Source organism: Protobothrops mucrosquamatus, unplaced genomic scaffold, assembly GCF_001527695.2.
Source record: "Protobothrops mucrosquamatus isolate PMUCROS unplaced genomic scaffold, P.Mucros_1.0 scaffold431, whole genome shotgun sequence".
In the NCBI taxonomy this organism is placed as follows: Eukaryota; Metazoa; Chordata; class Lepidosauria; order Squamata; family Viperidae; genus Protobothrops; species Protobothrops mucrosquamatus.
The window spans coordinates 270,717-326,464 of record NW_015386756.1 but is presented as its reverse complement, the minus strand read 5'-3'; the positions used below and the strand labels follow the sequence as shown (position 1 = coordinate 326,464).

At 37.9% G+C, this 55,748-nt stretch overlaps 2 protein-coding genes across 2 annotated transcripts in view; both read left to right on the top strand.

Moving 5' to 3' along the window:
- Positions 1–4,317, top strand: part of TNNI1 (troponin I1, slow skeletal type) — a 9,396-nt gene extending 5,079 nt beyond the window's left edge. The window contains exons 5-7 of the mRNA XM_015816346.1: positions 506–682; positions 2,485–2,595; positions 4,254–4,317. Of these exons, the coding sequence (XP_015671832.1) occupies positions 506–682; positions 2,485–2,592 (285 nt within the window). The 3' untranslated portion in view covers positions 2,593–2,595; positions 4,254–4,317. The remainder of the gene's footprint in view (positions 1–505; positions 683–2,484; positions 2,596–4,253) is intronic.
- A 15,108-nt stretch (positions 4,318–19,425) lies between these two features.
- Positions 19,426–45,366, top strand: LAD1 (ladinin 1). The gene is made up of 10 exons (XM_015816342.1): positions 19,426–19,692; positions 30,943–31,089; positions 32,591–33,176; positions 34,657–34,809; positions 35,913–35,956; positions 37,690–37,762; positions 38,017–38,151; positions 41,479–41,568; positions 42,480–42,557; positions 44,266–45,366. Exons 1-9 carry the CDS (start codon positions 19,655–19,657, stop codon positions 42,516–42,518), a joined length of 1,305 nt encoding a protein of 434 aa, XP_015671828.1. The 5' UTR covers positions 19,426–19,654; the 3' UTR covers positions 42,519–42,557; positions 44,266–45,366.
- Positions 45,367–55,748: the final 10,382 nt, after the last annotated feature.

Here is a 55,748-nt window from a genome sequence, read left to right as displayed (position 1 = left end):
GTAACCAGAATGGAGCATTTCTTTGTCTTAAATTGTAAATAGGAACATCTCCAGAATCTTCCATAAGAGCTCTGGATTATTATTTTTAAATATGGATTCCAGGCTAATGTTCTATATATAAAACTTTATATGTTTTCTTGCTTTAGTAGAGATGCTAATTTCCCCCTTATTAGTGGAATGAATAAAATGTGTGCAGACTGAAAGCAAGGAAACTGAGATTATAAACCACGGCTCCTGTGACAGTTTTTCAGAGGCTACTGAATATTTGTTTATATTATTTATATTCCCACCTTTATTATTTTTATAAATAACTCAAGGCAGCTAACATACCTAATACAGAATGCAGAATATCTTTCAGCAAAAGAAGCTTTCCAAAGCATTCCTTCTTGTAACCTAGCAAGTGGGCTGGACTCCTACTACCATTTTCCTGGGAAAGAGTAGGTTTTTGTGTGTGTGTCCTTAGATCTCTTATGATACATGACCGTGTATATTGTCTATTCTTCAGATTAAAGACTTGAAACTGAAGGTGCTTGACCTTAGGGGAAAATTCAAGCGTCCTCCCTTGCGCCGTGTCCGGGTGTCTGCAGATGCCATGCTTAGAGCTCTGCTTGGCTCAAAGCACAAAGTATCTATGGACCTGAGAGCCAACCTCAAGTCTGTCAAGAAGGAGGACACAGAAAAGGTCGGGGACTGGAAATCTCACCTATTGCCCTGTATATCACGTTTGCTCAGTGTCCCATGTACTTGCATTTTTTTTTATGTCATCCATGAAGAAATATGTTCTTGTGTTTTCTCTTGATTAATATTCTTCCATAGAGCCTCGTGATGGCCAGATGGGTGGCATATAAATTTAATAATAAATAGATAGATAGATAGATAGATAGATATTCCTTACCTTTAACAGTTCATAAATGAACATTATTAAATAGATTGAGGATTGTAAAAGGTATTATAGAACAGGAACTAAAATTAAGACAGCTTCTCCCATGAAGGATGAGAATTGTGAAAATTGTTGGAGAGCCCACTCATTAAAGTAAAATTGATAAGTTCCATATGATTTGCAATTCTCTATGCACCGCCAATAGGAACCAGGATTTTATCATGGAAGAAAACCACTGTATTTTATTGCATCTTCTAGACTGGAATTTTCTTGGTCTACAGGTAGTCCTCAGCTTGCAAACATTGGTTTAATGACTACTCAAACTTACACCGGCACTGAACAAAGTGACCTATGACCAATCCTTGCACTTATGGCCATCGCAGCATCCCCAGAGTTATGCGATCAAAATTGGGGTGCTTGGCAAATGGCATATATTTACAATACAGTAATTCTGCATCCCTGAGTCACATGATCACCATTTGCAGCTTTCCCAGCCAGCAAAGTCAATGGAGGAAGCCGGATTCACTTAATGACCATATGATTTATTTAACAACTGCAGTGATTCACTTAACAACCATGGAAAATGTTGTAAAGTCAGGCATGACTCACTTAACAACCACCTTGTTTAGCAATTGAAATTCTGGTTCCAGTTGTGGTGAACATTTGTAGATAAGAAACAGTTGAATATAGTACCTGATGAAAAAATAAAGAAAAAGGCAGATGGGCCATTGAAATATCTGTAACTCTTAAAGATGACAATAAAAAAGAGTTAAAGCAAGCCAGAAATGAAGAAATATGTTACTGTCAGGTGACTTAAACAAAGGGTTATCAAATCTATAGATGGGTTTTAGCATACCAAACATTGCCAGCTATGCATAGGAGCAAGTGATGATATGAATGTTTGCAAATATCATTCCGGGATAACTAGTCACTCAATACACAGAAAATAATTTTCAGCAGCCTGTCATGGATAACATAATTCAACCACAGAGATCAACACTTTCTATTTATTATATTGATTCCCTTGGATGAAAAGTCAGTGCTTAGACCAGTTTTGCAAGGATATTGATGAAGGAAATAAAAGGTTTAATGATTCAGGCCTTTTTCTTTATTACACATAGTAATAAATCTGAAAATAGATCTGAAAAATGTTAGCATATGGTAAATTCCAGACAGAGCTAACCTGGATACAGGCATATATTCCAGTGCTTAAACAGTACAGTTTCGATTTAAATTAGAAGATGCTTTGATTCTGTCCTTTAAATCTTGGTTCGTATATTCATCTTTACTTCCTGAATACCAAAGACTGTTTTTTTTTAAATAACTCTTTTTGAAGAGTTTATTGGTGCTCAGCCTGTCTAGATTCTATTTTCTGCATATATTAATGTATGCCAGGAAACCTGCCAGTACAATATACCCTTATGGAACCCTTCCTATATTAACTATATTTATAAAAGTTTAGTCATGTGACCTTACATTGTATTCCTCACCTTTCTGTTCCTATGGCATATACAGAGTGTATATCTTCATCTCTACTTGTATAAGTTAGCCCTTTGCTTATGTTCCTCCTCAAGTAAGGACTAACGTCTTGGTTTCCTTCACAGGAACGTCCAGTAGAAGTGGGTGACTGGCGTAAGAATGTGGAGGCCATGTCAGGAATGGAAGGCAGGAAGAAGATGTTTGATGCTGCCAAATCACCAACAGGACAATGAGAAGTATGCCTTTCCCCCAATGGCATCCTTTTAAAATATTTTATCAGTTTTGTGCAGCATTGCTAAAGGTCCCAAACTCAAAGGGATTACGGTGCCTGATTAACATTTCCAATGCTAAGATCTTGGATACAACTGATTTAATGGCCAATTCAGTATAAAAACATCAGGCCTTTATCTTAGCACTAATCAGCCCTATCTACTTACCTGAAATAGTTCTTTGGAGGAAATAACATATTTTCGGCCAGGCAGCAACTGAGTGAGATTGGTTGGCCTCAAAAATCTAAGCAGAGTCATACCTGAGAGATCACCAAGAAATACTAGCACAGGTCAGGCTTGAAAATAAAAAAACAAATAGTCTTAAAAGCAGTGGCAAATTACTTCTTTGTTGATGTCAAGAATTCTACAGGAATATTTCCCTGAAGTCATCATGAATCAGGGTTACTTGAAGAAGACTTTAATTTATTTATCATATTGGATTTTCTATAAGGTTCATTGTGGTTTTGCACCTTATCTTAATTTTAAAAGAATGATAGTGTCAGAACTTTAGAAATAAGAGGTATACCGTCATGCCATCTGAGCATGAATAACCCATTAGAACTTTGACTTGCTGACTCAGTTATGGACATTCCAATTATGGCATAATGGCTGAATGTCAGAGAAAATAGCCATACAATAACTTTTCTGAAACATGTATTTTGTCTTGGGCACAAATCTACACTCTTGTTTGTGCTTTGTTTTCTATGCAGTTTTAGAAACAAATCTCAACCATGTCTACTAGAGCAAAATAATATTTTTTTGATTTCTAGTCCTAACCCTAGCCAGTTTCCCAAATAATCCAATTTCTAATCACAAAACAAGAAATGCAGTTCACTGCTATGCACTTTCCTTAGAAATATACAAAATGGAGGTGTACAGATCTTGTAAATCTTCTCTTTCTTTTTTGCAGAGTAAAACTATCTGTTGGCAAGCTCCTTAGTGTCCATTGCAAGGCTAAATAATTGACCATTGGTTTGGGCAAGGGAAAGTTGTAACCTTACAAACTTAAGCCTCATTGTAGTGCTGACCTTTTCTCATTTATCCAAAGACTTAAATGCGAATTTGTGGGATGGTTTAATAAACATACAAGTCAGTTTGTTCTTAAGAAGATACATTTTTTCTTAGTGAAGCATAATGTATGGGGTAATTTAAAAAAAAACATACCTTTTCTTAATTTCTTACTGCTCCCCTTCTGTCTGGTCCTTGCTGGTTTCATATGATAAAGATTGTGTGCATTTTACATGTTCATTGCTTTCTGTATTGCTATACAATTTGGTTGCAGTTATTTATTCTGATTTCTTAATATGCATTTATGTATTTGATGGTGTAACAGCTATGGTATAGCACAATAAAACAAGCAATAACAGATGTTTGTAGAAAATTGTGTGTTACCCACTGCAGAAACTAGTGCCCTATATTATGAATATTCCTCATGAATATTCCTAACTCTTCATTTCAATCATGGAAATCATTTTGTTTTTGTTATTTAACTTTGGTCCTTACAAGTCACAGTTTGACTATGACAGCATGTGTTTTTTTTTCAGCCCAGATGTTCTACTGTAGGTGTTTTTCCTAGAGTTCTATAATGTAATTAACTATTATTCTGCTTTTTCTATTTATTTCAGGTCATATTTCTTTCATAGAAACATGAAGAGCCCTTCCATAGAGCCTACATGCATCACTTTTTTTTTTCTTCTTGGTGCTTCCTGTGTCTCATTGTTTTTCTGCATTATCTATTGTCCCACAGCATTTTTGGACATTAGGGAAGGTTTTATTACAGGTAGTTCTTGACTTACAATAATTCATTTAGTGACCATTTGAAGTTACAATGGCACTGGAAAAAGTGACTTATGACCATTTTTTACACTTATAACTGTTGCAGCATCCCTGTGATAGTGTGATCAAAATTTGGACACTTGGGAAATAGCATGTTGCAATGACAGTTTATGACAGTTGCAATGTCATGTGTTCATCTTTTGCAAACCTTTGACAAGCAAAGTCAATTGGGAAGTCAGATTCACTTAGCAACTGTGTTACTAACTTAACAGCTGCAGTGATTCATTTAACAACTATAGCAAGAAAAGATGTAAAATAGGGCAAAACTCAACTCAACAACTGTCTTGCTTAGCAACAGAAATTTTGGGCTGAATTGTGGTCATAAATCAAGGACTACCTGTACTGCAATTCATGCCATCAGGCCAACAGGAACACTTGCTTTCTTGCTAGCACATGTCCACACAATGATTATTGCCACAATCTGTCAGTACAGTACCATCTCTGCCATACAGAAAACATGGGAATTCTGAGTTGTTGGCATTTGAAATGCAGAAAGAAAGCTGGTTCTTTATCTGACATCATCTCAGATCAGACCTTTGCTCAAGAGATGCCATCACCTACTGATTGAAATGCAGCCCAGACTGTAACTACAGAGGCTTTGATGCTTGCTTTATTCAGCAAGAAAATCTTTCGACCTGTTCCATGATATATAATTTGAGATATGCAACTATACTTTCTCTGTATTCCATTAAAGAAAAAAAATGAGTAGCATCAAGAACAAATATTCAGATTCTGTGTTTCTTTTGGATTTTCCAAATAATGGTGGATGGACTGTATTGTTGCCTGTAATATGAAATTTAATGGCGAATATCTGTAGCTCGGGTGTAGGATGAGGGCGAAGGTTCGTTCTCCAAGCTTGTGGGTTGGTTTCCGAATGTTTTGTTACCAAGCTAACTAACATCTTCAGTGGAGTTTAGGGGATGTCAGTGTCAGTGTTCTTCTGTTTATAAGGGCTTCAGGTGTAGGTGGGTCAGACAACATCTTCACCTGACACACCCACACCGGAAGCCATTATAAACAGAAGAACACTGACACTGACACCCCTTAAACTCCACTGAAGATGTTACCTAGCCTAGTAATGAAACATTTGGAAACCAGCCCACAAGCTTGAGGAACAAACCTTCACCTTCATGAAGTTTAACTGTGGTGGAGGTTCACGACCTGTATGTAAGCCATTGTAATTTCCACATTGCCAGTTCTCATAGTGGTTTTGTAAAATCAGTTGGGTTTAGCTCTACAGTTCATGCTACAGTTGGTATTTCTTTAGACATATAAGAAACAATATTTCTACCAAGTCATACACAATGTTGTCTGGCCCATTAAGATTTTTCCCACCTGAATTATTTGCCCAAAATGTATTTCAAGTGGGCAGACCTATCAAGTAGATAGAGCTATCAAATAAAATATATAGTTATCCTGCTTCTATATTGTAGTTGTCTGAACACCTTTTTCGGACATTGATTTTCACTATAGAAATTTGACTACATTTGACTATATTGACTATTGAACTGCAAAGCTTTTAGTTATGTGGACAGAACAATAATGACTGTGGTATTGACAATAGAATTTCCTGATGTTTTGCTGGCATCTGTGGCTGGCATCTTCAGAGGCAAGGTGGTCTGCTACAAGAGGCACTGCAGATTATGACCAATCAGAAGCCAGCATGAACAATCAGGATCAAACAGCACTAAAACCACCAATTAGGATTGGCACAACAAAGAACCAATGTGAGACTAGCCTTCACCAACCTGCACCAAAAACAAACCAGTTTGGCTAAAAACCAACCTGGTCAGGTCATTTGGCTTTAAAGACAGCAGCCCAGTCAGTCCCTATTCAGTTGCCTTTGTCTATGATTGCCTTTGAGGATGCCAGCAATAGTTGCTGATGAAATGCCTGGAAACTGCTAGTTAGATGATGGTCATTAAATCCTGAAATTCAATATTGTTCCTCCAAAACCATCTTTTCCCCCCTAAGGTCCTGCATGGACCTTATAAATTCAAAGTGCCAGTATGGTGCAGTGGTTAATGTGTTGCAATAGGAGTAGGAAGACTAGGTCCTTGTCTTCCCTCAATCACGAAACTTGATTTAGTGACCTTGGTACAGCCATTCTCTCTCAGTCCAATCTTGCAGGCTCCTTGATGCGTAAGTAAACTCTGGCTATAGCTCAGTGCCCTTTTATAAGTGTGCTATCTGCCCTGAAAAAAGTGTGCTATCTGCCCCTAATATACCTGCCCCAAAGTAAGCTGTAGTCTAGCAACTGGTTATATTCCTGTGGCAACCAGCTTGTGATTGGGCAAGGCTTCCTCTGCAGCCAGTTTGCAAGAGCACCTATAGCAACTTCTCAAAATAGCAGAATGGGTCTTCCATCCTAAAAAACATTCAAATCCCAAGTCTGGTCTGTTTCTAAAAGTTCATTTTGAATTTATATACAATGTAAATAATGAAGTAAATGTAATTCCAGATGTTACCAGTTGATGGCACCACCACATAGGTTCTGTATACTGAACTATTATAGTTGCTTGGACAAAATTCCTGTAACATTTTGCTCATTGCAAAATGAATGCAGCGTCAGCAGATCTTAAAATAGTGATGGTATCATCTTCTGTTAGAAACAGAACAGCGGACAGCGGCGCAACAAGTGTCAGAGTGTGGGAGGCCTGGCTATGGCGGTCCTTAGGTAAGTGGGTAAGAGATCCCCCAAAATAAGATAGTAAGAAAATATCCCCCTGGTGCCTCTTTTGGATGCAAAAAAGTTATAAGAGCGGGTCTTATTTTTGGGGAAACACAGTATGCAATAATTTTGTTCCCCTCCAACTACAAGTAGAGAGGAAGGGAGAGAAATATAAAAAAAATCGAATCATATTGACTATTTTTTTGGTCTAGCCAAGTGAATACAAGGATCTTTTTTGGCTTTTAAAGATGCTCCTGCTAAAATGACATACCCAGGGCTTTTTTTGTCACAGAACGCCCAGAACGGAGTTCCGGTACCTTTTTTGGATGGAACCTTGTAGGGTAGGCAAGGCGGGTTGTATGACGTGTGTGAGTTCCAACACTTTTTTTTTTTTTTTTTACAAAAAAGCACTGGACATACCATTCCATTTAAAAAAATGACTTTTTATAGCTCTCAAATGAATCGATAAAATAACAAAATATGATTTATCAGTGTTTCAACATTTAGACATATTTTTAGTCTAAAAAATGTATATGGCAACTCATCTTATATACATCTTAGGGTGGTTTACAAGGACATAATAAAACATAAAATAGCAATAAACCCAGATTTGAAACAATTTATGGTGCCCAAAACAAAAATTCCCATACATCAACATTCATCTTAGCCCAAAGCTTGTTGGAAGAGCCAGCCTCTCAAGGGTAAGGAGAGTAAGGAGGGTGGGAGCTTGCCAGATATTGAGGGTAGTGTATTCCAGTGGGCTGGAGCAGCTACGGAGATGAGCTTCCAAGGTCTGCTAGAAGTATTTTAGAAATACTTCTGCTAGAAGTATTTGGAGTGCGCCCACGTTATTTGATTTATAGAAAAGGCAGATTTCCACAGGGAGAGGTGGTTCCACAAATAACCTGGTCCCATGCCTTTAAAGATGATAATCAGCACTTTGAATTGCACCTGGAAAGAAACTGGAGCCAGCACTGCTCACATAGCACCAATATAACATGATGAATTCTGGGGTCTTCGAGGCTGGGCTACTTGTAGTTTTCAATTTATTATATCTGGGTGAAGAAGCTGTTTAAGTCCTGTGCTAATTTCCGCCTTCTAATGTTGCATATCTTGTTTAGTAAACAAAGGTTTCTAGTCTCAGAGTGGATCATTTTGAGGACTAGGTTTAAGGAAACTTTGCTCTTAATTGGTCCTACGCAGCTTTTACTTCATCCGGGCACTTTGCCACAAACCACAGTAGATCAGCTTTTGCCTATTGGGCTGAAGTTTACCAGTAACTAAGTTCACAGAATTCTTTGTACCTTGTGGGAAAAAACAATGCTTGTACCTCATTCAGCAGGAATGCCAGTGTAACATGTGCCGGTAGTTACTCTGGTTTACAAGGCATATTATTCTCTTCTGTTTGCACTGTATTTCCAACTAATAGTATTAGAAAATTTACTACTATTCATACTTCCATTTTAGCCAAGCCAGCTGAGAATTCTGCGAGTTGTAATTCCAAGACGTGAGATGCAAGAAAATAAAATGGCGGTACAAGTAATTTTGGAAAGAACATGCATTTATTTCAAATACACGTACTTAAGACATGGAAATCAAGGGATGCTATCAGAGACTTTATAGCAGCATTTTACAAACTCAGCAACTTAAGATGTGTGGATTTCATACCCCATAATTCCCAGCTAGCTTTAAAGTTGCTAAGCTTGAAAAACGCTGCTTTATAGTGACCCATCAAGATACAGAACAAGGAAGACCAAGGGGAAACATGCACAAGCTCTAACTTCATGGTGGTCCTTTTTCATGTCTCGGAGCAGCGTTGGATGTCTGCTTGTCATGCAGATCTAGAGCATGGTATAAAATCATGGAAGATTATCTTCTAAACTGAGAGAAAAAAAAATCTTCCTGAGAAGAACAGCTAGGATTCTTTCCAGCACATGACAGATGTCAAAAAAAGTGGTAGAGGGGGTGAGGCCCAGCTGTGTTGCCAGAGTTAAAGCAGCTGTAGGCAAGATGCCCTTTGGGAATCCTCCTCTCCAATTGCTGGAGTCTACTCTATTATTTTTGTCACACATACCCCTCTTGCCTCCAACATTTCCTCATCCAGGAGCTTCTCCCTCACCCCAGCATGCTTTTTCATCTCCCTCTATTTTTCTCTTCCCTACTATTGCTGCAGAATGGCCCTACTCTCCTTTTCTTTCCAGGTTCCCTTTACATTTTAAATTAATTTGGATAATTGTTTCAGGTATGCTGAACAGCACATTTTTTCCAGAGAAGTTACAATTAGAAGGACTTTGAACTGTTTTCAGTATGACTAATGCAAAGAAAGGCAAACCTTTGGGGTCCATGGCTTGGCTAAGCACAAATAAGCCATTAACAGAAGGTAATTGGGTCCCATCTAGTACTCCAACAATGTTTGTCCCTGGAAGGACATCCCCTGTGGAGGGGATTCCACTCATGGGGTTCCATTGATTTAAGGAGCCCTCTCAGCCACCTTATTTCAGATGGTCCTGGAAGCTTGAGAAAATCCTCGGACCTTGGATGAGGAACACAGAGCAGAGACAAATGAACTGAGGAAGGGGAGTCATTGAATAGAATGCTGTTCTGAGAACCGGCATGGTGGATGGTATCTGTCTCCAGAACTGCAGCTAAGACAGCCTTCCACAAGCTGGCAGCCTTGAGATGTGTTGGAAGTGAAACACCAAGAATTTCTAGGCAGTACAGGAGAGGCTGGGAAATATCTTTAAGCATAGGCTGTATTCCGTGACATATTTTGTAATATCAGGTATATTTCTGAATGCTCTTTTATCAATTGCTATCTTGAGATCTGTAAAGATAGAGGCGATCTGGAAGAAAGCAAAACGAAGGTATATTAAGGAGCAATTGTTCCTGTATGTCTCTATTGTGCCTTAGGGTCGCAAAACATGGTACTTTTTGTTGTTTTTGCTCTGGAGGATTCAGTAGCAAACTGCACTACTTTATGAATAGGCAGCATAAAGGTAGGTAGATTATATGACCTCCAGTTTTGCTTAGATCAGAAGAACAACTTGTGTAAACACACCACACACACACAGTTGTTTTACATTGCTTATTGCCAGGCTAAAGTACCAGAAACAGGAGAGAGATAAAGTTAAATATTACCTATGCTCTGCCCCCCAGGGAGTTAGTGCCCTCCTTGAAGCAGGTAAGTGGCTTGCTAATTAAACCTTTCCATGCAAACAAACAACATAGTACTTAGACTGCATGGTTAAAAAGTTTGAGGACAGAACATGGTTTCACTTATTTACTCAAAATAAAGAAATAAATAATTTCATTTCAGTGGCATACCTTCCTTCTGAGGTGGAGGGTACAGAAATGTGATGAACAAATAAAAAATAACTTCAGTAAAATTGCATACTGTATATTAAAAGCATTGCAGGGGGACAAAAAATCATTTTAACCACCTTTTGCTCTGCTTCCATCTTATATCTTTTGGTACTGTAGTTCCATAATGCATATCAGATGAGTAAGAAGCTCAGAAACTTGGGAACCAGATTACAATATAGAATTTGTAAATAGTCTAAGATTACATAAACATAATGCTTTTGATAGATTTGACAAGCTACTTCAGATCATGTCTTATGTATTTTATGGTGTAGCTGGGAAAATGAATCTCCAAAGAAGATTTTATAGAAAAAGCCAATCTAAAAACTTTATTCTATGTATCCTATACAAAAAAAAAAACCAAAACAAAAAACCATTGCTGTTTATTCTATGTACTTTCTTATTTCCAAGTTTGACTCTGTACCTTCATTTGCTTCATTTCTGTTTCTAAAGCCTTTTGCCTTGGCTGGTTAAGAATAGATATTTGACTTCAAGTCAGCCTCATCACTACCTCATAACCATATCACATGAGAATAAGTATGGAAGGTTAATTGATCAGCTACATATTTAATTACCAGTTCTCCATGACTGTGGCTTGGCAAATAGTAGAGCCAACAGGTTTGTGTCTTAGCCTGGTTTTTTATGTATCTTAATCTACCACCTTCTGTCCTGTTTTGTGCATTTATTTTCATTCTTTAAGAAGCACGGGAACCCTAAAAGTCCTTAATTATTTCTGAATCTGTACCAGAGCTCTATATTCCCACACTAACACCTACATTTAGTATGTGGGATCAGAGGCATCTCCAGGGCATGGCAGATTTTCAAAAAGTGAAGATAGTGGTCACAACTGCATGATTAAGCCACCACCTTGATATTTTTCACCATCCCTGCAGATGCCTATGTAATTGTTATTGAAATTTTTAAACAAGAAGATCAAAATGAATACAAAGGAATATAAAATAAAGAAGAAAAAAGGAAGGAAATCAAAGAAGTAAAAATTCACGAAAAGAAAAACAGTGAAGAAAAATACAAAAGAAAAGATATAAATATGTGGCTTCTGATACTCTTCACAGCAGTTATAATTACAATATATTTTAATCTTTCTCTAAATCCTCACCACATCACTTCTCTTTCTATAATCTGTCCTGTTTAATCAACAAACCATAAATCACAAGTTCATTTTTTTTCATTTTTTACACAAGTCTATAAGAGGTTTCCAGTCACCAATAAATATAATGTTTTTTCTCTAATCAAAGAAGTTAATTTAGTCATCTCAGCAAGATGTGCCAATTTCATCAACTGTTCCTCCATAGTGAATAGTGTCAACTATTTCTACCGCTGGGCATATAATAATGTTGCCACAGTAATCATATATTGAAATTATCTTCCATGGCTTTTGATCCCTGCAGGTGCCTATGGTTGGGTTGTTTTATTTTCAACACAACTGTAGTATATCTGATCTTTCCATCTCCCATGATAGCAATAGCAATAACACTTAGACTTATATATGCTGCCTAATGTTTTATAGCACTCTCTGAGCAGTTTACAATGTCAGCATATTGCCCTCAACAATCTGGCTCCTCATTTTACTGACCTTGAAAGGATGGAAGGCTGAGTCGACCTTGAGCCAGTCAGGATCAAACTCCTGGCTGTGGGCAGAGTCAGCCTGCAATACTGCATTCTACCCCTTGCACCACCATTGCTCTGATGAAGGCCAACAGAAATTGTGATTTTCCCCATTGACAAGAGATCCTGCATTACTCCACTTTCCATTGTTCTGCTGATTAAACATTGTGGTCATAATTGCTTAAAGTCTAAAGTTCCTTGCCGTCCCCACAAATCTTCAGGTGCCTGTCTGAAGGCAAAGTTTGCTATTTTAGAATAAATACCCCATTCCTCTATTGAAGCCAGTAGATAACTTTATTTTCCCAGTTACAGCTATTGAGAAAAATGTCTGGCTGCAAGTATTTCACCTTCTTTCCACAATTCCATTTTTAAAAAAAAATGCAACAGAACAATGACAGCTTCACAATTATCATTTTATAACAACTATTCAGCTGGTTGGGATAAAGGCAACAGCCAAACCAGTGTACAGTATATTTGGGAAATGAGCGTGAGACAGACTGTGATTGAATTGTATTTTTTGCACTCTATTATTGGTCAGCTGGGAGAAAAAACAAATTTTGCCTTTATACTACTTTACTTACTTTCTGTATTCTGAAGACTACAGCAGTAAAGAGAGATGCCTAGCCAATTTCCACTTGGTCACATGGAAATATTTCTGTTGAGTTAATACTGGACAAATGTGATAGAAATAGGTGGCAACTATCAAAACTATCCATCATTTCAAGAAATATCTTTTGCAATTAGTATTTCTCATGCTCAGTTTTATTAAAACATTAGGTTATGCTAGGAACCTCCAAGATATGTTGGTTTTCAAATGGCACTTTGGCTAAGGATTTGGGGAACTAAAAGCCAATATGTTTAGTGAGCAATAAACTAAAGAAAGCTATGCTGAGAAATATCCCTAAAATGGAAGACTTCTTATGTATTTTTCAACTAATATGGCCAGTCTTAATTTCTTTAGGAATTATGATAATTTTTCATAAGCCAATTTGTAAATGCATCTTTTCACCCTGGATACAAAACGTTCAAGTCCGGAATCTTAAATAGGGCTAAATTAAACTAAACTAAACTAAATTAGATTCAGAATTTTGACTTCTAAGATTCCAAATACCGGAAAACAGTCATTATGTTTTTATACATACACACGAAATGTGAGTTCAAAGCTATTATCATAATATGTATCATAGGTTTGCTATGCTGTTGCACTAGAAGCACCATAACTACAGTTATGTCTACTGTAAAAGAAAAAAAACAAAGGCACTATAGAGCATAATATACCGTCTCTCACAAACCAGGCTATAAACTCTCATTCACATTACAATAACAAAATTATACCATAATCATAGAGGGAGAAACAGCCTAATGTGCATATTTCAAAAGATTTTAGATTGTCTCAGAAGGTCTTAAAAAGACAGGTTTTAATATATTATAATTGCTATTTAATGATGCATTTGTAATCTGCCTCACATATGTAACTGCATCTGAATAACTTTTCTTCTCTACCCACTCCTTCTTCTTTTCAAATCCATGGTTTAATCACACCACGTATCTGATGCAGTGAGCTACGGTTCAGGAAAATATATTCCTTTTAATAAAATGTGTTATTAATTTATTTATCAAATGTATATGGTCTGACTCTGGGCAGTTTACAATGTAGTACAAATAGAAATATAAAAACAATTCTAAATATAAAACCAAATAGATTGCAAAGGATTAAATGTAAACTAAGCAAGGCTCAGAGTGGAGTGGAAGAGTTGCCTTCTTTGTCGCTACACCAACCACCTCCAGACTATGGCTTCTCCATCACCCAGGCCAGCTGGCAGAGGCAGATTTTAAGGCCCTTCCTAAAGATCAGAAGGTGGGAGTGGATCTCATTTCTGGAGGCAAGATGTTCCAAAGAGTGGGGAACATGGTAGAAAATATTGTTTTCATAGACACTGCCAGCCAAAATTCCTTGACTGAAGGGGTCTGAAATAGGCCCCCTTCTGCCAGAAGGAGTGGGGCAGGCTGGTTCCATTGGGGCAAGACGGTTCCTCAGATAATCTGGACCCATGTCATAAAGGTCTTTAATGGGGATAGCCAACACCCTGAAGTGCACCTGGAAGCTAATGTTTGTTGAAAAAAGGGCTACCAGGCTTCTGATTTTTGGTCACCACTATCAGGTTAATCAAATATTAAAATAACTGCTGGCTGTTATTGTATGCAGATGGTTTCTTGGAAGCTATTCTTCCTTATTGGCTCAATCATAAAACATATATGGCCTTGGCAATATAACTATAATGTGATATTTCAATATAACATTATCACATTACCATTTATGGTAATAAAATCACGATGAAAGGCAAATGTCAGAATGCAACCCTGAGACAAAGTGATAGGGAAGAATTTTCTATCCACCAGGAAAATTAAAGCAGGGAAGAGATTTTTGGATCATATTGGCAACTAGAGATCAGTCTAAGGACCAAGTACTGCAGCAGACAGTTGCGTCACTTTCATTTTCCTTCCAACCTTCCAAAAATAACCTATACTCTGCAGTAAGTGGTAACTAATTATGTCTCCCATGATAATTATTTCAGAAATAATTAAACTTTTGTGAAAATTCACACACCATGTTACCAAAATTGCAAATGTGCCAACCAGTAAAAATATTAGGGATTGCTGCACCATTGTAGGAATGAGATTGCTACATGAATTGCTGCATGGATATCTTTTGTAACCTTATCTTAAATCAAATAGGTGGTGTAATCGACTACTATACTGTTAACTGTTCTCTGCAGTTTCTATCATAGCCTATTGTCTGGTCATTTAGCAACATAATGGGCAATATACAGCCAACTGTATATCATGGAATTTCCATCAGTGGCCACTAATAAGAGTTGCAATTCAACAACATAGGTGTGTCACATTTCATCCATCCTTGATCCAACAAGAAATACTAGGGAAGGAATCTGGATATTCTGCGTGTTCTTTACTACTGTTTACTCTTATTTTGAACTTCTTGAGGATAGAGTCAAGCACAAATAATGAAGCCTTTCCTTAATTAACCCTAACTATGAATGAGTTATGTTATCTACGAGAAAAAGATATTGTATAAAATAATTTGTTAATATAATTTAATAACTGCAAATTGCACAAATAATATTGCATTAATTTGATTCATAATTCAACACTAATTCACTTAATCCACTAATCTTTTAAACTAGCAAAATGCAACTTTTGGTAGGAATTAGGCTAATATATGGAATATTTCAATATATTCTTAATGGGCACAATGGGACAAAGGGAATGCTGCCAACTCACTTAGGTGACTTTTCTTATTTGTTTACATTTTGAATTATTTATTTAAAAATAATTATAGTACTTAGCACTTTATGGTTCTTACTGTGATGGAAATAGGCTTTCCAGGTGGGTCTAAATGATATCTCCACCCCAAGAACAGTTCTTTCTTAATTCGTTTGATGGCCTTCATAAGGAGGGAGGATACATCAGACCAGCTGGTAAAATAACAAGGAATGGGGATAATTGTTTCTCTGAATTAGTGTTATTATAGCTAATCCCTGAAGAATGAAGCTTTTTGTCCTTAAAACTGTCTATACAGTCTGTAGCTGTTCCTATTTGTCCATACAATGGTCTAATTCCTTTGAAAGATCTGCTAAGATCTCAGCTAGAGCATCAACTATATCCTATGGCAATGACTTTCAAACTTCCTGGATTAAGACCCTAAGTCCAGGATCTGTTGTTTCAGTCTTGCTAACGGTGGGCACATGATGGCACAAGGAGCAAAATTCTGAAGGATTCTTACAAAAGCACTGACTTTTCTGCATTCATGAAAAGTTGCTAAAAGCCAATTACAAAGAAAAGCTGGTTAAAAATGGAGGAGAAGGGCTTTTGACTGATTTATTATTTCCCAGGTAGGAACCTTTCATTAAAGTAATGCTATGTTAACCGTCTGCACTCAACTGTCAACAACAAGAGAAATCCCCCTCCTTTTCCGCCCAAGGGATGGGAGATTGCTTCCAAACCAACCAGTCACTCAGGTTTATTGGATAAGAAAATTAAATGCAGGAAAGAAAAATAAGGGAGGTAACAGCAAGGAAGATATTGCGAAAGGGAAATCTGGCTGGTTCACAGGAGTTCCTGAGCCAGACCCCTGAAGCTTCATCACTGACGCGAGATTTTGGCGGGTACCCACACTGGACAATCAATTCATACAACAGAATTGCTGAAAATAACATCTGGGGCCTGAATTCACCTATTGCTTTAACTATCAGGGTAGATGAAAATAGGTCTTGATTAAGTCCAGCTGGGCCTCCAGATTCCTTAGGATGTTAAACAAATGGTGCTCTTGCTAGTAATCTTCTTGGGGGAAAAGGGTTATGAGCATAAGCAGAAAAGATTAAGGAGACCAGGCTTCCTCTACTGTATATCTGATACAGATAATCCTCAACTTACAACCACAATTGGAACCAGAATTTCTGTTGCTAAGCAAGGTGGTTAATGAATTCACACCTGATTTTATGACCTTTCTGTCATGGCTGTTTAAGGGAATCACTACAGTTGAATCATGCAGTCCTTAAACAAATCTGGCTTCCCCCATTGACTTTGCTTGTTGGAAGCCAATTTGGAATGTCACAAATGGTGATGCCAGAATCCCAGGACTCTGCAACTATCATCAATATGTCAGTTGCCAAGCACCTGAATTTTGATCATGACCATGGAGATGATGCAACAGTCAGAAGTGTTGAGACCGGTCATAAATCTTTTTTCAGTGCCATTGTAACTTCGAATGGGCGCTAAACAAATGGCTGGAGGTGTAGGGCTACCTATACCAGGGGTCTGCAACCTTGACAACTTTAAGACTTGTGGACTTCAGCTCCCAGAATTCCTCAGCCAGCATAGCTGAAGTCCACAAGTCTTAAAGTTGTCAAGGTTGCAGACCCCTGACCTAAACTCCTTTCTACCTTAATATCATCTATAATGCACTTTGATTGAACCTGGGGTTGGAAAGCCAAAGCCCACAGCAGTGTGTAAAGCCCAGTGGTTCTCTGAGTCCTCTCCAATCACAACAGTTGAAAAATAGTTTCCTGTCACAAAAACTATGAAGCAAACCCTAAAAGACACTTTCCTTAGTCTTGCTCACTTCCTGTCATCTATTTTTGCTAAAAATGTTTTGACATCCATGGATTCTTTCAGAAAAAAGACATGGGATCATTTTATGCATGCACATATACATGTGCAAGATACTGTACTGGACACTTGTATTTTAAGTACTAAGTCTGGATTGTCTGCCTCAGGTGATCTTCCTTCAAATCGTATTTGGTTAGGTGAATGGAAAATAAAAATTTGAGTTTCTCAGGATTTGGTAGATAATAGTTTCCCTTTTCAAACTGCAGATTATCTATACATGGTCACTTTTCCCTGTGCATCTGAGGATGGAATAAGCCAGGATGGGTGGATGGAGAGACAACAGTATTTTTAGAACTATGAGCATGAGTGTTCCCTAGGAATACAATCTATGAGGAAATAAACATAAATAATGGAGATGTTATTCCAGTTGTTGCCTGAATTCCAACTATAATTGAATTGCTACAAGATATTTGGAAATTATAGTGTGAAGTCACTGATTAGGATTTATTCATTGTTTTGCAGAATTTAAATAATTAGATTGTTGCCATGGTTGGGTTGATATGCTGAAAACATGTACATCATGGAATCATACAAAGATACAACCTAGTACTTGTGTAATGCTTAGCACAAATACTTAACTCACTTCATTAACATAATGATATAAGGAGATCATGATGCATGTGTCATCATTTACCACTCCTTCCCTTCTTCTCCCTGCAGCTGCCATGAAGGGAATGCAGATCAGAGCTCAGTATCACTTGTGTCATCTTACAACACTATCTGCTTTTGGCTGCTGAGTCCATTTAGTTGTTTCAACAGCAATATTTTTGTAATCACATTCAATGTGATCTTCCCAATGTAAGTGGGCCATCTTCTAACTGAGTGTCAGCTTGTCTCAATTCCCTTTCAGGGCAATAAAGAAGTGTTGCTGTGGCTGTCCAGCAGCTCCTCCTCATTATGGAAAAGATTTAGGGGTTGTTTCCACCTTCTCTAATGACAAAGTGATCTGATACACCATGGGGACAATACAGTACCTCTTGCCAATAAGATTCACAATAGTCAAGGGGGAAAAGTGAGGACATTTAAAATGCAATGTCTTGTGCTTTCTGCCATCCTTTCTGGAGTTACATTTTCTTTTTCTGGTGACATATAGGTGGTTATTTATATTGGTGATAAATATCTGATTACATCCCCTGTTCTAGTTGCTGATTGATGCCTGCTCTGGCCCTTAAAAGCTGTTAAGCAACCACAATCTGAATGTATCCTTCCTGTACTTTTGTTAGGCACCAGTGAAGGCTCAGATACTGTAGATGTGCTTCAGAGATAACTGCAAATTTGAGATGGCTGACATCAATCCCATCTCTGGCTTCCCTTTCTTGACGGAATTTTTGTGAATGCTTATTTTTTTTTGGACTGTTCTTCTAGTGGCAATTTTTGGAAAAGGAGGGGGTCCAGGTGAAACAGTGTAGAGGTGCAGTCTCTTTTCCCATGTGAGAACAGATGCTTTGTTTGCAGAAAGTCCCTGTTCCTTTCCCAGTAGTAGGACTGGGAAAGACCCTGTCTGAAAGCAGAAGCACTGCTTTCAATCCTAACTGGGATCAACCCTCTGATTTATTGGAAGGAGCCCTAGGTCTGATCTACAGTGGCCGTTTCTAAATTAGTTGTCATTATTTGACACCAGGTGAGGGGGAAAAAACAGACACTTATCCAAATTGCAAATGTAGCAGCAGCGGTTCATCCTCACCATCATCCACTTGTCAGCAGCAGAGGCAGGGGCTTCAGAAACAAGCCCCCTGAAAATGAGACGAAATTGTCTTACTTGCAATTGGGTATCTGCGATTGAGACAGGGTTAACTTACCAAAGGAAGGGCTTTCTTCTTTTTCTTTTTTCCTCTCCAGAGCTCACCACTTCTGCCTGTACAGTAGTGGAGAAACCCGAGGCAGGAAAAACAGGTTCCAAGCAGGGAGTTGCCCCCGAAAATCCAGGGCGCCTGGGCCCGAAAGCGGAGCTAAATTCAAACCCGTCCCCAGTCCGGGCACAAAAGAATGGCTGCCTTTGTGCGCAGGCTGGGTCACGTCCCACCCTCGCAGGGTGCCTTTTGCAAGGTGCTGCTAATAGACAAATTACAGTTCCAGCCTGTCAAGGTAGATAAGAGACCATGTGATGCAGGCAACCCAGCAGTAGACGGGTGGCATCGCAGGGTAAAGGTGCGCTGCGAGGCGCAAGAGGAAGCCAGGAAGCGAGCGAACTAGCCAGCCAGCATCTCTTGCGAGTGGGGCTTTGAAGGGCCTCTTGTTGCTACTGGGAGCCTAGCAGAGTTCTCCCTGGAAAAAAAAAAAGCACTCAATCGATAGGAAAGATCAGCATCCGCCACGGTTCAAGCCCGGAGAGAGACCGCAAGCAGCATGTCCTTTAACCGAAAGAACTGGTCCGCGCTATCCAGGTGGGTATGAAGCAGCCTCTCCCTCCTCCTCTTCCTTCCCCGCTTCCCCGGCTCTGGAGGGAGACGGAGGGCGTCGAGGCGGGCACAGAAGCCTCCCCCAACTTTGTTTCTTGGTGCCAACTTTCTGGACTGCGAGCGCCTTTAGGACTGATTCTTGGCCAAGCGCGCTACGGCTGTTGGGAGTTGTAGTACTTTCTACCATTGGTCTATTCCAGACCCAGGAGAGAGAGAGCTTTTTACTACTCTCGGGAGAGGAAAAGTAAAACTTGAGGGTGCTTTAGCTTTTTTCCGGAGCTCCCGTGCGACTTCTTGAACGTGCCCATAGGCTGCGGTTGTCTCGGGGGGGGGGAGGGGGAGGGGGTTCCTTGAGGCTGGTTTGCGTGAACCCATTTGGGGATTGTTCTCCCCTCCCTGGAGCGGCAACTCCCTGTGGGAACAGACTGCTACGAACAGGGTAGGGTTGCAAAACGGAATGCATTAGCCGATTTAACATATATTGATCAATTAAGAAGCCGATACTATGTAATAGAGGAGCAGCTAGATTTCTTTAGAATATCTAGCTAGCCATTTCTTGCAAAATGTGGATCCCCGATGCTATCTCACTCATGGAGGGAGCATCTTCTTTAGGATGATGGATACGTTTCCACCAACCTCGTTTTAGAGCCTCTCCTCGAATATATCCACTGATTATTTACTGACTCAGCTAATAGTGCAATCTGTGCATTTGATTTCATTGAACTTTCATGCAACAGTTTTCTCCCTTCCAGATTTGGTGGAAACTGCAAGTGCCCAGATTTTGATAGCAGTTTCATTACATCTGGAGGTTACCAAGTTGAGAAGGCTAACCTAGATGTTGTTGTTTGGATTCTTGCTATATTTTGAAATACGTGAGGAGATACAGTACTTTTCTTCTATCATGGATCATTAGGCAATTATCACTCATCCTTATGGTAGGCTGAGCATGAGAACCAATGTGTTGACTAAAAAATACTGGGGGTTTGGGTTGCAATTTTGCAAGAATTAATGCATCTGTGATGGCTCATTCACACATATCTCATAGCGCATCATGTCAGAGATAGGAAGTGGTACTTATAGTATAGTGACTAGATCTTATCTAGGGTTATACAACAATTCCACTTGGCTCTATTTTAGAAATAGAAATTTAAATTTATGACAATATGGATGGATGCAGTGAGCAATCAAAGAGGTGTAAGCTGAACATGAAAGGAGAGGAGGCAATGGAAGCACAGTTCCTAGCTCCTCTTTGACAGCTGTTTGGGGATTGTCTTTCTTAGCTTGAAACTGGAGAACTCAGGCTCGGTAATACAAGTTGCCCAGGGCCACTTAAAGCATGTCTTCAGAGGAGGAGGCTTTTCCCCCCTGCCTCCTGCCTTCAGTAGGTTAGCATGGGAGAAGGTCTTTCCCTTAAAAGTTAATATGAGAAGATAATCCTTTGCTGGCATCATCCAGCAGTTTATGGATACAACAATACTTTGTAGTGTCCCAGCATTTCTGTCTCTTTGAGATGACATCCAAAGACCTTGAACAAACAGATCTTACTCCCAAGGAAAGCACCTTGCAGGGACTCTCCTGAGAGATCACATTCCAATCAAGTGCTGTTTGTAGTCTAATTTCACAATTTTTTTGAAGAATGAACTTGGAGGCACCATCCCTGAACCATACCACATTTATTTGACCCCACATTAATATTTGTTTTCCATGGAAGTTAACCAGTTGGTTCCATGATGAAATCAACTGCACACTTTGATTCTTGCTCTCCAAATGACCTGACTATAGATTTCCACATACTAAAAATATCTATATTCCCAGAGTTCTCCAGTAGCTCATACATGTTTTTATTTGGAGTTTGGGCTAATAATTGCTCATGGTTACAAATGCTAATTTCTGATGGTTGGTTTGCTCCCACCAGTGTCAGTGCCACTGTATGTTCTGTTTTAAAGATACAACAACTCATGATTAACATCTATTTTAAATCTACATTTTTAAACCAGCTATTGAGGAAATTCATACATTATTCTACTGTCATTATACTATAGTAATTAATGCTTGCAGTATTACTGGTTTGCATTTATTGGCACGTCAGGAAAATATATGCTATTATCATAGCTACAAGGATTGTGTAACTTCTGTTTACTTGTTATTTTTTCCTTCTTCCTTGACTACTGTCTTCCTTCAAAGACATTGTAAAGTATAATATTTATGAGGAAATACTTGATATATTTGGTATGGGACTCTGAATGTGATAGAATACAAATACAGCAGGATCTGTCTTGTTTGATATTCTAGACAACCTTAAATTGCCAATGAGATTCTTTCAGAATTGTTAGAAAAAGTTGGTAGATACAACATTAGTAGATACTTTGTTGTTGGATAAAAGCTATTTCTGTGCTGCAAAAAATAAAAACAAGCAACNAATATTCCAGGGGGTGCAAAAACTCGGGTTTTCAAAATTATAGTGTATATGCATAATTTGTTGCCGTTATTTCGAACTTTTTGTAAGGGGTACGAGAATATATCAGAAGTGTTCTAGGGGTGCGGGGTATAGGAAAGGTTGGGAATCACTGGAATAGAGTATATATTTCTAATTATTAGCTTGTTTGGAATGTGGAACTAGTATACTGATTCGGTCAAGATAAAGAATATTTGCCAACATTCGCTGATCTTTGTGAGAATTATTCTAGTCTTGCTTCTTAAGGTTCATTATTTGGGATTGGGGTAGGAGATAATGAAGTTTAACATTGTTTTTTAGTACTACTGTAATGCCATGTTCTCTCTATGCAGCATACATGATGATCACTTGTGTCAGAAGGAATCTCTAAATTTTTGTCAATGATTGTAGTCAAGGCAGGATTCCACTTTGTTGGTTGCCCTTTCAAATTTTAAAATGTGCTATTTTAAAATAAGCATTATATTAAATGTACATTTCTCTGTATTTTTACTTTCCCCCCATTTTGATTAAACAGTAAAAGAATTCATTAAATTTCTGAAAAGAGTTAATTACTTCTGCCATTACCCCCATCCTCCAAAATCCCTTAATACAGAGATCAGTTTCATATAATTAACTACTAGACTGTAAGCAGAGGAACTGATTTGCAAGCAAAATTCAATTGTGTTTTGATGAAGTCAACATTACAGTAATGTTAGTTAATAAGGATTAATATAATTTATTGAATGGCAGAATATTTTGCTAGTTTGGAATAGATCTGAAATGAATAATTGTGACTAAAGTATACATAAAATATTAAACATTTTCTTCAAGTATCTTAGCCTATTTGCATGTTCTGGTTTCCTAAATCTGCTAATATATCTCTACCATCCATGTCTATCTAGATATCATTGTTGAACTATTGAACTGGAGGTTGCTGTAGTGATTTCTCCTTTATTCTCTTTTGGAAACCATGAAAGCATTAATCATCTTCCTGTCAAAATAAGTATTTCCCCAAAGTTGAGCTTATCTTCTGTAACTATATGGGCATAAACATGTAGATTTTGTTAACAATAACATGGACAATAACATGATTTGCTACTGCCTTCTGAGATTGTCTTCAACTTGTCTCTAGCTTATTTATGCCTGGTATCTCCTGGTGATCTCCCATCCAAATAGGTCCAGATCTAATTCTGTTAAAATATTGGGGGATCAGCCAAAAACTTCTAGACATTGTTACCTGCTTCCTATTATTCGTTTCTTCTGGTCATTCATCTTTTTATACATACTTCTGTTTTAAAATTGTATTAAGGATTGAAATTGATATTACAATATTAAAGTTACTGTCTCATGATATTTCTTGCCAGAACGTTGCCTTCCCTGGAATTCCAACACTTCTTGTTCCTTGATGATTAAATGTAAAGGAATGACATAATATATAACCCTCTGGAATTTCAATTAAGAAATGGCTTAGACTACCCCTATTTTCCAGGAACTGTAGGGCTGGTATTATCTGCATACAGGGTAGGGCAGTCTTTTTTAAACGGATTGTCTTGCTGCTGGATAGAAATTCTTGGAGTTGTATCAGGATAAAATTGGTTTAGTCTGATGTATGCAATAAAGTGATATGCAAGCTAGTCTGTAGCCTTATCTTTAGCAAAAGATGATGTTGGCAGAGAAATACTACTTTTCTATGCAACTATTATTTATATTTCTATTGTGTATGTTAGAAAGGGAGTGAAGGCATAAAAGAAAGACAAGTTAAAGTCTGTGAGGAAAAGCTGTTTAATGCAAGAAGAAGGAGAATTTTCAGGTATCATGGTTTGTGATTCAGTAACTTATCAGAGTTATAGAAATAATATTGTAGAACTTAATGAAGACTCAGTGAATGAACAGACCAGAGAGCAGCAAGAGTTCTAAAACTTTCCATCGTTACACAGTGTCTGGCTGCCTAGTTGCACATGATTGGGCCACAGGCTTCCCTACTATGTATTCTCTCAATATTTAAGATTCTATCTGTATTTATGTACTAGCTTATGCAAAACTGTATCTTCAGCCATCTTTTCTGGAGATACATTTCCTCTTTTTGATAACATAGGAATAGCCATCATTTATACTGTTGTATTTTTCTTTTAATGAATTGGTTTTTATTTAAAAGTTGCCCAGAGTTATTTCAAATGGCATGTAAATTAAATGAGCAAATGAATGAACAAAATATTTTATCACATTCCCCACTCTGATTGTTGATTGAACCCTGTTCTGATCCTTAAAAATTTGAATGAATCCCTCTCAATTTTGCCAGGAACTGGTGAAGGCTTGGAGCTAGGTGTGCTTTAGAAATAATTGCACATTTTAGATGGCTGACATCTTTTGCCATTAGTAGTCTTCCTCCTTGATGGAAATCCGCATTTTGTGGAGTCAGTCTCTTGAACGGTTCTTCTGGTTGCAATTTGTGGAAATACCTTAGGCAAGGTGACAAGGCAAGGTATGTAAGAAAACGGGCAACAAAACCAAAAGACTAGCCTCTTTTGGCCTCTCCTAAAATGCCAGATGCTTGTCCTAGCATCAAACAATGTTTTGGAATGGAACACTGGAATGGAAAGAGCAGCCATGTGTGAGTGGTACAATATTGATTATTCCTGCACAAAATCTCAGGTTTAATCTGGGGAAACTACAGGCAGAGTTGAGAGGTTAAACAGTACAGACTACACAGAGTTAGGTAGCTCCACGATGCTAACAGTTTCTGTTGTTTCCAAAGTTTCATATCCCATCTTGTCAGTATAATACATAGTAAACGTTTTTTGTTTTCATGGCCTCATGAAAAGTATTTTTCTAAGCCCTTGTTATTATTGCCACGGGTGTCCACTATTTTTATCTCCAATCCTCCCAGCCATAGGATTTATCAACTCTAGCAGGTCACATTTTCAAAAATGGAAACTGGAGAATGTTACTATTTGCTACAGAGTATTCATTTGTTCTGTCTTCTCTCTTAATAACTTAATAACAACTTAATAACTGGTAGTTGCTTAAGACTACCAACAAGTCCTTGTTTCATAAGTCTTTGATCTTTGGACCACACAGGATTGTTATTTATGTAACTCATCACTTCTGGTATTATTGATCACCACAGCATTTTAATCGGGAAATTTGCTTAATTATTACAAATTATTCTAATTCTTTTTTCTTAAATAAGCAAGACAATTTATTTGTAAGTGAGCAAAAGCAATGCACACAAAATGCCGAGACAATAATCTGGGTGCAACTTTTGCTGTACAAATTCAGTGAAATGAAGAATTATTACCATGAGCATCACTGAACCCATGGTGTATATATAACGGGGATTTCAGCATAATTTCAAAATCCCGGTTCATATATGGGGTGGGGGACAGAGGGGAGAAGGAAAAGGAAGAGAGGAAGGAAGAAAAAAAAGTCTTTATAGGGAGAAAGAAGGGGTGGTAGAAAAACAAAGAGAAAGGGAGGTGACCTCTCTTTTGCTGATAATGGCATCAACCTCTGGCTTCAGGCACAGCTTCCACTAGTGCAGGGGTAGGCAACCTTGGCTCTTTCATGACTCGTGGACTTCAACTCCCAGAATTCCTGAGCCAGCTGTGCTGGCTCAGGAATTCTGGGAGTTGAAGTCCACGAGTCATAAAAGAGCCAAGATTGCCTACCCCTGCACTAGTCTATGTCCCTCGTGTTAAAAAAAAAGTTTCCCTATTATGGAACTTAATATCCTTTGGAGAATTAATGAGCTATAACTATTTGTGGAATAGCATTGCAACTCTCTAGCAATAATTAATGAACATTTCCTAATCACCAGGGAAATATATACACAGGATAAAAAGAAATCTCTATTAGAGTATTTTGTCTTTCCTATTAATTAGTTCGATGTTTTATGAAACAGAATTGAATGCTATTTTAACCTTGATAGAAGGTAAGGATAAATTGCATTTCAGTAGAATTTTGTCAACTAGCCAATGTGCACATTTTTTCTATGATAGAACTGTAGAAGATTAAGCTGCAGACTAGTCTACATATACGGTGTGTGCATGTGTATGTGAGAAGGAGAAAAAGAAAGAAGTAGAAAAAAATTGAGATAGATGGGGGTATCCATTCCACCACTTACTTTTCTAGTTCCTGGAGGAATAAATGCAGCCCTCTCCCCTGATCAGACTTCATTTTGGTATAGTATGTAAAATATTTGTAAGTGGTACTTGACAGCTTATGCAGCTGCCAGAATAACAAGCTGAATGATGAATTTTCTGAGCTGAGGGCTTAGCAATCAGGTGAGCAGGCAGAGAATGAAATAGATCTTGTACGCAGAAAATTCAAGTCAAATGCAAGTAATCAGCAGCAGCTCTCCAAGGCTTCAGGCAAGGTTATTTCAGTCCTTCTGGGTGATCCTGAACATTGAACTAGGATCTTCTGCATGCTACATGTTCTGCTAAAGAGGGTTTTTGGATGACTTTCCAAACCCTCCTAGTTGCTTAACATGAATTCATATCCTGCCTGTTTTCCCACCCTATTCCAATCCAGGTGTATTTCTGTGATTAAGTAGCTGCTATTTCTGTGGCTGCTTGGAGATTTGGGAAGATACATTTTAATTTGGGAAGGCTACTGTAGTGAAGGAGCTGTGTGGGATGGGAGTAAGAAATGTTCTCCACATTAATCAGCCTGAATGATTTCATCATGTTAGCTTAAGGAAGGAAGGAAGGGAGGAAGAAAGGAAGGGAGGAAGATGGAAAGTGATAGTGTGGGATGTATGATATATCTTCATTTTTACAAAAGCTATAATTGTGAGATATTAATTTTCATACAGATGGCCCCTGTAAATATAAATATGATAAATATGATGATATAAAAGTTTATGTAATATTTTCTTTAAAAGGTTATAGAATAGGAGATATGCAGGCTAATAACAGAGGAATCTGAAGCTTCATTCATCCTGAGAAGGAAACTGCCACTTGCTATGAGATGATTTATCCAAGATTATTCCGTGAAGGTGATGGACTTTGAACCAAAGCTCCTCCCAAACCAAACTCATTTCACTGGAATCATATCAGCAGATGAGTTTGAAATGGAACTTGGGAAGCACCTAAAACATGTAGAGGCATAATTTACAAGCAGCAGGTGTGTGGGCATATGCACAAACTTAGTTATGTGTGGATGGATTTTATGGATTAGTGGAGGTACACTCTGCTTGTGATTCTGTCACTTTCTTGTATCCAGAAAAAAAAGGAAGCCAAATGGAAGGCCAACAGTCTTGTCCTGCTTGTTTTGGCTTTGATTTACTTAATTGCACATAATGGGAGGTGGATGCTTTTAAATACGTATTAGGAAAGTATTAGGATTTTCACTCTTTGCTGGTAGAGATCACAATGCAAACCAGACTCTAAATGCACTGCTACATAAATTCACAAACCAGAGGAAAGCAACATACAGTTTGGGTTGATCTAATATAGTGCTAGCTATTATTTTATGTCTTGCATTTATATTATATTTTTCAAAGAGATGTATTTAGACTTTCCTGAAAGTTTTATTATTACAGCAACTTTATGAGACAGCTTAGGCTGGATGATAGTAGTTAGCTCAGTTATTCTGTGAATTTCATGACAGAGCAGGGACTCAAAACTGGATCTCCCCAGGATTAGCCACATTTGATCATCAGCAACTGAAAGGTAAATTGATTGCTACTATGCAAGAAACAATTCAGAACTATGAAATGTATGAAGATAAATCATAAGAATTCATTGGGGTTTTCCTTACTTGTACCTAATCACAGTACAAATGAGTACATGCCCAGGCCACTTCATTTTATGTCATGTCCCCATGATGTTGCCTTCATCTCATCCATAATCCATGAGTGATACAATATTAATTCATCCTTAGCTGTACCAAAGCAAAAGTAGAATTTCTCTCCTGCTTCCAGGACCAAGCAAGGATAGTCTCAGATTCTGTTACCTTTGTTAGCCTTGGAGGGAATCGCTTGATTGCAGTGATTTGAAATAGAAGTACAGTTAAAGATTGGCAATGGCTATGGTAAATTTTATTTTATTCATTTCAGTTCAGCACTGGGATAAGTAGCCTATTATCTACTTAGTTCTCCATTATTAACATTAATGGACAGCAGCCCCTACATTCCAAACAGCAACATCCCCCTTCCTTACTCAGAAATTCCTAGAATCAAAATCTTCATAGAAACCATATATTTTAGCCCTGAGATCTATCCTTTATTGGTTGAATTGCTTGGAATTTTGAATACCTGATGTTAGCTGACATTCAGTGCCTCTGTCTTTTCTTAGTACTCTGCACAGTGGTAAGTCTTCTCAATTACCAAATAACAATTAAGAAGAGCATGAGAACTTGCATGAAGGACAGGAGAGGGAATGGCCTGATTGCTGACAGTGCAAACAGATGCCAATTAACCAACATGTTGCTTGATTTTAAGCATACATAAATGATGTAACAGGAATGCTATTTGTTGGACTTTGATTACTCATTCAGACTCCACACTGATGTCAGTAGCCTAAGTGATTTCTCATGTATAGCACTCTTACAAAGGTATTGCAGATCTGTCTGCGGCAAGGTTTCTTTTAATCCAGGCAATGATAGAGAACAGATGCCTGGGTGCAAAAGAATATGTCAGAAAACAGTACCAAAAAACACAGCCGGATTCTGTGCAATTTGGAGATCAGACTCTCCAAATGCAGTGATGGATAACTCAAGTCAAAGGCAGGAACACTGTCTTTCACTTCAACATATCCAAGCATTACCTACAATAATTTCAAAAGAATGTGGACAGCGGAAAAAAAGGAGAACAAACAAAGGATAGGGCTATTAAAACAATGGTAATCAGTTTGATCAGATCATGACATCACTAGTAAGGCAATACAGTACTTGAAAAATAGGATTGTTGTAGAAGAGGGTGGGGCTGTCTTTTGTTGATTCAAAAATAATGAAAGAGGAAAATCTATGAGTCATAAATGACAGAGAACCTCAAGTATATTGAGAGCAGGTTGGTGCCATGTCTTGGATTGCCACCAGCAGTGCTAATATGATTTAAAGTTCAGTGCCAGAGGTTTCAACATGCCTTTTTCCCCTCCCTTCAAAATATTTCTCCTATGTCTTTTCCCTTTGATTCTGCATTTATATAGCCATTTCTCTGAGTGAAAAACATAATGGCTAAACGTTTTACTGAAAGTAAAAATGCAGAGGAATATCTGCTGTGATAATTATTAACTAGCAACCTTGTGATAGCAATCCCTGAATGGCAACTTTCATGAATGCCAAGAAACTGGGCAGCTCCAATGCCATGGATTAGAATAGAATAGAGCTGCCACGGTATCAGATGGGTTTATGAAGCCAAGGGATGCCCATGCTCAGGTTTGCCTTGCTTTGCCTTCCTTCCCTCCCATTCTATAGGTGACTGAAGAATAAGCTTCTGCCCTACAGTATTGCTGTAATAAATTTATGCAATGTCATTATCATGGTTTACCTGGGACTAGCATTTCAGACCACTGATAGTGTGCTAAAATGTAAACAAGAAGAGCAGGAAATGCTTCTAAAGTCCCATCCATACATGGAGATATTGCAATACCTTCCCATTAAGAAAACCGTCAGATGGGAGTATGTTCTGAGACATGTTTGAGATATTTGGTATTATTTTCTTTATGGTAATTATGAGTCAGATACCTCTCAAAAGATGGGAATTTGGGGGTAGGTTGGTGAAATATGAGATAAAGAGTAGGTGTATAACTTCCTCTGTAGCCAGTGGCATCTGATTAGGCCTGACTTGCTGCAGAAAGTCAAGTCTAGGCAGATGAAGTTAGTTCAGAGAGATGGAATCTAATCAAAGCATTGCAACTGCAGCAGACTAAATCAAGAAAATTGTCCTCGTGTATAAAGGACAGAGAAAACCAGAATTATGGATAATTTCAAGTAAGCTTCTTACCAAATGTTTTTCTTGTAAGAATAACAGGAGCCATTAGCTAAATCCAACTGAAGTTTTATGCTAAAAAACCATAATCTGTGGTCTGGTCAACTCCAGCCTTTCTGAAGAATCTGATTGAAGTATTAACTGATTTCTCAGTCTAAGACATCTGTGAGGCTGGAAAAAATTGAGGTTTTGGTAGAGGCTCATCCTTGAGCTCGTAGGACGGAAACAACAGAGTATCCTCCACCTGGATGAATATAGGATCCCTCATTTTCAGTTATCTCCTGCACAGGTTCTGTTGCACTCAGAGTATTCAGAAACTGGTACCACAACAGTATATGGTGGGGCTCAGCTATTCTAATCATTCGTGTACCCTGATTTCCTTCTTTGTAGTTATGGTTCTTTAGACTGATGTACAATTTCCTTATACAAAGAAGTCTTGGCCCAGATTTAAAAATGTTATTCTTTAAGGCACAATTTCAAATGCATATGGAAGATAAACAGGTACTTTTTATAAGGGTCTGTTCTGATACCTACTTGAGAAAGTTTAAAGATTGTAATATATGATTATTGGCCTTGGTATCTTCTCCAATATTTTAGATGAAAAAAAACAAACAAACACCATACACCTTTACACATTTTTACATCAGGGCTGTCAACCTCTAGTCTCCTATAATTGGGAGAAAGCCCTGAAAGACTAGCAGCCCATCTTATTTCAGATACACGTGAGCTCCAAAGGAGTTAGTGTCAATGTTGTATTGTTCCAATGGTTAACTAAGCATGATGGAATCATTCTGTTCTGACAGCCTCTTTCCTTCTTATACTGATTACTAATACTTTTTTTGCTTTTTCCCATTTTCCCCCCCTCCAGCCTGGCTCAACAATGGTCGCTTGAGGATGGAGAGGAGCAGGAGAGAGAGCGCAGACGAAGGCATAGGCAACTGAGTTCCACCTCTGAGACAAAGGGGGAGGAATCCTCCAGCACAGTACAGAACGTGACCAGTCACACATCAAACAGGTATTTGTATTTGTAGGTTTGGCTGTTGTGGAGCAGACTTATTCACTTGTGCAAGTGCTGGAAATTGGAGCCAATTCTAATGATTTTGAAAAGAGACAATGACTTTCCTGTTCATTTGAATTAACATTATTTTATGAAGAACAGGGATTGAGATTTAGGGAGATAGGTATAGATTAGATGGAACCAGATTATACTTCGGACCTAACACTCCACCCTCCCCATTAGAACACTAGAATTCATGTTTTCATATCTTCTCCTTTTCTAACCCTACAGGCCTCTTCAAAATTGTGAGTTCCTTTGGGGAATGGTATGTTTGCATACAGAGAGGTGAAAACATAATGGCAATTGACAAAATCTCTTTAGTTTCATGAATGGAAGAGTAACTCAACATTCCAATTTATGTTTATAGATAATTTGTAAAATAACTAGAGAAAATGTATATATTAATGCAGGACAGGATTACTGTAATTGGTCTTTTTCTGTTCTGTGATTCCACACCAGCTAAGATTATTATATTGAGTACAGAATGGATCATCTGAAAGATTCAAGTCATATTCCAGACTTGAAATATAGACTATCTTACAGAAGTTGGACTATAGCATGTCTAGTTCAGAATAAGTGCTGCTGGTTGTTGGTGACTATCCAGGATTTTCAATACAAAATTTTCCAGTCATCTAACTGCCAAATTTATAGTATATGAGGAAATCTCAGAAACTTCACAGTAATATTTGCCATATCAGAGGGGAGTAAATAGAGACTGTAGTTGCTTTTTAAACAACGCACAGAATGGTTACAGATCTCTTTCAGCTTTTCACAATCTTTAAAATACTCAACACTGGGCATTTTGCAGTGAAATACCTTTCCTTCATTGGCATTTTTTAGAATGATGATCTTAATTTATGTTTCAGGAGATGCAGAGAAGAGTGCCTGTGTGCATTGGTTTTTAAAAGTTGAAGAAAATGATAAGAAATGTCTTGGCATCATGTGCATTTTAAAAATGAAATGTGAATCTCATTTGCCTCATTCTAGTTATTATTGTTTTTATGGAACAGTATTATTTAGGCTTTGTTCCAATTAGAATGGATTCCATCATGACTCTGGTAGGAGAGAAATTCCCTGATCATTTTCAATAGCATCAGTTGCAAAATTCCTTTTACATGCCGACTGTGGACCTTCCTTTTGTTTCCCCTTGCGTGATGTATACATGCATGTATACACACAGAAGACATAGACAGCATTTTTTCTAACTTAACATTTCTGTGCCAAGATAATGAATTGTCATTATCTTTGTTATATAAAAGTATCTGATCAAAATTTCCAAAACAATCAAGTCCTATTAATACAGTCCTGCCTCCACTATAGCCCTGAAGGACTTATGAAATTATTTATAACCCGGTTTGTAAATCTCATTCCTGTGTAAACCATGTGAACCATGACTTCTTCTAAAATTTAACTTCTAGTGCCCTCTAGTGCTGTTCATGGGTTTCCTTCTCTTTCATAGGGTTGATAATTCCTTAGAGGCAAAGCTGCTTGATTTGGAAAACTCAGCACTTAAAAATAAGAAGACCGAACCAATTACAATAAATAAATTGGAAGGCAGAAGAGTGAGGAGGAGAGCAGAGTTTTTAAATAATATAAAACAAGAGAAGAAAACACTAGTGAGTACTAAGAAATTTGAAAAGGAAGCTGCTGAAGATAATCCTACATCTCCTCCAGAATCATCCAAAGAAGAGGGAAAAGCAGAAAAATGTGAAACCCTAATTTCGCAAAAGCACGTTATAGAAGAAAGCCATCAAATCCAGAGTCAGAAAAAAGAGGAGATAGCCCTGGAGAAACATGAAGTCTTGAAGCATGAGAAGGACCTCAAAATAGATGAGGATCAGGTCTTTAGTGAGGAGCAGAAGGTCCCGAGTGTATGTGAATCTCAGAGACTGGCTGTGATTCAGAATGAGGTGGTTTCCCAGCAGCCTCAAAGAGCTTCTTCGGAACGTAAAAGCATCAGCCGACTTGAGGTGAAAATTCAGCCAAGAGCTAGAACGTTCACTGATCCTTCCGCTGCAGCCACACCTGCTTCTGAGGCACCACAGGTACTTTAGTCTTGGTATTTTACAAGGACAGAGAAAGTTTGATGAAAAGTTAATTGGGCAGAGATGCAAATTAGATATGGAGTAAATTGAATACGTGGAGTTATTACTCATATCAAAGTTGGCAGCTTCATTCAGCAGTAGGGTTAAAGGATCAAGAAATAGCTAAGCAGACATGGCCTAAGGCAGGATTAAGTAACAGAGCATCTTAAATTCACAAGAAGCTTTCCTCTTACCCCTACATTAGAAAAATCCAATCTCAGAACCTTGTAAGATTTCTCATTAAAAGTTTATCACCTGAGGATGCTGAAATGCTGTCAGATACAATCAAAATCTTATGTGGCTTTGGTGATAATGACAACATTATTGATTTTGCCATGACATTACCATAGATCAGGATTGTGCAAGGATGCTCAGGGTCAGAAAAAAACAATCTAAGAGATTGTTTAAGAGATATCAAAAGTCAAATTATCCAGTCTGTTATTAGTGGATGCTTATGTAATATGATCAATATCTTAACTATATTTAGAAAGACCCAGGAACATATTACTCTCTGCTGCTCGCAGCATAAAATTATAATACACAATTTAGCAATGCATATAATAACAATTTTGGGTTTGTAAAAGCCTAAAAAAGCTTTAAATGTTATGGAAGTATTTTACAGAAGTGCTAAAATACCCTAAAACTAGGCCAAAATCCCTTTTTGGAAACCCATTTCACAGCCTTTTCATGTTGCAATATTGAAGTTGTTTTGCCTTTTTCTTGCTGTCATAATTTACAATTATTTTCATTTATTCTTTTTACATACATAGCCTACCTTTTCCTAGCCCTTATCTTCTATACCATACTGGATCTAGATATTCTATACCAGTGATGGCGAACCTTTTAGAGACCGAGTACCCAAACTGCAACCCAAAACTCACATATTTATCACAAAGTGCCAGGGCTGCATCAGCATTGTGGTGCCCTCGGGGGGGGGGGTGGCCCACTGGGTGGGTGTGGCTGCAGTGGTCACAGCAGACTGGGTGAGCATGGCCGGGGCCAGTCACTCGCCATCTCCGGGGCATCCCTGGGGGGCCAATGCCGTTTGCTCACTCCCTTCCTGCCTTGTCGCTTCCAAATGCCACGTGCTCGCTACTCTGGTGAACTCTGCTGGGGCAACGGTGTGCATGCCCACAGAGAGGGCTCTGAGTGCCACTTCTGGCACACACGCCGTAGGTTCGCCACCACTGTTCTATACTTTGAAAATTGTAATGAAATGTTAGTGGATATAACTTTTTCTCAGAAAACCTAGAAGAGATAATCAGACCATCTGTTAAATATGTTGTAGGATCTAAGTAGACATGCTCAGTAGTGTATAAGTCTTACAGAGTTCAAAAGGATTTATTTCCAATTTTTACTAAAAAATATCTTTGGTGAAGCAGACACAGAATATTTCTCAGTCTTCAGCCTTGTGCTTCCTTGGTTCATATTTCTCTTCCAGGTCACAGAAAAAGCTATTCCCAAATCAAATGCTAAAACTGTAAGGTCTCCCTCTGGTCAAGAAGGTTTTGATGCTCCTATACTAATTTCTGAACCCCGGATTACCTATAGTAGTTCATTCAACCGGATCAGCCCAAGGACAATCTCATTCCGGGTAAGGATTTATTACAAATTATGAAATGGTCCCTTATTTAAAAATGAAATATAGGCCCTATGACAATGACACAAGCAATATTCTACTTGCACAAAGGCATTGAGGCTGCACAACTACCATTACAATTAATTTTTACATATCAAATGGAGATAACCGCAGAGGGTCAGGTTACCCAACCTTTGTATGTCTTAGAGCTAATCTTTATTGAAATGTGGGTCACCTTCTAAATATAGTACGTATAACCAAGGCAAAATTGATTTCGATTTTATTTTATCTACATTTAAACTTTAATGAAAACTAAATACAACCAACAGGATTATTTCCCAAGCCATCTTTAAATAAGCATACTTTGGTAACAATTTTTAGGACTATTTAGGATCATTACTCAAAATTATGGGTGTCAACTTATGCACTGCTATTGTAGGGAAAGCCTATATGTATACTCTCATGCAATTGGAAACTTCCCAGTTCCTTTATTCCCCGTTTCTGGACATCAGGGAGGTTGGTACTGAGTAGTTATATAATGCTGGGGACAGGATTAGTGGTATAACTCTGATTTTCCTTGGTAGAATCTGAGGTTAGGAAGCTATCTTCCTAGGGGTAGAATGTGAAAAGTGAGAGCCAAGTAATAATTTTCTAAATCAGAGAAATTGAAGACCTTTTAGTCAATTCTTAACCTTTGAGAGCTTTTCATCTTTCAAAATATTTACCAAAGAAGGTCATTTCATCATCTAATCCAGGGGTAGTCAACCTTGGCTCTTTTATGACTCGTGGACTTCAATTCCCAGAATTCCTGAGCCAGCTTAGTTGGCTCAGGAATTCTGGGAATTGAAGTCCACGAGTCATAAAAGAGCCAAGGTTCACTACCCCCTGATCTAATCCATATCTATCCTTTTGCACATGATGCTGTGATCCTGTTGTGTTGTGACTTCCCTATACCTATTTACTCGTTGCAGTTAAGGTTTCCCCTGCCCCCTGCAACAGAGTATTTTCAGTTGGGGTTTGGGTGGGAAAAAGAATACTTGCTAAAATTTCCCTTTATTCCCCATAATTATTTAACATGCAAAACCCTGATTCTTGTTTTCTATTTCTTCTGCTTCTAGGTTCTTCCCAGGAAAGAAAGACAAGAAGATATATTAAGCAGAAGGTAAATAGATATTAGTACAGCACTGCAATGCCTTTGTAGAGCTTGCATTCTTGCTCCATATTTGTGATAGACAACAACAGAATGGCAACAGAGATCTATGTGCTTCAATAGAAAATGTTTTCTTACTTGATTTGGTTTAACTTTAATTTTGTTTTGTTTAAAGGAAGAGGCTTCTGGATTTGTAACATGCCCAAATATTCTTTAGCACACATTATGCTTCTTTTACAAGTTTTAAGAGCTGCACTTATTGTATAGGCCACTGGAAGCAGAATCTCCTGCAAATTGGGCTGTGAATATTCCTGTAGGCTCTATGCAGTTTTTATTTAAAACTTCTGATCAAAGGAAATTCAATCAAATCAAATCTTCAAATCTGCAGACTTTAATCTGTCTGCATTTGGGCATTTTATAATTTCAGTGCTTCAAGTCAGACTGGCAGTTAAAATTGGATTAGATGATTACATTCAAAATTAAAATGGATCTTGCCATATTCACACACATCTCTAGTAAACATTGTCTTTGTATGTTTATATTGTTACGGAACACCAAACATTAAGCAAACAAATTTTTGATCTGAATTGCTAGGTTTTGAAAATCAGAATACATACAGAATCTGTTATTCTTATTTGATATTTATTTATTTATTTATTTATTTATTTATATTCATACTTGATATAATCAGAAGGCTGATTCTTTTTGTAGTAAGGTAGTACTTAGAACCTTCCTCCCCTCCCCCCACACACATTCCCTTATATCAGTACATACAGAATTTTGATATAAATAATAGGATGATTTGGAATCTCATTCAGAGCAGAAATTATATAAGTTCTATACTTTTGATTTTAACGGAAAGCTTAAGTCCTTGCTTAACTCCTACATTTTATAACTGATGACAGTGACAAGAACTCAGCTGTGATCAGACTTTCATGTATTTATTCTCTTTCTCTGTCTTGATCCACTCTGGAAGCAGCTAAATGTTCATCTTATGTTACAAGATTCCTGTGAGAATAAGCAAGCTAAATATTAAACAATTGATAACAGAGTATCTTATTATATGACATGGTACAATACTAGGTTGCTATTTCTCCATGGGAATTTCAAAATAGTAAGTTGCTGGGATTCCATGCGGTTCCAACCTGATATTGTTCTAGATGTGATAAACTAAATGTTCCATAGTTTCCAGCCTCTATGAATGTTAAGCTTGCTTGACATAGTCCATCACATCTGGAATTTCACATTTGAGTAGCAATTAGTCAGAACCCTTTTTGTCAGGCTCTAGAGGGTCACAATCAGCCTTGTAAAGGTGAACATCCCTGACCTCAGATAATGAACAGTAGGCTTAGAGGGGTTAGTTGTTTGAAAATGGAGATATGAATACACGAAACAGTTGAAATACGGACAGATCACGATAGATTCAGGGGTATCTGCAGAATGTAGTCAACAAAGTCCAGATGGTGATCATAACCATTCAGTTGAAGCTCTGCCTAGTTATGTGTGTGTGTGATGCATTTGCATTTAAAAAACAGGACAAAATTTGATCACAGCCACTGTGGCCACCATTGTAAATTTATTGATCATACCCTGCAGATACCTCTGATTCGATTGCTTTGCCATTTTAATCAGAGCAATAAATGTTTTTCTTGGTGAACATTGTTCTCTGTGAATATTGTAAGAACCACTGATACTTTCTGAACCTTAGAAAATTGATTTTGATTTATTTGCATCTCCTTCACTAGTGCCAGTATGAGGCTTCCAGCAAGCACAGTCAAACTTGAGGAGAAGCTAGAGAGATATACATCTGCTGTCCAGGTAAATACGGTAATAGAGAATGTGGTTGTTCAGACATTTATACATCTCCAAAATGAAGTGAATAAAAGGAGCAAATAAGCCTTTACCATGAAAAGAGTTCCTAGCCATACCTTCTTGGTATACAGGTGGATTAAAAGATCAAAGAAAGAGGAATGTGTATTCATACTACTGATATTAAGCGAGAAAGAAATTGGTTCTCTCCTGATCATGCAATCTGAACTTCTGATATTGCCTGCCTCTTGTCTTATCCTTAGAGGGCAGGATCCATTAAAGTGTCTTCACCTATTCGGAGAAACTTCCAACCAGCTTCAGAGGGTGTGGCCAGCAAACGTAGCATCTTTGAAGCCACTGTTCCTGTCCAGAGTGAGCCTCCCACTCTTGTCCGTAAGGTAAAAACTGATCTTACCCAGAAACATATTGCTGGAAGGAATCAGATATACAGGAGAGATATGGTCAGGTGAATTAGCCAAGGTTAGCCGATCAATGTAAAGATTAAGAACTGCAAGAAAAGAGGCAATTTTTAAAGTTGCCCACCAACGATATCAATAAATAGATACTACAAGGATTCTAGCAACCCTACTTGTAGCATGCTTTTACAAAAATCTTGAAAGTCAATTCAAAATCTTAACTCATTGTATATTTTTAGCGCAAACAAGATTGGGCGGGAGTCACTTTTATATATATATAAATATTTTATTAATTTTCTAGTTTTACAATCAAATACTTGTTGTCTGGATCCATTAGTAATTCAGTGGTATATATTAACTTCTCCAATCTAGATCCAATGTTATACCATCAAATGTTTCCTCTCTTCTTCTGGTAGTAACTGTTTTCCCCACACTAGGCAAATACAATTTTTACTGTTATTAATAAATATACAATTGAATATCAACATCTTTGTTACATTTTACTCATAATATCAATAATGTCAGTTTTAGATAACTTTTCTAACCAAAATATATCTTAATTGCATTTGCACTTAATATCCATATGTTCAATCAGTATCCTGTTTTCGCTTTTTTTAAATTTTAATTTCCCATTAGTGTTCAAAATGTCTCTATTATTTATAATTTCAAAGTAAGTTATATTTGGGTAACCAAAAGCTTCCCTTATTCAAACTTCTTAGCGTTTTCCTGTTTCCCTTCTTATATCAAAATCTAATATTCTATTACAAATCTTATCTTTCTAGTTATGTTAGTACTTCTATTTGTAGCTATTATTTATTCTCCACCATATTCAAACATCTAGTTAATAATATAATATCCCATCTAATAGATCAAAACCTCTATTTTCTTCAGTCTTACTCTAGCTTTCTTCCTTTGCCAACTAACTTTCCAAGTCAATGCATTTGAATCATCAAGTAATTTTTTCCTCTGTTTTTGTGTATGTTATTTGGAATAAGAAAGACCATTTGGTTAAAGTATTTTTGGAAGAACAAACCCATTGATACTCATTAAACAGCCTCCCTCCTTCTCCAATTCCCCACAGTTCTCCTAACAGCTCTGTCTTCCATTCAGTCAGTTTTTCTTCCTTTTCCTCAAATATGTCCTGAATTCTTCATTGGTAAGATATCTTTTCCATTTCCGATATTATCGGTCTGTCTTCTAGTTCTTCAGTTGTCTGGATCTGTCGGATGGTTCCTTCCTTTGGGTCCTCAATCTTTGGATTTGCTTCCTCTAGTTTTCCTTCTATTTTCTGGGTTGCTAGTTCCTTTGTAGTCATGTTCTGGGTTTGTAAATTTAGAGTAGAAAATTGTTTTTTTTTATCTCCCTTGTGTTATTTCTAGTCTCATCAAGAGCTAAAGCAATAGTCTCTTGTATTGATTTTAACATGGAGAGAATTTCTTTCAGATCTTCATCCATATTTTCTTGGTAGTATGTCAAACTGAAGACTTTGGGAATAGGTGTTAGAGATGGTTTTTTTACCCTTTAAAGTTGAGTATAGGACATCCATTTCATTTTTTGTATGTGGTCTTTATAATAAAAATTGTTCATCAATCAAGGATTTGTAACCCAAAATATTCCATCATCTCACGCAATGAAGTGTATTTCTCCTGCGGGGAAATAGTTCCACAACACAGCTCTGAAAGTCAGGTAATATTTATATTCGTAGTTCAGGCAAGCCAGTTTCAAAATAGTTCATCATCTCTGCCACATCAATAAGCAGCCCAGAAGTTTTTGTATTTTTCCCTTTTCCCAGCTGCAATTTTCAAAAAGCTTCCAAGGTCAGCAAGAGTCTTATCTAAATCTGGGCTTCAAGCCAGTTTCCTTTAGGCATAACAAATTGTAGTGCCGTAATTCGCTACTAGATGTCATTAGTGCCGTTTTCTAGCTTTTTAAATCCCAACTTATAAGCTTTCCAAATCTCTTTTTTAAAAAAAATTCTCAAAAGTACTTTTAGTCCCCAAATTTCTAAGCCGTAAATGTATATTAATTCCAAATTAATCTTGTAATTTTCTCTGTTTCCCGCAAGTAGTTAATTCGCGCTTTTCTTTTCCTGAGGGAATGGGGTGGAAATTTTCTTTCCATCTCTCATCGGGGAGGGTGGTTTGGGCAGTTTTTTCAGGAAGAAATCTTAGAGTCATAAAGAGAGGATAGGGTCTCACCCAGTTTTATCCAAGTTGCTGTAGGGTTGCTTGTTAGTGCTTATTGTCTTCCGTTGTTAGCAGCTTCTGACTAGCTACTACATGAATGTAGGCAGTCTTTCCCCCACCAGTTTGGAGGGCTTCCTTGGATCAAATGGAAGGGCTGCCACCCTCCCGCGATCAATGAGGGTCCCCTCCTTGCTTGTCGCTTCTAAGGGGCAACTTTCAACCCTTTTCAGGGTCCACAGTGGGGTGAAATCGAATGCGAAAGATGGAGCCCCGCCTTCCTGTGCCCATTTCGCAGCAACGTCAAAACTGGAAACCCTGAGTCACTTTCTCACAGTTTTTATTTCCCATCTATTTCCTGAGACCAGAACTAAATTCCTTTACACTATCTTCTCCAACACTGCTGTAATGAATTTCAATTTAAAATAGACTGAGTGCTTTTAAATGCTCATATCTCCATAAACATTAGTAAATGTTCAAATATTTATACAAGTTACATCCTTATGTGTCATTTCCCCCCCACTTGTTTTGGAAGGTACATAGATGCACTTGAGCTGAGGTCCTACCTGCTTGTAGACCTGTGACTACTCCTTTGATTTTATATTTTATGGCTAGTCCAGGGCTATGTGTGGGAAAGACAATAGAAAACATTATTTCATATTATTGTCATGCAAATAACGTGGAACATCAACATAAACACCAAGAGTGAAATTCAGAAAAGGGAGGGTTATTATTTTCTTACTAGAATACTGCACAATATGTGTTTGTACAATTTATCTCTGTGGTTCACTTGCTCTGGAGTGAACATAGAGCCTTTATTTGATGGGAAAGCAAAAAGTTGAATCTATTCAGAAATTTCTAAAATCATATTCTTAAGATCATTAGTTCTTATTTAGTTAGGTCTTAGAACTCAAACAAGTTCTTTCTTGTTTGAAAGAACAAGAGAAAAATCTGCTTGCCTGTACTGATACCACTTTGCATGGGTAATTTGTAATCTACATTTTCACGTTTGTTAATTATCTGTCACATGGAACCTTAAATTTCTTAATATTAGAAAGAGTAATATGTTATCTAGTCTTCTCACTGTATGTATGGTTGAGTATTCTTTCTATTCCCTTATGGTTAGGAAAGTTTGAGGATCCCAGGAGGGGTCTCATCCCGAATAAATCTCTGGATAAGTCGAACTCAGGAATCCAGAAAGAATGAAGGAGTCAAGGTATGAGAAAAGCTTTGGTAAGCCCATTAAATTAGTTAAAGAACTTGTATACTAGCCCATTATATTAGCTAAAGGACTTAAACTCCCAATTTACTCCAGCTCATTTCCAGCTCTTAAACAGGAAATCCAATACAGGTAGTCTTCTGTTACTAAGCAATGCCATTGTGAAGAGTTACTGCATTGTTTAGCAGCGGCAATCCTTGGTTGCCATTGTTAACCAAATCCCATAGCTGTTAGGTAAGGCAACCTCCTGCTGGGTTTCCACAAATCAGTGGGGAAACTAGCAGGAAATTGCAAATCCCAGGCAGTTTGCAAGCAGAGAGGTAAGGCAAGTAAGTATTTGCAGCCAGGTAGGTAGGGCATGCGGGAGAGTGCAAAGGTGTGAGGAAGACATGGAAAGGAGTGGAGAAGATGCAAAGATGTGAGGGAGGCATGGAGAGGATCAATGAGGGCATTTGAGGGAGTGAGGGATGCCAGGGAGGGTGCAATGAGGGTCGAGGAGGATATAGGAGTGCACGAGTGGCTGGCCACAGTGCACATGTTAAATGCAGAACGACTGGGGGGGGAAGGGTGTGTCCATGGGTGGATGAGACTTATCCCCACACCTTATGACCTTCCCCATCAGTTTCCCCATTAACTTTTTGGGGAAGCTGGTAGAGAAGGGTGCAAATGGTAAACACATGATCACAGGGTGCTGCAACTGGTTATAAAATATGAACCGGTTACCAAGCACCCAGTCCACAAGGATGCTGGGGTGGCTGGAACTCCAAGAATAGGTCGTAACCACCATTTGTTCTGCACCATCATAATTTTGAACTGTCACTGAATAAATTAGAGACTATCTACAGTATATTAGCTCCAGTTATCTGCACAGGGAATCTTTTAAGTGCCCACGTTTTATCTTTCTGCAGGACATTCAGAGAACTGAGAACACCATACAGGGGAGTTAGTGGGGAAACTAATCTGATGGTTTGTGAAGGAAATCCAAGGTAAGGATAAAAAGAGTTAGGAGCAGACATAAAGTGACTTGCTGGGCCTGTGATTAGTATGAAAGTGATTTGACCTGAATATATCTCAAAATGTGCACAAACAATATTGAATATGCTTCATAAACATTTTAGCTTTTTATCAATATATTATTATCACACTGCTAATAATGGATTAAACCAAGAGTCCCCAAGTCCTGGGCCACGGCCCACTTGCAGTTGTGGCCCATTGAAAACTGAGCCGCTAAAGCGGCAGGCAAGCATGCAAAGCTTCATTTGTGCAGGTGTGGGATTTAGGTTGTGTGTACAGAATCATTCCCTTCCCATGTCCAAAACCACTGAAGCTGGCACTACCAGTCTGTGGAATCAAACAGGTTGGGGACCCCTGGATTAAACAACAGGGAAACAAGATGTTAATTGGATATTCTATGACTAGACGTATATGGATTCATTTAGAATTAGCTTCTTCCCTGGAAAGCTAACACTTAAGATTCAATCACCAAATGCTGAAACTGGAGTACAGTGATTGATGAAATTGGAATATGTTGTTCAACACTGTATCTGGGACCATATCCGATAACAACTTTTGATGAAGTTGGTATTTGAAGCCTAAAAGTATGTGGGCTCCCTTTAGGGGCATATTATTAGCCTGTATAAATTGTATTATAAATATCTCCTTATTTTGTAAACCATATCAAGTCCCATAGAATTGTGTTATATAAAATCATAAATAAATTAATAGAATGATTCAGAACAAATTTTTCATCTCTTTGTGATTGAACCAATGGATATAAATCTCCTATTATTCTGATTCCGCCGTATAGCAAAACTGTATCGGGATCTGCTTTCTCATTGTTCTCGATATAACACTATGAAAATCCTTATGGTCATTCCAGCACAGTATTTAATGGTAGAGATTTGGAGGTTGAAAGAGTTGCCATTAATTCCTCAAATCTCTGCATCAGTGTCACTATCTCTCACCTCAAGTAGTTGAGAAACCAGACTAGTGCACACTTGTTATAATTAATAAGTGAACTTACCATTACTAAAAAGGGAGAACAGTGTTCTCAAGTTCACTAATATTTCCATTATAAACATGTATCTAAAAATCCAATATGGTGTTGATTTTACAACTTCAGTTAGGAACTGGAAAACTCCAAATCACTATTCATTATGAAGTCCACTGAATGACTTTCAGCTAAAACAGTGGTGCTCAACCTGTGGGTCGGGACCCCATTTGGGGTCGATCGACCATTTCACGGGGGTCGCCATGCAAGGCTGTCCGCCATTTTTTTTGTCCGCCATTTTTTTCCCCTTTTCCGGCGGGTGCCTTACCCCCCTTGAGTTGGGCCAGCTGGTGGATGGCCTGCTCCGTCTCTGCCGCTTGCCAGCTACGCCTCGGCCGGCGCAGGGGGCGGAACCACGCATGCGTGGCGCTCCCAGGCAGGGAAAGTCCTCGACTTACGACCGGTTGGGTAGTCCTCGACTTACATCCGGTTTAGTCCTCGACTTACGACCGGTTTAGTCCTCGACTTACGACCGGTTTAGTCCTCGACTTACGACTGGTTGGGGTCGCGGCATTAAAAAGGTTGAGAACCACTGAGCTAAAAGATCTGAGTTTGTTTTGTACATTCAGATTCAGTGAGCACCCTTCCTTCTCCCTTGTGGCAAACTTGTGTGTATTCATCAAATGTTTCCTTTTATCTTCTAGATGCATCTAGACAAGCTACTCTCAGGAAAACTTACCTCCATTGAAACAAAAGGCATGGATCTCTTGGAATTCAACTATATCCCTCAGTTTATTGCTCTACTCTTCTATAGAACTGACCATCTGGCAAAGATATCTATCAACCAACATGCCTACAATGCCCTTTATTGAATGGGGCTCTTGATGACTTAAATGATTTGATGGGTGGGAAAATTGATCTATGACAGAAAAACTATATTTCTATAATCCATTTTTATTTCTTTTTATTGCTATATCACCCATCCTCATCATCCAAAATTAAGTTGAGTCTTAAGTTTTATTAGCAAATATGAAATACATATGGCTTCTTAACTGGATCATGTTTCAGCTATGTTTCCACCATGATGAATATTTTAGGTTTGCACCAAGCAATAGCAATTGTTGCATAAATGTAGCTTTGCCTATGATCTCGCTGATCTTATTATTATCTAATTATGTTATTTGAATAAAAGAGGGAAGTTTTAATGGGGAAAAACTGTGCTCAACCCTAAACTGATCAGAGCCATGAGGAGGTTTAAAGCAGAGACTTACCTGAATACAGTAAGTAGAGTATAAGCCATCTGCTTATTGTGGGACAAAGAAGGGCGCAGAGTGCTTGAATATATGGATGAAATTGTTTTGCAAAAACCATGAAAAAAAGTAATGTTCTTCCCTCCCTAAAAAATTGCCAAGGACTCATTTTGTATTGTAAAATGCATTCTATATTTAAAGAATATTTTTATAATATATATTTCTGTTTCAGCTCAGTCCTAGCTATTACTAAGACTCAGTAAGACTAATGGAAGAATGTTCATGTTTTCAACAAGATTTGCCAATCTATATACATCTATTTAGATTTACTGCATTCAAAAGGTTTTATCCCCAGCACAGTGGATTGCAACTAATGTCATGGCTAATTTTAACTGAATCAGGGCTATGGGTTGACACCTGTCCTACCTATTAGCATGTCATAATTAAACAACTTAGAAGTCAAACCACATCCATGCACACAAATTCAGTAGTGGGGATTGAATTTGACTTTCACTTTTCATAATAAATATAATAAATAACATTTGTTTCAGTGTACAGACTTTGCTTCCAATTGTATTCATCTGTCATCTGATTTTTTTTTCCTGTTAAATTTGCTGACCAGACCCAATGTCTAGCCTTGCATTCAATTTCAAGATCTTGCTGGACCCACTTTCATTGAGTTAGCTGTCCAAATGAAAATATTTTTATCTAATGGTTCATAACAAACCTTTGCTCTAAGAACCTGACCTCTGGACTAATTATGTCATTTAACAAATTTGGTTAATATTTAGATGTTTTTCAGCAGTCAATGGGAAAACATTCCCTATTTATGAACATTTGAAGAACACTAACTGAAACTAAACAGTTCAGCAAGTTTGAGACAGAAACAAAACTTAAGTTAGAACTCCTAAGTAGTAGAAGACTGGCTGACTGATTGATTATACTTCTGCCGACTAGCTCCAAAATGACTTTCAGCAACTTCACAAAAGTTTGTTTTTTTTAAAAAAAAGTATTATCTTGATTGCTAAATGGAATAAATCAACATCTTTCCACAGCACACCTCAATTTAAAGGGGCATGTCCAAACATCCTAATTAAAGGTCTGGGGGACAGTTTTTAAAGATTGCTTGAAGGTGAGCAAGTTATGAGTCATACAAATTTGGTGGTGATGGGTGGGGGCTGCTGTACTAAAGGTAGGTGCAATGATAGAGAAGGCCTGCCTCCTAGGTCCTGCTAGGTTACGGGAAACAAGTGACCCTTCAAACAGGTCCTATGCAAAGTAGGTCTTTAGAGGTAACAGCTGGGAACTCCTCCAATGGTCTTCAGTAATAAGTGGTTTGCTCTGTCCTCTGTATTAAAGTGAAGCTCATTCAGAATACCAATGCTTTCCTTCTGAATTTCCTTTCTAATGAAATTTAGACACAGGTTAAAGGTAAATAAGACACTGCTGCAAGTGCCATGAGTTTATTGTGAAAATTCAAGGAATCTTTGGTTTCCAATCCAATTGATTGGTTCAAGATCAACTGATTTTATTGTAGTTTCCTCCCACCCACCACTTTTGTTGTTGTTGTTTTTTAAAAAGAGACAATAGCCTACTTGCCAAAGAGGCTTTTCAAACAGTAACACATCAGTAGCTGTTCCATTTAATGGAGAACAAAAGGATGCCTTGGGACTCATAGCCTGGCTTTTCAGATTTATACCCAGAGCTCTGTAGAGCCAAACCTTCTATATCAGTGTTCCAGGCCACTCGAGAATGACAGCTGGCTGGCTTGTGTCAGACTCTTGGGCACTTGGTTATCTCAGGTTTAAAATAGCAATTCTCGGAGGCTATACAATAGCCAGTGCTTATATGGGCTCAGGGTGGGGGGGGCAGAGATGAATTGCACAAGAGGCTGTAGCTGAGCCTGCCAAAATAGCAACAAAGCTTTACATTCCAAGCTGTTCCCTGCTGGCATTCCTCCACTCAGGCATCCAGCATCCAGGGTGGCTGATAAGGGTGGAGTGCTCTTGTTAAAGCCTCCCTCTTTTTAAATTGCATTTCTCAGACACTACATTGGTTCCCACCGAAAGGACTTTTCACCTGCTCTCTGGGCAAAAGGTAGGGAGTCAAACCATATCTTGCATTCCTCCATCTTAAACTAACCGGGCTACATACCATATCTGAAAACAACATATTTGAAATTAGGATTGGGAGGGGGTATATATTGTGTGGCAGTACCCCAAATCTACCCACTCTCAATTTCTCTGTGGATACCCTTCTTTTGAAATGCAAAAATATGAGTTTGTCCTTATTAATTTCAGTATGTGGCTCTGTATATGTGTGTGTGTTTGGGGGAGAAGGCAGAGGCTATAATACCACAAAACTATTTAGATTTGAAAACAAAACAAGGAATTCAGTTTGTAGTACCAACCTGTGTAAAATGGTTTGCTAAGTGCACATTTAGAAAACGTGGTATTCATACAAGTTGGGGGAAGTTAGTATTAGACTGGCATTAGTGTTTCTTTTCCTTTGTACGCCAGGTAGCAAAAAAGAGTGAATTTTCACTGAATGTTGGAAACCATTCAAAGTTGAACGAGGGAAGTCAGTAGCAGGAATACATAGCTTGTTTGAAGTATGCTTTTGTATTGCACAATAACTGCCTTTTGTAACATGGCCATTATCACAAAGACAGACATTCTTAGTCTAAGCTCAATATTTTTCCTGGTGAATTAAATGTTTCTCTTAGTTTCTCTCTATGTGCATGTGTATAAAATCACCAATCCATTTCATAGCCTGAAAATGTTTATGCTTAATTATTTATGAAGAATAAGCTGATGTGTCTGCAAATGCACATATAGAGTTCTAATTCTTCATTAGTTAAGATAGATGGATTCAAAATTATATAAAAATACTGCAGAAGACTATAGCTAGTGTCCTCCTGAGGTAACAAAAAATTCTTATCAGGATGGTTGTGATCCTTAAAATATTATAAAAGATTACAATGTGGATTCATTTAAAAAAACAAACAATTATAGGACTGCAGTATGTTAGTACATACCAGGAAAAATGGTGTACTAAATACGCTATCTACATTTTTACATTAAGAGTGACAGAACAGATTATTAGAAAACTGAATGTCTAGGTAAGGAAAGTTTTATACCAAGTCAGAGAAAATTTAGAAGTAATTAAGTCAACTTATTATTCAGTTTTCAAATAACTGGACATGTGCTATATACCTTTGATTAGGATGCTGCTCCTAATGCCATTTCCTTTATTGCTCTCATAATACCATTGTGAATTTGTGCAGCAACATCCTTGATTATATTCTTTTACAGCTGTTAGGCACGATTCAAATGATGCATACTTTGTGACGCTCTATTCCAAAGTAGAAGAGAAACAGGGACTTAAGGAACAGAACAGGTGGTCTGACACATGAGAATTATTTGTTGAACTCCCCAGAACCTGCTTAAAATGCCCCTCACTTTGGTGATTTGCTTCACAGCTGATCTAGTTGATCTAGCTGAAAGCAGCTGCCAAGACTTGGTGATGCTTTAAGCAAGGAAAATGAAGAGCAAGGTTCACCTGCTTATATTGTTGCAGGTGAAAACATAGGCAAGTGAGCTTGGGGTAACCGGCTTTAAGCATGAAGCTCAGAGGGAAGAGAGAAATTACTTAGACTTTAGACTTAGACCCTAGCTCAGGGGTGTCAAACTGCCGGCCCACGGGCCGGTTTCATCATACCGGAGTCGCGCCTGCCCCATTGCCGGCAATGACAAAAAAGCTCTGATACGTCGCGCGATGTCACGTGATGTCGTGAGTTTGACATGTCTGCCCTAGCTAGTCCTTTTTTTCAATTTCAGAAAGCTGTGAGCAAAACTAGAGTTCCAAACTTACTGTATTGTTCTTGGCAAAGAGAAGAAGCTAATAACTTAAGGCCATTTTTAACTCTTGTATGAAAGATGTATAGATTTGGCATTGCACTAGGTATGCAAAATACTTTTTGATTTGGGATAATAGCTTAGATGTGATTAAGGACTTATTTACCAATGTTGTTTCTGGCACTAGTTGCTAGAAATGTAAGATGTTTTAGCTAACCAGACTCTAGCCTTAGGCAATACTGCCTTTTGTCTCCAGACTATAGGGTGTACCTGTGAGGTTACAAGTATTGCTAAACTTGTTAAATATGAAAGTAAGAAAAAGTATTGATTAATCTTTTTATAAAGAGAGTAATGTAGGATGAAAGAAACATTATATCGATTATTATTTTGAACCATAATGTAATTTTTTTCTCGTATATTTCTTCACCTCATTTAAAACAGTTGTCTTTCACATCACTTGTGTCCTTAGTTTGTTATATCACACATGACTGCTTGTGATGTCTCTGCTTGTTCTTTCTTATCAGTTCCGCTGCTAATCTCATGTACTTATTTTAGAAGAACTATGCTGCTGAGTTGTGAAATGGAAATTAAAAAAAACCAAGCTTTGCTGTCACTATTATCAGCAAAGAAGTGCTTTTTGACCTCAGGCCAAATTCAACAGTTACATTTATGCCAGTTATTAGATATTAGTGGTGTTTGCTTTTTCTTCTGACTTCATTGCACTAAAAGCTTAGCTTTCCTTGTCAATATCTTTTTCTGTTTCCTTCCCCAAAGACAATACACACAGTTTACTAACTATAGAGACTACAGTACAGTATTCCAGAAAGGATAGATGTTAACTGTTGTGTCAACTCAAAACCTGAGATTCTAGAGAAATATTTCAGTTTGCAGCCTTGTGCTTATGAATACAATAGGTTTTTGTTGAATCAGGCCAATGCTCATCTTAGTTTGGCATTATATTTCTAATCAAAGCCAGCCAGACACTGCTGGAAAATCATATAAATATGAGATTCCATTTTTTCTTCCCAATGGTATTTAAAGAAAGGCATTTTAATTGATCTGTCCTCTGTGACTTTATTTGATTGCTTTTTAAAGCCATCCAAATTAATGTTCATCATACATCTTGTGGTTTTGAATTTTACAGATTAATTATATTCTTATATTTTTCTTGTTATCTGTTTTATGGGTAATAATCAAGTGCTATTACACATAGCAGATGTGAGGGGTGATCTACAACTCTCCTCACAATACTCATTTTTTACATATTAGAGAATTAAAGCCCATGCACTTGATTCTTGAGATGTACACACACACACACACACACACACACACACACAAAATAGACCTTTGGCTGGGCAGGGGTTTTAGGGAGAACATTCTCCTTTCCTCCCTTTTATCTCTTATCCCTAAATAGACTTTCTTTCTCTCTAAGACTACCTTTGTCTAGCTTTCACATATACTGCTGTGGAACTAGTCATAGATTTAATTAGATGTTGTACTTTGCTATCATCCTGAGAATGGACAGAACTGATTCCAAATTGTTACAAATACCCTATTCCTATTTTATCTGGGAAGGTGTGAATGTCTCATTGTAAGAGAGACTGATGCCAGAAACCCTTAAGAGGTGTGGATCTTCTCCTTCTTTAAGAGATCTGAATGTATTATATATAACTATCATCTGGTTTCTAACTTTCCCTTCTTAGTAAAGATTTTTGAGATGGTGGTTCAGGACCAACTACAGCACATTCTACAAGAGATTTAAAGCACTGTTTTTCAGTGGTCTGGCACTTTCCTTAGTGGTTGCCTCCTTTATGGGTGGTGCAGGATCATTCTCCCTCCCTCCCTCCCTCCCTCCCTCCCTCTCTCTCTCATTATTTTCATCCATATGAAGCCACTAGGGAGGTCATCTAGTGCTTTGGGGACCAATACCATCAATATACTGATGATGATGATGATGATGATGATGATGATGATGATGATGATGATGATGATGATGATGATGATGATGATGATATCAATTGTACATTATGATCCTGGGCAGGCTGGATATGCTGTTGAAGTCTTGTTCCATTACTTGGAGATTTAAAAGATCTGGATGGGATAGAACAAGTTTCAGTTGAACCTTTGCACAATGGAGCTGATGTTTCTACACTGGGGTTCTTCTACACCCATTGTTTTGTTTCTGGACCTGATTGTATTGCCTCTGAATTAGCAGGTTTGCAACTTAAAGTTCCTTCTGGATTCACAGTTGGAGGCTGTGGCCCCAGGAGGCCTTTGCTCAGTTGCAGACTTATTTAGAACTGGGAGATCTGATTACTGTGGCTTATGCCTTTATTATCACTCAGTTAGACTACTACAATGCATCCTACATGGGGCTGCCTTAACAGATCAATTGGAAATTTCAGTTGTTGCAAAATCTAGTGAGCAGGTATTTAATGGTATACACATGATACATCTGTCCCATGAGCCATGGTCTAGCTTCCTATTACTTCTGGCTGCAATTTAAAGTTCAGGTTTTAACCTATGAAGCCCTTTATAGCTTGGTTCTGATCTATCTACAGGGTCTTATTTCTTCACCAGGACCTCAAAAAATTCCTAGCATATACCAAATGCTGAACTTTTAGTTTTGGAAGGCTAGCTTATGCCTAAAGTTTTGACCAATAATTTCTCAGGAAAGTTTTACATGGATGGCAGTCATGCTAATCTATTGTTGAGACTCATCCAGTCACTATTATATCATTGAACAGTCAGTCAAATCCTGCATCGTCTATTTCAGTTTTTCCCCAAGTTGTGCTCTCCAAACAGATCAAAATTCCCAGAAAACAGGAAGAAATTATGTGAGTTGAAATCCATCTTATCTGGAGAACATCAGATTGATGAAGGCCTCATCAAATACTTATATGACAGATACATCATTAATACACTCAGCTCCATATACATCTGGCTTATTACTGTGCATTAAAAACTGCAGTTTCAGTTCACATTGAGGTACCATGCTGTGTTTCACTTTGGCTTCCTTGGAACTGTGTTAAATCTGCCTACTTTTTGCAGTCAATTCAGTAACATTTTTGGGTCAATCAGGCATTTGGTGACTATCAGTCCTGATATCAAGTTCAATTTAGATTGCTTCAATATTTTCCATATCTCTGTTTTTAAAAGCACCCTGTAGATGGTACTCAGAGCATATTCTAGCATTTTCATATCTCCTCAAACTTTATTTTGCTTTTTTTTTTTAATGGCAGGTAACTGAAAATGTCAGACACTGAAGAAATCATTGAGGAATATGAAGAGTAAGTGGTTTTTGTTGTGCAAATCCCTCTTTGATGGAGATGGCTGATACAGAAATGTGAAAAATAAGTAAAATAAATGTTTGTCATGCGTTTTCAAATTCAGAAGGCCAGCAGGTCATTAATGCTATTATTTTGCTATTACTCACAATTTTGAGTGTAGTTCTGGTTTGTTCCTTTATAAACGATGCTCAGGAATTACAACTATGAGACAGTTTGAGTAATAACAAATGCCTTGAGAAAAAGATTGATGACTGGGAAGACAATAACTATTGTATATCTATGGATTCAGCAGAAGTGAAAGTACACCACGACCCTTCTTGAAAGCTATTTGCATGGTAAGCATTGCTGTTTCTAGGGTTGTCAATAGCAATAGCAATAGCACTTAGACTTATATACCACTTCATAGTGCTTTACAGCCCTCTCTAAGTGGTTTACAGAGTCAGCACATTGCCCCCAATAATGTTGGTCTTCATTTTACCAACCTCAGAAGGATGAAAGGCTGAGTCAACTTTGAGCTGGTCATAATCGAACTGCTGGCAGTCAGCAGAATTAACCTGCAATACTATATTCTAACCACTGGGCCACCAAGCCCTTAGTGCAATATTTTTGGTGGGCCTTTACTTGTTAAACATGATAAATCTATTCAACTATCAAAGTCAGTGGAAAACATTTGCAAGTCACTTCTTTTTAAATATTTTTTCTATGCTTATTTGTCAGAATAAGCTGAAACTAGCACATGAAAGAGAAAAAAGAAATAGAAATCAGCAACATGAATCAGAAACAAAGAGGAACAGAAGAACCTGGTAGCTCCAAGGGTTGGCTTTGAGCCTCCTCCTGAATCTTGATCCCTGATTTTCACCTCTGGCTCTGTATTATTTTAGAGATGATATGTCTGTTTTTGACAGTGTTGTCTGTGTATCATGCCCATTTTAAATCTGATATAACATAAAGCATCTTGTGAGGGGGGAAAAAGGGATCTTGATCTTCTTCACCAGTAGGTAGATCTTGATAGTGGACTGAGCAAGCATGCAGATTACCTGTTCACAGCCATAATTGCCAAAATAAAATACATTCCAATGTCATTTACATGAGATATTATTTCTAAATATGTACCCATAAATATCAATCAATATATATACCTTTATGCAAATTTTGCCCTCTTTTTTATTTCTTTCTAAAACACATCTTTCAGGAAAGCATGTTAAGAACAAATACATAAAAATTGTCTGGTACTGTAATCAAAGTAATGGTCCATTCAGTTTACTCTCTCCAATTCTGGCTAGCCAGGTGAACATGGGAAACTCATATTTAAGTCATGATGACTGTGAGGTTTATTCCCAGCATCAGCCTTCAGCACTGATAGAGCTAATCACAACAATACTGGGTAATGCATTTTTGAGGGTAACAAGGCATGCAGCCTGATCCGATAAGCCTAGCCTTGACTATATTAATATTAAATTGCCAATAGGAATAACATTTCAGAATCTAATATACCTGTCAACGCTGTGAAAAACCGAACTGAAGCCATTTTTATTTTGTCTTCGTTGCCATATATTTAGTTTAAAAGAAGGAAGAGGGGTGGTGGTGTAATTCTCAGTTAGCCAAAACAATTCATATGTATGGGAACCAAGGTAATTACTGATAACATTTTGGTGGGTTGGAGAGCTGGGAGGAGTGCCCGGGTTTTCTAACAATTGGTGAATGTGATTTATGACAGCAAATTGGGGTGGGAATTGCAACTTGCAACTGTGTAACCAAGGGGAGGGGAATTTAGTCTTGGGTTCACCTTTGTATGTGCCCTTATTTTGTAAAAATGTTCTTTAAGGAAGAATTCCTTGCCTTGAAGTTCTTTTAAATGGTCTCATCTATCGGAACCATGACAATACCTTATATGTTCCAGTTTATTCTAAAAATTATTTAATTGATACCAATCCTTTGTAGTAATTACAAGTCTTCACAGATGAGGAAGATTATAGTAGTTTGAAAATTATGTCTACAGAAAAAAACTATAAATACAATAATTAGGAACCACTTAAAGGGCACAGCACTCTATATATCTTGGCAGTCATTAGCTGCTTTTCACTTGGTTATGTTTGCAATTCTAGAAGTTCTTCATACCATTTGGGTGCCCGATTCCTCCCATTCTTTCACACTTTCTCAGTTTCTTGTACACCCTCAATTCACTGAGTTCACTGAGCAGTTTCTCATAAGGTCTTGTCTTTAGCTGTAAAATCTCACCAGACTACTGGGGGGAAAAAATCTTTCAGAACTGTCTCACTCCTTCTGGCTTCATGTAATCAACACCTGTTCCTGTTACTTGAGCTGCATCTCCAGTTGATGCATAACATGAACTCATGCATTAAAATCTCCAATAGACTTCATGCTACTTCTAGCCTAAAGATTATTCCCCTGAAGTCCAAAATACAAACATTAAACATGATTTCATGTAAAATAGTCAGCTTTCTAGCAAAGAGTTTCACTGTTCAGAAAAAGGAATAAAATAGTGAAGCCTAAAATCACTATAACCTTATCTTAAAGTGGTAAAGCTTCAGAGACACAATTTTAGAGACAAGATCAGGACTATCTTGCTACATCTGCCTCTTCCTGTCTCATAACTCTTAGAGGACGAACCAGCTGTAATTTGGCTGTGTTACAAAAAGACTGAGCTCTTGATCTCCAAAGTACTTATAAGCAGATCAGTTCATTATTTGGGAGGTAACCTTTCACTGGCAAGATTTGCTTCTTTTTATTTTTAAATTACCACTGCAAAGGGGGGAGCAGGTGCTGCCAGAATTTTCTGTAGTTTACCATTCTCTATTGGGTGAGTACAGACAGTTACTTTAAGGCATACAACTTCAGAAGAAACTTCTAATGTCCCTGAACCCCAATTTATACCAATCACACGATTTGATTCTCTGAAATGTTGCTGAACTTTGGTGACAGTTTAATGCAGGTCCAGGAACTGCACATAGGCTACCCACTAGTAAGCACCAAGCACTATTTAAAATACACACATACATGATCACAGTGACTATATGTGTATAATACAATTACAAAATTCACATAAAGAAACACCTCATAAGATTACTCAAGAATACAGGGAAGAAGAACAGCTTGTGCCTTTCAGGAAAAAAAGACTCCATATTGTACTCTCAATGAATCTACAACCTGCAAATGGATGTTGGTTTCGGTTTTGTTTCAGAGCCAACTGAAATAAGATGTCCAGGTGAGGTTTGAGGATAATTTCCAAGACAGGATATCTACCTTAGCAGAAGTATGCTTATAGATGCTACTGCCAGGTAGAGTTCTGGGCAAATAAATTAAGTTGTCTATGTAGATCGTCAGTCATCCAGGTCATAGTTATCCCAAAGGTGCTTTATTGTGAGGCAACTGGACTTTCTTGTTTTTCTTTGAAGACATTTTGCTTCTCATCCAAGAAGCTTCTTGTATGAGAAGCGAAACATCTTCAAAGAAAAACAAGAAAGTCCAGTTGCCTCACGAAAAAGCACTTTTGGGATAAATTGAGTCAGCTTCCCAAAAATAGACATTGTGATCATGAAATCAATCTGGAGTCAATCCCAAAGTATTTGAGGGACTTCCGGTGGCAGGCGCCTTCGCTGGACGCAGCTGTTTGCTGCTCCCGCCTGTTTCTGCGTTAAAGCCGTTTTGACAGCCTGCATCAGCTGTCAAACGGCTTGATACCTCTCCCCTGGGCATAGGGGGAGAGGTGAGCTGCCCGAGGTAGGAGTTGAGTTCCCGAGTCGTCCCTTGTGGACGATGTAGGTGAGAA

Coding starts and splice junctions, on each gene's coding strand:
- LAD1 (XM_015816342.1), top strand. CDS start 19,655: ATGTCCTTTAACCGAAAGAACTGGTCCGCGCTATCCAG. Junction 19,693..30,942: donor AACTGGTCCGCGCTATCCAG/GTGGGTATGAAG, acceptor CCCCCCCTCCAG/CCTGGCTCAACAATGGTCGC. Junction 34,810..35,912: donor CAAGGACAATCTCATTCCGG/GTAAGGATTTAT, acceptor TTCTGCTTCTAG/GTTCTTCCCAGGAAAGAAAG.